The sequence below is a fragment of the Juglans regia genome, chromosome 4, assembly GCF_001411555.2.
Source record: "Juglans regia cultivar Chandler chromosome 4, Walnut 2.0, whole genome shotgun sequence".
Lineage (NCBI taxonomy): Eukaryota > Viridiplantae > Streptophyta > Magnoliopsida > Fagales > Juglandaceae > Juglans > Juglans regia.
In genome coordinates, this window is record NC_049904.1 from 3,414,430 (window position 1) to 3,486,518 (window position 72,089).

Genomic DNA, 72,089 nt, shown 5'->3' on the forward strand with positions numbered 1-72,089 from the left:
TTCTACATTTCTTTGCCTAAGAGCTTCAGTCTCACGTTGAAGGCTCTCCATCTATAGAGTCATCCTCTTTTTTCTTTCCTCAATTTATGCGAATCTTCCATCCATCTTGTTGTTCACTTGTTCGCCTGTTGTTATTGTTTCTTGATTGCGGGTTGCTTGAGAGCGCATCATTGCAAGCACACGAAGGGCACATTGAAATTTCACATATCCCATAAAACGACACCAATTGTTGGAACATATTTTGTACTCCTGTAAATTATCTTTTACAACCTGCAACCAGAAGATAAGGGAGGCTCAGTGTGGTGTGGGACACCTTTAATATCTAAGTTAATGATGTTGGAATGTATAGGTTGTTTCTTGAATTTTCTCGCCCCCTTTGGTACATACCTTAATCCTTATTTATACGAGATGAATGTCCCCATTTGGTTTGGCTTGCCTTCCGACGTGATCCCCTACGATTCTTTCTGGGATGTGAATTGTTAGGGCTTTAACTTTGCTTATGAGAGAGGAGCATATTGGAGACATTAATGCAGAGGGCAAATATCATGGGCGAGTATCACACTAGGGGTCATTGACACCCCTCGTCGCCCATTACATCATTAAATCCCCAATAATGATGGCTATTTTTGAATTCCATACCCTTGCGCATTCGGCGGTCCCCGAACCTAGCCTTCGTTGGTTAGGCTTATGGTTTTCGAGCCCATGGGTCACTGGCTCTTGTGGTTGGTTCCAACTCTCTTTGGGGAATATTCGACTCACCGCTATTGACTTGGATTGGGTCGAAAATCTAGGTCAGGTCGGAAGATAATTAGATAATCTCAATCTTGTAGCGTGAGTGTTTTAGATAATTAGCTATGAAAATCTAGGATTACCTTGGCTTTAACTAAGAGGGGTGCAAATTAAAAACAATATTGTACCTTGAAGTTTAAATTGAAAGGTTTTTATAATTTGAAGTGAACTTTTAAAAATGTTTGTAGTTTGTAGGCACAAAATCGTCCGTTATTTGTTGTTTAATTGTACTTTTAAGATATTGAAAGTTGACCTTGATCTCGTCATGTTGAGTTCATTATATTTTTCATGCAACCAAAACTAAATGCTGTGTTACATAATTTAAGTTTGATTCTATTTCCTTTTAATGGTTGTGGTTAATATCATAACTTTATTTTAAACAATGAAATGTATTGATGCTATACACTGCACGTTATCTCTAACTTTGCACTTTCTTTAGTCTTTGGAGTGATAGTTTTCTCTTAAAAAAAATATTAATTGATGATGAATACTGTTGGGTATAAAATGAATTAGGGCTGTTTTGGATTTAGAAATGAGATGAGATGATTTTAGATGAAATATGAGAGTTAAAAAAAATATTATTAGAATATTATTTTTTAATATTATTATTATTTTGAGATTTGAAAAAGTTGAATTGCTTGTTATATTTTATGTGAAAATTTAAAAAAATTGTTATAATGTGATAAGATAGGATGAAATGAAATATTTTCTGAATTCAAACGGAACCTAATGTTCACCTCGTTTTAAAGCCCATTATTAGGGATTTAGATTGTTCATCCAAGCTTTTTTTTTTTTTTTTAATCATCTCCTAAATTTTATTTCTTTCATTTTACTAAAAGCAAAATGAGGTTATGGCCTCGTTTGTTTTTACAACTCATCTCATCTCAACTCATTTTATTTTATTTAAACATTACAATTTTTCTAAATTCTCATACAAAATAAAATAAATAATTTAATTTTTTCAAATGTTAAAATAAAAATAATATTAAAAAAGAGAAAATATATTTACAACTATGAATTGTGTAACCGTCATGCAATCTTTTTATAAAAAAATAATGAAACATGGCATATAAAAAAATTAATTTTTTAATAGTGGACCTCATTCTTTTTCAAAGTGTTTATGCATTTCATAATTTTATGTAGAATTATTAATTAAAAAAATATTTTATAATAATATTTTATTTTAATTTTAATTTTAATTCATCTCATCTTATCTATAAAAATAAATAAGAACAAAGAGATACTATAAAATTATCAAATACAGTGAATTTTGTCCACCAAAAATCTGTGAACTTATGCCGTTGGCTTTCGGCTCTAGAAAATTGTTTTAACAAAATCGTGTCAACATAATATATAATATAAATGAGACAAAAATATTTTTTAAAAGAAAATTTCATAAAACTTCAAAAACTATTTCAAAGATAATCATTTCACATTAAAAAAATAGTGGAGCGATCTTAACAAAATGATTGATAAATAAATTTATCTGTCTGTATATTTTAATTCCAAAAAGCCAATTATATTAATTTCTCTTTAGCCGAAATATCTGGAAAAGAAAAAAAAAAAAAAAAAAAGAAGAAAAAACCAAACGACAGTATACAGGTAGGAACCGCAGTGGTAAGTATATAAGAAATAGTATTTACCATTATATATCTCTGAGATAATTCCAGATAAAGAATTAAAGAGTGTTGGGTGGGGTTAGGAAATGGAAGCATAATTCCAGCTGCCGCTGCTGCTGCGGGATTCCAGAGAATCAGAGTCCCCTGGAAATTTAAAAAGGGGATCTTAGGGTTTCTGAGGAAAAAAAATTCTTGGGGGAGAAGCAATTGTTGCAGAAGCAAACCTGGGTAGCGACAGCTCTGGGCTTCGGCGGTGTTTGTGTTGCGCGGATTGGCTGCTGCGCTACTGGCGCAGCTCTCCTAGTATTATGGATAACATGGACATCGATTCACCTCCCGAGTCCAGCCCTCTCAAGCCCCGTGATCGAATCCTGCGGGTACACTTTCCCTTCGATTTTATTCTATAAACTTCCGTTTGATTCTTTTTCTTTTGTTTGCGTTTCATTGCTTCTTTATTATTGTTGTTGTTGTTGTTATTACTATTATTATTTCTACTACCACTACTACTTCTTTTTGTAATCAGAGTTGAGGTTGATATTGTTATGTGAACCTGTGTGTATGCTTTTATTGCTTAAATTTGGCTCTCTCTCTCTTTTTTTTTTTTCCATAAGTTTTGTATATTTCTTTGTGGTTGTAATTCCTCAAAACCCCCCACCCCCGGGCGCCGCCGCTTATGCTTTGTGCGTTGAGCAAATGGGCGATATAATGAAATTAAACTCATGGATTTTAGAATTTTAGCCAATTTAAGTACGTAGCGGGTCTTCTGATATAACAAAATGGATTACATGGAAACTTACCTCAGTATATGCGCCCTTCTCCTCGGACTTTTTTTCATAGATAAGTGAATGAATGTAAATGTTCTGATTTTTGGCTCATGTTTGATAAGACTTTACTTTAGATCGTCACTGAGGAAGTTATTTTTATTTTATTTTATTTTTTATCTAAATCGTATTTTGGTTAGGGGTCTATATGTTAACATTTTGCATGTTCGTTTTATACCAGAGGCTTGCTCTACTTGGAGTACCTGAGGACAAACTTGATCAACTCCAACATGGTTTAGTTGCATTTGTCAAGGATGACAAATCCCGCATTCCAGAGCTGGTTTCTGCTATATTGCTTATGGATGAGGAAGGGGTGGAGGCACTCTGGGAAGCCAAGCCAAGTTCTAAAAAATCCAATTCTAGCTTGAAAAGAAGATTCAGGGAGAGCATGCTGTGGTTACAATGGTTGATGTTTGAGGGTGAACCATCCACTGCCCTAAAGAACCTCTCCAAAATGAGTCTTGGCCAGCGTGGTGTTTGTGGCGCTGTTTGGGGAAATAATGATGTAGCATATAGGTGTCGGACTTGCGAACATGACCCAACATGTGCAATTTGTGTTCCTTGTTTTCAGAATGGGAACCACAAGGACCATGATTTTTCTATTATTTATACAGGCGGTGGTTGCTGTGATTGTGGGGATGTTACGGCATGGAAACGTGAGGGCTTCTGCTCAAAGCATAAAGGTGCGGAACAAATACGACCCCTTCCCGAGGAGCTTACAAACTCTGTGGGGCCTGTCCTTAATGCTCTCTTCGTTTGTTGGAAAAGCAAGTTATTACTTGCTGAAACTAGTTCTCCAGAAAGTCCTAGAACTGTTGATCGTATTGCTGAAAGGATGAAGGTTGCGAATGAACTAACATCTGCAGTGGTTGAGATGCTTTTAGAGTTTTGCAAGTACAGTGAGAGTTTGCTCAGTTTTGTTTCTAGGATTGTCTTTTCTTCTGTTGGTTTATTGGAGATTCTGGTGAGGACAGAGAGGTTTTTGAAAGAGGAAGTTGTGAAGAAACTATATGACTTGCTTTTGAAACTACTTGGGGAACCTCTTTTCAAGTATGAGTTTGGGAAAGTATTTTTGAGCTACTATCCAATTGCTGTAAATGAAGTCATAAAAGAGGGTGGTGATAATGCTCTCAAGAATCATACGCTACTATCTACATTCTCTGTGCAAATCTTCACTGTGCCAACTTTAACACCACGTCTCGTGAAGGAAATGAACCTACTTGCCATGTTATTAGGATGTTTGGGAGACATTTTTGTTTCATGTGCTGGTGAAGATGGTCGTTTGCAGGTAACACAAAATTTTTAACCTTTTTTGCAAGTGGCAGATTTTGATCATCATGTTACATAGATAAAAATAGTTATTGCTTTAAAACTTTATTGGCTGATAACTATTTCCCTTTAAAATATCAGTTCTTTTTTAGGGGAAAGAGATCCCTTTTCAGTTCTGTTCTATATAAAAGATTGTGGATAAATTGTCCTTTTGCAGGCTGGCAAGTGGGGAACCTTGTATGAGACCACTCTTCGTGTGCTTGAAGATATTCGCTTTGTTATGAGTCATGCTGTTGTGGCTAAATATGTAATCCATGACCAGAAAGATATATCTAGAAGTTGGGTGAGACTTTTGGCTTTTGTGCAAGGGATGAACCCGCAAAAGAGAGAAACAGGCATCCACATAGAAGACGATAATGAGATTATGCTTTTGCCATTTGCTTTATGTCACTCTATCGGTAATATTCATTCTCTCCTGGTGGATGGGGCATTTTCAGTTGCTAGTAGTGAAGAGACGGATGGTGAAATACTTTCTAGCACATATGAGCAAGATAAGCTAGATATGGTTGACACAGATGTTTTACGGCATGCCAAAGTTGGACGGTTATCCCAGGAAAGCTCTGCATGTAGCGCGACACCAAAGAGTAGTCTCCCTTGTGCATCAAAGTTTGGTGAAGCTAAACATGATACTGTTTCTCATCTCTTCATTCCACCATCTGTCAAGTGGTTAATGCACGAGTGTCTGAAGGCTATTGAGAACTGGTTGGAAGTTGATAATACCACTGGGGCTGCTCTTAATAAATTAACTCCAAATACTAGCAGTAACTCTGGTAGCAATTTTGCAGCAATAAAGGAGACATTATCCAAGATTAGAAAAGGCAAATATATTTTTGGCAGACTTGCGAGTTCAAGTGAAGATCATGGTTTGCGGCGCTATTCAGATGTACATAGTGGTCTTGGTGTGAATTTTGAATTGGAGAATAGGAAAAGTAAGGACAACAAACCAATGATCAGTTATGACGCCGATGCTGTTAATGCCAGCAGCTCTGCGTGGTTTAATGACATTCTGATGGAGGATGATACAATGGATATAGATGCACTACATATTTTGAATTTGTCTGATTGGCCAAACATAGTTTACAATGTTAGTTCACAGGATATATCTGTCCACATTCCATTGCATCGGTTACTTTCACTTCTTTTGCATAAAGCATTGAGAAGATGTTTTGGTGAATCTGCACTGCCAAATATGACTAGTGGCAGTTCTGTTAACTCGTTATCAACAAGCTGCATTGATTTCTTTGCTCATGTTCTTGGGGGCTGCCACCCATTTGGTTTTTCTGCCTTTGTTATGGAGCATCCTTTACGAGTGAGGGTATTTTGTGCTGAGGTTCATGCTGGAATGTGGAGGAAGCATGGCGATGCTGCCCTATATTCCTGTGAATGGTATCGTTCAGTTCGGTGGTTAGTAAATTATACAATGTGATAATGTACTTTGTCGAGAACTTGGGGGTTTTATTAGTTTTTTTTGTCTGTGGTAAGAAAGCTAAGGGGTACTTGTGTTTTTCTGATAGTTTTTTGCTGCAGGTCTGAACAGAGTCTAGAGCTTGATCTATTTCTGCTGCAGTGCTGTGCTGCACTGGCTCCACCTGATCTGTTCGTCAGTAGAATTCTAGAACGCTTTGGGCTGTCAAACTACCTTTCTTTGAATCTTGATGAGTCCAATGAGTACGTGCTCATCTCAACTCATACATGATTAGTACCATCAGCTGGTGCACCTTTTATTAATCTATAGATATCAGGCGTATTTTTTCCCCTTTTGAGTTATTTTTATTTATTGTTATGTCTGCAGCAGAATAGTGTTGGTCAGTTTACATTACTCTCTCTCTCTCTATATATATATATATACTTATAAAAAATATATATATATATATGTATTCTTAATATCATCATGAAATTGTCCTTGTGAGTGTAACCTTTTTTTATGTTATATTGAGGTGGGTATTTGATCCCCTAATATCATGTTGATCTTCTGGTAATGAGCACTTGGTTTCAGGTTTGAACCAGTTCTGTTACAGGAAATGCTCACTATCATTATTCAGATAGTCAAAGAAAGGCGGTTTTCTGGGATAACTACAGCTGAAAGTTTGAAAAGAGAGTTGATTTGTAAGTTAGCCATTGGAGACGCCACTCGTAGTCAATTGGTGAAATCTCTTCCTCGTGACCTCTCAAAGTCTGACCAGCTTCAGGAAATATTGGATACTGTTGCTTCATATTCCAGACCATCTGGCTTTAATCAGGTTTTGTTTCTTTCCAAAACCTTTTAGTGTTCCTGAGTTGACACACATTGGTTCTGATATATACATAATATATATATATATATATTGTATGCAGGGTACGTATTCACTCCGATGGAGATATTGGAAAGAATTGGATTTGTACCACCCTCGTTGGAATTCAAGGGATTTGCAGAGTGCTGAAGAAAGATACTTGCGCTTCTGTAGGGTCTCTGTATGGACCAATCAGCTGCCCATGTGGACTAAGATTTTTTCTCCACTCAAAGAGGTAGCTAGAGTAGCGACTTGTAAGGTGGTCCTTCGAATTATCCGGGCAGTGCTGTTTTATGCTGTTTTCACTGATAAAGGGACTGAATCACGTGCTCCTGATGGTGTTGTTCTTACTGCATTGCACTTACTCTCGTTAGCATTAGACATCTGTTGTCGGCAGAGAGAATCTTGTGATCAGCCATGTTCTGAAGATGTATTCCCAATCCTAGCTGATTCTAGTGAAGAAATTTGGGAGGGATTAAACTATGGTGCTGGTGGACAAAGTTTGTTGTCACTTCTTGTTGTTTTGATGAGGATGGAGAAGAAAGAAAACACAGACATCTTTTTGGATGCAGGAGGATGCAACCTTTCTTCCCTGATTGAAAGTATATTGAAGAAGTTTGCTGAGATTGATTCTGGATGCATGGCCAAATTGGAACAACTTGCACCTGAAGTCGTCAGTTGTCTATCACAACCCAATCCTAGTAGCGATACGAATCTCTCCAGATCGGATTCTGATAGTGAGAAACGCAAGGCAAAAGCTCGAGAGAGGCAAGCTGCCATCTTGGTGAGATTTATTTATTTTTTCTTTTGAATGCATTTCTTCCAGTGACTTTGTCAGAGAATGAATGATTGTTGCAGAGGCTTCATTTGTGTAATATATTTAGTAGGAGAATTCTTTGTTTCATAATTGGGAGGGTTTGACTTGTTTCCTAAATTTGAAAGAGATGGTTGTCTAGTTCTGTCTGTTCACCTGAGTATATCCCTCATACATTCCTGGGTATTTCACATTTTCGACAGCAATTCTTAAACAAAATTTAATTTAGAAAAAAAAAATTCTAAACTGCTCTTGCTGTATGTTTATTCTTTTGTTTTCACCAAAGTAACTTTTTCCAAGGCATGAATTAACTTGGTTTGTTATGCAGGAGAAAATGAGAGTTGAGCAATCTAAGTTTTTGGCAAGCATTGATCCTGCTGTGGATGAAGGTTCAAATTCTGGACGAGATGTAAATAGATCTGATGTTGGAGATGATTCAGAAGAGTCTGCACAAGTTGCTTGCTCTCTATGCCATGATCCCAACTCGAAAAACCCAATATCATTCCTGATTCATCTCCAGGTAAGCAGGGTCTTTGCTTTCAGTTCTGTTTCCTCTAGGTTTTTTTTGTTGTGGAATAATTTTACTACTATCAATAGATATATATTGCTTGTAGTTAAGTCACAAATTGATGATTTTGCTTTCTTGGAACAAGAAATCGAGACTTGTGAGTTTTGTCGAAAGAGGTCCCCCATCATGGGAACAATTTTGTCGTTTAGAGAAGGAGAATGTTTCTACAGCCACTGGCAAGGTGACCGATCAATCTGAAACAAGCACATCGTCTGGCAGTCCAGGGTCGATTTCATCTTCTCTTTCAGCACAGTTGGTACAGAATGCAGTCAACGAGTTTTGTGGGCAACCTGAGGAAGTCAACGCTTTTCTAGGATTTTTCAAGGCTCAGTTCCCTGCATTGAGGGATATTCAAGTGCCACACATATCGAAGGATGGGAGCGAGAGAAGTGCATGTTCGATTGAGACATTGGAACAAGATATGTACTTCTCCATACTTAGGGAAGTGCATGATAATTTGTTGCATTCCGATTTTTCAAAGGAAGATACTAAAATTCCTACTGTTAAAGGGGGTTTTGAAAAAAGCAGAGACACAGAATCTGTCTTGCTTGGAAAGTACATAGTTGCTCTTTTGAGGGAGAAGAAAGAAAGTCCTTCAGGATCTCAAGATTCTCATAATGATGAGGCTTCTGTAGAATCTACTTCAAAGTGTCCGTCATACGATGGATTTGGCCCTTCAGATTGTGATGGAGTTCATATTTCTTCCTGTGGGCACGCCGTGCATCAGGGATGTCTTGATCGCTATTTATCTTCATTGAAAGAGAGGTAAATATTTGGGAAGAAGATTTCATATGACATAAGATTATGAGTATTTTTTTTATTTTGGCTCTTACTGCCTTTTGCTCTGCACTCTGGGATGTCTTATCTCTGAAAGAGGAGAGTTGAAATCTTAAATTATGCCAGATCTTTCTTGTCATAATTTTGGTGATAGAATAATTGAATGCCTTCTGTTTTCTGCCTGGATTTAGATTATGCATTTATATATAGAAATTTTCCTTTTGAAACCTCGAATGAGTCTCAAACATTTTGTGGCATTGCAATGTGCTTGGAACCACAAACCTGCTAGTTTTTATGGTGGGACAAGGAAATAAGGCTCTCTATTGTCTCAATTTGTATGTGTAATCTGTTAGCATTATAAATATGCTTTTTTTTAATTGGTGCCGGGTGTCGAAGAACTAAGTTCCGATTAATCTCGGGGGTGCACAGGCCCTTAGTAAGGAGTTTTTTGCAAGTTCACCTTGGGTAATTCTAGGGGAAGTTTCCCCAGTCCGGTGGCCTCAGGAAATTCTTTTGCATTTTAAATATACTTTGGTGAATAATCTGAAGGTTATCTTAATGTAGATTGTGCAACTTCCATGAAATTGAAATTGCATGCCAAAAATTTTATATTGGGACTGAGGGGATTGGGCTTTAGAGTGTCTCGCCTTATATGCTTAAGCTTTGTGATTAAGCTTTGAATTGACGTGAAGCTGAAGATATGGGTGTGCGCTGGAATATTGTTGTGTATATATGTGTACCAAGGCAAATGGATAACCGAGGGAAAGTTTAGCTGACTGTTCTGTAGTTCGTCCAGCATGTTTTGCATTTCTGTTCTAAAATAAAATGGATAGCTGTCTATCAATAATGACATAACAATATTATGTAATTCCCAATTGCATAATTAATCACTCCTAGTAATACAATTATAGAGACAGTTGAATTAAAAGGTTAAATGCAAGCAAAATAAGATTTAAGTGACTTGGAAACACAAGTAACTAGAGATAGCGCAATTGGGCATGCCAATTGTTAAGATGTAAATGGTAGAAGGTGCATTTGCTTGGTAGCTTTATGCGTGGTTAGATAATCCATTGAAGGTAATTGCCTCAAGGCGTTTCATAACCACCTTGCCCTTGTGGCAAACGGTGGCATGGCTCAAACACATAATAAGATCTTGAGTTTGTTATCTGATTTTTTTTTTTCCTTCCCATCTGAATTTCTCTACATCTGTTTATCCCTTTTGTTGAATAGTTGCATTAGAGAAACTTAATAAGATCCATAAAACCTATGTATGCTTCAAAGTTTTTTTGCGATTTGTGTTCTCATCTTGAAACAACTGGGAAAGATATTCATAGGCTTACCGTAACCATTCTTGTGAAGGAGAGACTTCGATGTTTGTTTATGAAAAATTTCTAAGATGTCTGACTTGTTATCCAGATCTGTCAGAAGAATTGTTTTCGAAGGAGGGCATATTGTGGATCCATCTCAGGTAAAGCCTTACTGTGCCTTTGATTTTTTGCGGTTAAAGGAAAGGGGCTTTTTTTGATCTTTCATGTCCTCCATCTGGTCAGGGAGAGTTTCTCTGCCCCGTATGTCGTCGACTTGTCAACTCTGTCTTGCCTGCTTTGCCGGGGATTTGCAAGGAAGTCTGGAAGCAGTCTGTAAGTTCAACCTTGAGTTCTTCTCTAGGTGCTGGGTCTTCAGCAACATCATCTGAAGAAATTAGTTCACTCCGCATTCAGCAAGCCTTGCTTCTCTTGAGATCTGCAGCCAATGTGGTTGGGAAGGGTGAAACTCTTAAAGCTTTTCCCCTGCAGAAAAATGGAAGAATGAGGCAAAATCTTGAGCCAGTTTGTCAAGTGCTCTTTAAAATGTATTACCCAAACAAACAGGATAAGTTATCAAGGTCTGCAAGGGTAAGCCACTCAATGCTTATGTGGGACACTCTTAAGTACTCCCTCATCTCAATGGAAATTGCCGCTCGTTGTGGAAGGACTCATATCACTCCAAATTATGGCCTCAACGCCATGTATGAGGAACTCAAATCTTCTAGTGGATTTATAATGTTGTTGCTGCTAAAAGTTGTCCAAAACTCGCAAACTAAGAATGGTGTTCATGTGCTTCAGAGATATAGAGGTACTCAGCTTTTTGCATCATCTATTTGCTCTGGTATATCTATAGATTATGCCAGTGGCACGTCCGGACAAGGTACAATTTTGTTACTTTTGTGGCCTTCTCATCTTATAAGCTATTATTGTTTATGTTACAATGTAAATTATATGATTAAATCACATCCACGCATTAGCTTAAACATTTTGTACAATTGGCATATAAATGGTGTCAGAGTTGAGATATTGAGTTCAAACCTTGACTCCATACTTAATCCCACATATGAGGAGTGTTAAAATATAAATTCTATGATTTTTTCTTACCAGTAGATAAGAAGAAAAGTAGGCAGAACCCAAGTACATGGGACGTATACAAGAGCAAAACCTATGCCTGATTTTCTAAAGATAAAAGGAAATCTTGAATGTTCATGCCATTAAAATCTATAACAATTGACCAATGGAATAAGGTATTAATAAAAAGTTCTAAGCTCATCCATTGTCCATTCATGATCCTCAAAACTCGGTCCATTCCTCCCCATTCATATGCACCACCATAGATAGATCTACATAGCTTCTATTTGATAGTTACCTTGGATGCCTCCAACTTGCCAATAAATTTAACACCCTTCGTGGCATCCACCCAATGTAGCCCCACTCTAGCAAAGAGATCATTCCATAAGCTCGTGGCCGCATCACAATGTAATAGTAAGTAGTCCATGGACTCCCCACTTTTCTTGTACACGTAGCACCAATTTAACACAATGATGGTCTTGTATGATTAAATTCACCTCTTCCTATTGTATGATTTTGTCCAATCATGTTTTCCATATTTCATCCATAAAAAAAGAAGAAAAAATAGCATAAATTTGGTAATTTTGCCCCTGTAATATATCAAAAGCAATTTCAAACTAGGTATAGTGGAAATATAATACAAGATACATTTTATCCTTCCTTTTTCCCTCCCTTCTACCTACCCCCTTTAATTTTCTGTCATAAAGTTTTTGTTCCTATCCTGCTAAAGAGATCCAATGTTGACATGTGAGAGATGTAGCATAATCAATATGTTGAGTCAAACCTTATTGGATTTATGCTTGATTTGTGGTTAGAATATTTGCATAACACCTGTTTATGATGATTACAATATCCTCTTCCTTTTGTCTTCTTTGCAATTAACGCAATACATGTATAGCAGTTTTTTTTTTTTTTTAACATTTTGGGATGTTGATTATCAATTCTTTATATTCTGTTTATCTGCTATCATCATTGCTATGCTTCACAGGTAATATGTTGCGCATCTTAAAACATGTTGAGAAGGAAGAATCATGTCCTGATACTCAATTTTGGAATCGAGCTTCTAATCCTGTCCTTTCTCGTGACCCATTTTCATCATTGATGTGGGTTCTGTTTTGTCTACCATTCCCATTTCTTTCTTGCAAAGAATCATTGTTGTCCCTTGTGCATCTCTTCTATGCTGTCTCTATAGCACAGGTATGTTAGCAGCACGTAGTTCTTTTTGTAAGTAATTCTTTTTAGACGTAGTCTAGTCTCCTGATCATGCAAATTGGAATGCAGGCTATAATTATGTATTGCGGGTTGCATCAATGCAAGACAAGTGAACTAGGATTTAATGATTGCCTGATTTCTGACATCTCAAAAGTTTTGGCAGAATCTGGATGTGCCCAGAAATTTTATGCTTCAAACCATATTGGCTCATCTAGTAATATAAGAGATACAATTCGTAGCATGAGTTTCCCTTATTTGCGGAGGTGTGCACTGCTGTGGAAACTGCTATACTCTTCTTCCCCTGCACCATTCTGTGATAGGAATAATGTGCTTGGTAGATCATCTTTTGCCATCAATGATATGATGGATGATGGTTCTCTGGTCGAGCTCAATGAAGTTCAAAATCTGGAGAACATGTTTAAAATTCCATCACTGGATGTTGTTTTGAAGGAAGAAGTTCTGCGTTCTCTAGTTTTAAAATGGTTTTATCATTTTCACAAGGAATTTGAGCGTTGTAGTTTTGGAGGTGTTATGCACATTACACCTGCAGTTCCATTTAAGTTGATGCATCTTCCCCATGTTTACCAGGATCTCTTGCAGAGGTTTGTTTTAACTTCTCCACTTCAGATATCCTCACAGGCGATCTTTCCTTCTTTTTCTTCCTCATGAAAATTTCCATTCATAGTATATATTTTCTATCAGGTTGATAAAACAGTGTTGCCCTGACTGCAAATCTATCCTTGTTGATCCTGCATTATGCCTCCTGTGTGGTAGATTATGCTCTCCCAGCTGGAAGCCATGCTGCAGGTTCTTGTTCTACCCATCCTCAGTTGCTTCTAGAGAGAATGTTTTTTCAAAAGTGCACATGGATGCACTCCTGATCCTGATGTAACAAGACATTACATTTCACTAAAAAATAAGGATTGAATTATATTTTAACAATTCATGCTTTAAGATTCGATCTCACGATCACCTGTTTTGCGTGAGTATGGTTTATCAACTAACTGGAAATTCGGTTATTTGTTTATTGATTCTAAAGCCAAAGCGGATGCCAAGCTCATGCAATGGCCTGTGGTGCTGGTACTGGAGTGTTCCTTTTGATCAGGGTATGCTTTCTACCCTAAATAGTTTTTCATTTGTTTGTGTATCTTTGAGTTTTGTCTTGATTTTTCTTTCCACCTTTTTTTTCCCAATTGATAACTGATTAGTGACACTCTTTGATGTGATAGAGAACAACAATCCTGTTACAGAGATGCGCACGACAGGCTCCTTGGCCGTCACCTTATTTGGATGCTTTTGGTGAAGAGGTAATTGTTTGTGCACCTGCTGGTTTCTTTCTGTGTTGATGTACCCACTTTTCTTTAGGGTTCAATGCTAAAATAGTTCCTCTGGTTTGCCTCTAAGACATATTAGTCTCTAAGTTTTAATTTTGAACGCTTTACTCCTTATACTTTTAACTTTGATCAACTTAATCCTTCCGTCACTATTCCATTAGTCAACTCCTAGACGTGACTTGTGCATCATATTTTAAAATTAAAAAAATACAGAAATAATATAAAAAACAAAAAATTCATTTAAAATTTAAAAATTCTAAAAAACATTTCAATTTAAAATGAATATCAGTTTTAGGATTTAATTTCAATTTAAACTTCTATAAATTCTTTATTTTTTAAGTTGAATTTAAAATTAAAAAAAAAAAAACTTCTAAAAAATTCAGTCTTGACTTTCTTTAAACAAAAATATAATTCATAAGAAAAACATAGTTATTCATTTTAAATTGAAACTTTTTTTTAAAACTTTTATTTTTTATTTTTATTTTTAAATGAAGTTTTTTTAATAATATTATTTCTTTAAAAACCCACTACTTTTGCTTTTTCACATTGTTCTTACACTTCTTTTTATTGTCACCATGGTGAGTTTTTCCGGTGACTGTTGCCGAACTTAGCTTTCTATAGTGAGTTTTCATTTTGAGAGATTCAGTAGTGTCAATGGGTGGTTTTATACATCTAGCTATAGAGACAGGTTTTTATTTTGTCATTAGAGGGGGGTCAATATTTTCGTATCATTGAAAAGAATAGGGGGTTCATCAAGGAGCTGGTATTGAGTCATGCTAGTGCTCGTTGGCTTGCGATGACAGTGGAAGAATGCTATTTCTCTGAAGGAAAAAAAGAGTTCTGCAAGACATATCGTGATGGTGCCTAGGCACTGTTTGTTCACCGGCATTCCAACGACTTTGGACGAATCTTAGAAGTTGCAGAATATAGCAGCAGTGGGCATCGAGGTCTCTTAGCTATTCCAGCAGGCATGGAAGGAAAGGGGTGGAAGAGTCTTTCAATGGAAATGAAACACATTCAGTCCATGCCTATTTCTTTGAACAAGACATCGGTGTTGGTTCCTAAACTGGTCAGCTTGACAGGGAAGGGGAAGGAGAAAGAGAAGGGGAAGGGGAAGGAGGCTCAATCTTTTGCAGAGGTTGTGAGAGGTGGCGCTGGAAAAAGGGAGGCAGAGAGGGTTGCTACACTGTTGCAGAACAGATTGGTCAAGACTCTTTACCAAAAACAGGGGAAAGCATGGATTGGAGATCCCTCTTATGTTTGAAAGATGAGTTTGCTTCACTGAAATTGGCAGTGGAGGAACAAATAAGCAAAGTTGAGAGTTTGGGTATGGACCAAATATTTCAGCAGATGGGATTGGCTAATGGGGCAGTGAAAAAAGTTTTGGCCTACAAAGGGCCCAAATCAGTCAGGCCCGTTAAGGGAAAAATAAGTTTTGGAAATAAAAAGGTGGGCTTGGCCCAGCGCCTTACTAGCCCAAAGTGGAAACCGAAACGTGGGCCGGTTTTCGAAATAGGCTCCATGTCCAACCCAAGCCCAGAAGTCTTGTCGGTGGTTCACCGACCAGGGGTAGTAACATCGGTGACGTCTATGCACGATCCAGACTCCAGCGGCGACGGAGAACCTGTGCCAGCAATAATAGCTATGACGGAGAACATGGAGGCTGTAACGCCAATAGGACCCTCGACTCCTGTCTGTGGTTCGACAAGTGGTCCACCAAGCTTGGGGAAGGCACAGACTGGTGCGCCAGTGGTCTCTGGGTTGTTTCCTACCACTGTGACATCCCACCTCCACGACGTCGACGCTATAGAAATAGAGCCCCTACAAATAGATGCGATGGTGCCTGCAGAGAGTATGGGTGGGCTACCAGAGCTCTTGGTGGCACAGCTATTGATGCTAGCACATGCTGGGCTGCCTCCTAGCCCCATGGCGGCGAAGGCTGTGGTCCCAACGTTGGAGAAGGCTACGACACTATCAACAGAGGTACCAAGACCTTTAGAACACTGTGGGACACCACAAAAACCATTGTTGGAACTTTCTGAGGTTGTCGACAATTGTTGTTCAGTGCCGTCTACTGTGCAGTTGTCGGAAAAATTTTGTTCAGCAAAAAAACAGCTATCGGTGATAAATTGGACTTTGTGGGTGATAGGGGGGAGGCTAAATTGGTTGGTTCGTTGCTTTTGTATGAGGCTTTCAAGAATGGGGTGGATGAACTTACTCCTCTAAATTCATTTCATCCCAACGTGACAGATTGGGTCATTTAAAAAGCTTTGGATCTTAAATTGATGATAGGGATTAAATGCAAGGGCTTCGAAATCGAATTTATGGCTTTACTCACAGCCATAGAGGCCACTAATGCTCAATCCAAATCGGACCTATCTATGAATTTGGTTAAAAAGAGGGAAAGAGAACTCAAGAGGCTAACATGGGCAAGGAATGATGATGGTGGAGAGAAGAGCTCGACCCGAGAACGTTGTAAGGGGAGGGGTAAAATGGTTGTCCCATGAAGTCAAAAATCATATCATGGAACGTGAGGGGTCTGCATGATCCTAATAAGAGGCTCCAAGTTAGAAATTTACTTTGCCAATGGAAGGGGGATATAATTTGTTTACAAGAGACCAAGTTGGAAGCAATTACAAGATAAATAGTCTGCAGTTTATGGAGAGGGCAACATGTTGGGTGGTCTTACCTGCCATCAAAAGGAGCATCTGGGGGAGTTCTAATTATGTTCGATAAAAGGGTGGTGGATATGGTGGAGGATTGTGTGGGAGTCTTTTCTGTCGCATGCTCTTTTGTGAACTTAGAGGACGGCTTCAAATGGGCATTTGCTGGAGTTTATGGCCCAAACATTGATTCGGAGAGAAGGCTATTGTGGGAAGAGTTGGTGGGAGCTACCAACTTGCATTGGGGGGGATTTTAACATATCTAGATTTCCAAGCGAAAGGTCGGGTGTATCACACATCACCCCAGCATTGAGGGATTTTTCTGACTTCATCTTAGAGTAGGAACTTATGGACATTCCACTTGCAGGAGGCACGTTTACTTGGTCCAACAACCGAGAAATTCCATCTTGGTCGAGGATTGATGGATTTTTGTTAACCACTGAATGAGTCACACTGCCCGGATGTAGCTCAAAGAAGGTTACCCCGGTTATGCTCTGATCACTTCCCCATCATTTTAGAATGTGGAGGCATCCAATGTGGTAGAAGGTATTTTAAGTTTGAGAATGTGGCTTAAAACTGACGATTTTGTAGACAGGGTCAGAGAATAGTGGTCTTCTTACAATTTCCGAGGCTATCCAAGTTTCATAATGGCAAAAAAGTTGAAAGCACTGAAACAGGACTTGAAGCAATGGAATGAACAAGTTTTTGGCAATGTGATTGAGCAGAGGCGTTCTCTTGTGGAGGAGTTACAGGGTTTGGAAGGAGAGGAGGCGGCCAAAACACTTTTTGCACCTGAAAAAATCCACAAGAGTCAGGTAGTACCTGAACTTGAAAGAGTTACTTTGATGGAGGAGGTTTTATGGAGACAAAAATAAAGGGTGCTTTGGCTCAAGGAGGGGGATAAGTGCACGAAATTCTTCCATAGGGTGGCTAATTCCCATAGGAAGAACAATGCAATTGATTCATTGAAGGTAGATGGGGCAGTTTCTTTGGATCAGTTGGTAATCAACAACCACATTGAGCAGTATTATCAACAACTCTTATTTGAAGAGCATATTTGGAGACCGAAAGTGGATGGTTTGAATTTTTCAGCATTAGATCAGCAGAGTGCAGGGTGACTAGGGAGGCCATTTGAAGAAGAGGTGAGCAGAGTAATCAGAGGTATGATAAGTGATAAGGCTCCCGGTCCGAAAGAGTTTACTTCAGGCTTCTTTCAAGCTTGTTGGAAGGTGATTAAGGAAGATCTAATGTAAGTCTTTCATGAATTTCATACAAATGCTAAATTTGAAGAGTCTTAATACTACCTTCTAAGCACTCATTCCCAAAAAGGTGGGGTCCGTGGACGTTAGAGACTATCGTCCCATTAGTCTCATGAATGGGGTGTATAAAATTCTATCAAAAGTGCTTGCGAATAGATCGAGTTCGGTGGTGGAAAAACTTATTTCGAAGCCACAAAATGCTTTCGTCAAAGGTAGACAAATACTTTTTTTATTTCTCATCAAAGGCAGACAAATACTTGATTCGGTGCTTATAGCAAATGAAGTTTTGGAGGACGGACGACTTAAGTCTAGAGAACTCGGGTTACTTTGCAAGTTAGACATGGAGAAAGCATATGACCATGTCAACTGGCAATTCTTACTCTACTTGAAAGATATGGTTTTGGGGGAAGATGGCAAAAATGGGTGGAATTCTTCATCTCTTCAGTTTGTTTCTCTATCTTGGTGAATGGCTCATCGGTGGGTTTCCTCAACTCCTTCCGTAGCTTGAGACGGGAGGATCTGTTATCTCCTTTACTTTTTTTATTTGTCATGGAAGCTCTCAGTAAGATGATTGAGAGTCTAGTGGAGGGTGGGTTATTCCATGGTTTTCAATGGGGAATGGCGATCTCAATATTTCTCACTTGCTCTTTGCTGATGAAACTCTCATTTTTTGTGGAGCACATCTTGGACACATTCAAGCCTTGAGGGCGCTACTCCTTTGTTTTGCAGCTATATCAAGATTGAGTATCAACCTTTCAAAGTCTGAATTAGTGCTAGTGGGGGCTGTCCACGATGCGGAGAACTTAGCTACATTCTTTGGTTGCAAGTTATCATCTTTGCCGATGAAGTATATTGGATTACCATTGGGTGCTTCTTTTAAATCGGTAGGGATTTGGAATGATGTGGTTGAAAAGGTGGAGCACAGATTGGTTTCTTGGAAGAGGTTATATTTATCGAAAGGAGGTAGGCTGACTTTAATTAAAAGTACACTTTCAAATCTACCTACCTACTTTTTGTCCTTGTTCCCGCTTCCTTCAAAGGTAGCTAACTATATTGAGAAGCTACAAAGAGATTTCCTGTAGAGTGGATTGGGGGAAGAGTTCAAATTCTATCTGGTTAATTGGTCAACGGTTTGTACTCCAATTTCTGGGGGAGGATTGGGGATCCGCCACTTGACGAAATCTAATCAAGCCCTCTTGGGTAAATGGTTGTGGAGGTACCAACATGAAAGGGAGGCCCTATGGAAGTCTGTTATAAATTCACAATTTGGAGAGGTTTGGGAAGGATGGTGCTCGAATGAGGTATGAGGCACACATGAAGTGGGATTGTGGAAATATATTAGGAGACTTTGGGAGACCTTTTGAGAACATGAACACATTGTGGTGGGCGATGGTTCGCGTGTCAGTTTTTGGAATGACAAATGGTGTGGTAATCATAGCCTCCGAGACACCTTCCCTGCTATTTTTGAGTTAGCAAGAGAAAAGGATGCAGCGATTGTCGATCTTTTGGTATTTTCAAAAGGCTCCCCTCAATGGAACATTGATTTCATTAGGACAGCCCAAGATTAGGAGTTGGAGTCTATTACTGAGTTCTTTGTGGCGCTGTACTCTGTAAGTCTGACAAGGGGTACTAGAGATAAGATGCAATGGAGTCATTCCAAGAAAGGTAATTTCATTGTTAGATCATTTTACAAAGTGTTAACGAGTCCTGTAATGACTAGTTTTGCGTGGAAGAGCATATGACAGACAAAAGCCCCCTCAAAAGCAACTTTCTTTGTTTTGTCAACATCCTTATAAGATCCTCACTACAGACAATCTGAGGAAACAACAGGTAATCATGTTGGATTGGTGTTGTATGTGTAAGAAGCATGGAGAATCAGTAGATCATCTACTTTTACACTGTAAGGTGGCTAGGAACATGTGGGATGATTTGTTCATGAGAATAGGATTGTCATGGGTCATGCCCCTTAGATTTGTGGATTTCCTTGCAAACTGGAGAGGCCTTCATGGTAACTCACAGATAGCGGCCATCTGGTGAATGATTCCTATTTGTATGTGTTGGTGTATTTGGAGGGAGAGAAATGCGAGAAGCTTCGAAGATCAAGAGAGAACAACAGATGAGCTAAAAGTTTTCTTCTTTAAGTCCTTTTTTTTTTTTTTTGGGGGGGGGGGGGCTATAGTTTGTAACGGACAAAGTGTCCATGACCTTCTACTTTCTATTGTAAACTCTAGTTAGGTGTTTCTCATGTATACTACTTGGGCTTTACCTATTTCTATGAATATAACTTTTTACCTATAAAAAAAAATTATATTATTTCTTTGTTTTGTCATTTGTTATTTTTGTTGACTTGAAATTTTTTCACAGTTGACTAATGGAATGATGGAAGGATTAATTTGGTCAATAATAACATAATAATAATAGTAATTACTTATACTTAAATAAAAAAAATCATAATAATAGTAATAGTCATGATAATGATATTGCTCTCATTTGGAACTTCCTCTGTTTACATTGAAAGGTCCAATTGATTGCTTGGATGCCAATGTTTCAAAACTTCTTGATCTATGATTTGCTTTATTCTTAAAGGAGTAATGCTACATACAGTCGTGGAATGCGTAAACGCCGTGCAGTCGCTTTGAAAAAGAGTGTGATCCACTATTAAAAAATTAATTTCTTTTCATGTGGGTCCCATATTTATTCACTTTTTTCAAAGCGACTGCACGGCACTTGCACACTCACGTTTGCAAGTATCATTTCTCATTTTTGTGTCTTTAATGTCTACATGAAACTTCATGTGCACTTTTTACAATTTTCTTTTCCCATTTTGCAGGACATTGAAATGCATAGAGGGAAACCATTGTACTTGAATGAGGAACGCTATGCTGCTCTAACTTACATGGTGAAAGTCTTTTTTTTCCTTTTGGTTTATGTTATTATGTTATCCAATAAAGAGTGATTGTATTTTGTTCAAGTTTCCTTTTGCTGCTTTATTCTCATTGAATAATAATGTTTTATTTTGCTTGATAGGTTGCATCCCATGGCCTTGATCAGAGTTCAAAGGTTCTTCGCCAAACTACTATCAGTTCTCTGTTCATGGTTTAGATTTGATTTCATGGTTATGGTTCTTGATAAGGTCAGTGTTCATATTCTGCTTTTACATAGTCTTGCTTTAGCACGTGTATTTCTGGTGTATTGATGCTGAATGTTCCAAGTGTTTCCATTTTGATAAGGGGATGGAAAATGGTCCTGCATACTCTGTATATACCTGATACCGGCGATTTATTAAGGATCTTGGCCTTCAGCATGGTATCCTATGGTTGTATATACTGCTCATTCAGGTCAGTTTGCCATAAATATTTCTGGAATTTGCCTCCATTCCAATTAAAGCCTATCCTTTTTACCATATTTTTTTCCTAATTTTAATTTGATAATATTTCCTGAGTTTTAAAAAATGATACAGTATTAAAGGATAATAACACTTGCCCAAAATGAAATGAAGTACCAATCTTTCCTGACATCTTGATGTTTCGATATCACCCATAACATAATCTGCTGATTGTTAAAGCTCAACTCATTGTTCACATGGCTTTTCCCTAATCTTTTCTTAACAGATGCATGTCAAGAAATCAACTTCATGATGTTCTTGGCATGTCATATTCATGTGCATGGCTAGGGGTGGCAATATGTGACACGACCCGTTAACCCAATACGAACACGACACGATAAAAGCGGGTTAGGGTTTAGCCTTAACGGGTTCGGGTCAAAACGGGTTGACCCGTTAAGACACGATTGCTTAACGGGTCACTAACGGGTCAACCCGTTATGACCCGTTAAGAAAATTAAATTTACCTTTATACCCTTAGACCTAAAGGGCAGGGAGGACGCTCCACTTCCTTCTTCAAGTTCTAAATTTGTTTAGATCTGTGTTTTTAATTTTTTATTATATTTGAGATTGTAACATTAATATATTTACATTGTATGTTTTGTTTATTATATTTGGGATGTAATTTTAATAATGAATATTATTACAAATTGTGTGGATCATATTTGTTTAGATTGTAATTTTAGACTTGTAGTTAGTTTTTTATTTTTTATAGATATTATTTATATTTAGATATTTATATAAAATCAATTAAGTCAAACGGGTCGTGTCGTGTCGTATCGTGTATGTCCTACCCATTAACGTAAACGGATTGAAACGAAACAGGTCGTGTCGTGTCATGTCGTGTCAATTTATTTATTATTCATTAACGGGTCATAACGGGTCGTGTCGTGTCAACCCGTTATCTTATCGTGTTGTGTTCGGGTTTGGAATTTTGACACGAAATCCTTAACGGGTCGTGTTCGTGTTGACCCGTTAAGTGTAATGTACATACCTTGACACGACACGAACACGACCCGTTAACACGATTTGATAAGCAGCATGGCATAGCACTAATCATGGCTTAATAACATTCATAAGCATGATTATCATAACATAGGATCAATTCAAGATGACCAAAATTAATATGTTTATTTACTTATAAAAAAAAAGGATCTATTCAAGACAATTAACTTAGTAAGCAAAACATACATAATTGCATCCACAAGCAACATTATCATAATCCAACCAAGATTCATGAAAAGGGGCTGGTCAATGAAGATGGCAGTAGATTGTGTAGATAAACTACACTTTCCAAGCAAAACAAAATAATTACAGCTCATGTAAAAGTATGATCGTGCCACTTACCTTGAAATCAAGCTCGTAAGGTCCTCCTTTGCAACCTAGGAAAAAGCCCATACCATTGCTATTAATAATTCTACTTAAAATAAGCCTCAAAAGTTCCTCCCTGCTACTTTTGCACGCTTGGACTGATCTGATTTCCTTTGGTTTCTAATTGTGTTAAGCATGACACTCATTTAGATACAATGATGCTCTTTTGTATGGACTACACTACATTTAGCTAGACATAAGTTCTAATACTGTCAAGGACTTAATTAGTCCCTTAGGATTTCTGTTTCCAGCAGGTAGGTGCCACTGTTGATGTGGCTGAACTGGTTTCTTGTGTTAGGGCTAGTGACAGCCCATGTGTGGTGTCCTAAAGTCCTCCTGAAGCCTTTGTCTGGACCCGTTGTTGGGCCTAAAAGTGAGCCTTTAAGAGCCCATATTCAAGTATCCAAATGCACAAGTGTGTGTAATTGTGTTGACCGTGTGACTAGCCTTGTGCTAGCGGTGCCACATTCTTGGACTCCAATTTGTACCTCAAACCTAGGGAACTTGAGTTGTTGTGTAATATATCTCATTGGGTATATCCTATGGTTTCTGGAAGTGTTTTAGGGTGTACAAGTATGTGGGTCTGCTGTAAACTCTTTTCCTGGCAGCCCCTTTGACTTATTGAAACAGAACGCTAAGGAGAAGGGCGGTATCTAGGGCATTTCCTAGTGGTTTTCAACTTATTAATAAATAAATAAATAAGCATTTCCTAGTGGTTTTCATGTTTCATTGAAGGTAAGTCTGGAGTTATAAGGCCTAGTGAAAGCCCCTTTTTTGTCACTAGTACTCTTGGTGCTGATGGTTCAAGGCGAATGTATGTCAACTATAGGGCATTTAATAAGGAAACCAACAAAAGTAAATTTCCCATTCTGGTGGTAGATAAATTCTTGGATGAGCTATGTGGAGCAAGGATGAAAGCTGAAGACATACCAAAAGCGGCCTTTAGGACCTACGAGGATCATTATGTTTTGGTGATGCCATTTGGGCTCACCAACGCCACGTTCACGTTTCAGAGTTTGATGAATGAGATTTTTAAGTTATTCTTGAGGGATTTTGTGTTGTTTTTTTAATGACATTGTAGTCTACAGTAAGACTAAAACTAAACACCATGGGCATCTAAGAAGGGTGTTGGAGGTGTTGAAGCAGTTGTAGCTCTTTGCAAAGGGGTCAAAATGTAGGTTTGTGGTTGGTGAGGTGGAGTGTTTTGGACACATTGTATCGGGTAAAGGGGTCAGGGCCAATCCGAAGAAGAGTGAGGCCATGGCAAGGTGGCCTAGGCCGGCCCACCACTCTGAAACCATTAAGGGGTTTCTTTGGATTAACATATACTATAGAAATTAGAAAATTATTAGGAGGTAAACCTCTAGGAGTTGGGTCAAGTGGTAAGAGTCTTGGCCTTGATGGTATACTCCTTGGGGAATTTCCCCTTGAATTACATAAGATGTACTTACAAAAAAAGTCCTTGATAAGGAATGCACTGCTGAGATTAGTTGGGACTTTGTTCCCTGACACCCAGTGCCAATAAAAAAGAGTTAAGTTTATTAAGGGGTGTGTTGCCATTGCTGCCCACTTAACTCAGTTGCTGAAAAGGATCCTTTTGGGTGGGATGAAAAAGCTGAAGAAGCTTTTAGTAAGTTAGAGATTGTTGTAATGCAACCATTAGTACTCAGCTTGCCAGATTTTACGAAGGTCCTCACAGTGGAGTACGATGCCTTGGAGTCTGGTATAGGGGCGTGGTAATGCAGGAATTAACACCTATTGCATTCCTAAGCAAGCAAGGGATTAAAGGGAAGGGACTCGTTCCTATCAACCTAAGAAAAGGAACTCTTGGCCATTGTCCTAGCTATACAAAAGTGGAGACCCTACTTGTTTGGGCAATCATTTCATATCAGAATAGACCACGAAGTCAAATATTTGTTGGAACAAAATATGAGGACTCCATCTCAAACAAAAAGGGTTTCCAAACTGCTAGGGTATGACTTGGTGGTGGAATTCATATGTGGGCGGGAAAACAAGGTGGCAGATGTGCTATCTAGAAGGAAAAAGAAGGCTCCAAGGTGGAATTAGTTGCCATCACTTCCTTGGTAGCTCAAAATGTGGAAGACCTTAAAGGCTAGCTTTGAAGGGGACGAAGAAGTGCAGTGCATCCTTTCAATTATGGAGTCGTCTGTTAGCTCCCTACAGTATATTAAAAGGGGGGATGGAATTCTATTCTATAAAGGGATAGTGTATATCAGTAAAAGATGTACCCTCAATTGCTGAATCCTGAGCAGTGTTAATGATAGCCTGAAGAGCTAGGAGGGATTTTTTTTGGTGGGGATGAATGCTGACGTCAGAGCTTATGTCAAAGAGTGTGGCACCTGTCGAAAGAGCAAAATAGAAAACACTAGCCTTTTGATTTACTATAGCCTCTACTAGTACCTCCAAGGAAGTTATCGATGTCCATGGACTGTATAGAGGGACTACTAGTTTCCTACATGTATTCAATTATTCTAGTTGTGGACAGACTCACAAAGTATGCCCATTTTGTTCCATTAATTTCCTTCAAATAGCATCATCTAGCTCTACGGTTTATCAATAATATCATGAAGCTTCATGGCATGCGAGACACATTTATCACAGATGGGCAACATTCACTAGCAAGTTCTGGCAAGAGTTATTCCAATCCAAGACCTTGAATTATACCTCGGTGTACCACTTTTCAGTCTTATGGCCAAACTGAGATCCTGAACTATACTCTAGAAGTTTCACAGGAGATTACCCTAAAGATGGGTACAAGTGGATTTCTTTGGCTAAATGGTGGTACAATAGTAGCTACCACCTCCCAACTAAAGTCTCTCCCTTTGAAGCCCTATACGAGTATCCCCCACTATGATAAATCCAACACACCTGACATGACAAAATTACAAGCAGTAGAGGAGCATATCAAAAGCAGGGCATAAATGTTACAGACACTTGAACAAAACTTAATACAAGCTTGAGAGTGCTAGAAGAAGAATGCAGACATGAAAAGGGAGGAGCAGAGCTTTGAAAACGGGGAATGGTTTTAACTGCGACCCCATCCATACAATCTGCATCTCGCAGAAAAGAAATAAGTTAGCATTGATATGCCATGGAATGTATAAGATACTCAAAAGAATCTCTAGAATGAGAGAGCATTTTGTAGGAATAATTCTCATTAATTCGTAGCATAGATACAAGGCAGTATTTATAAATTACATCAGAAGAAAATAAGGAAAGAATAAATTAAATGCTAACTTCTAAGGAAATTAAATCTCCTAGAATATTCACACATTTACAGCCAATATTCCCCTAGAATCCAGTAAAGTTGACCAGACAGATTTGGAAACTTTCCAACACTCCCCCTCAAGCTGGTCTAAAGATATCTTCCATGGCCAGCTTGTTGATTAAGTTTTCAAACTGTTTCTTTGGCAGTCCCTTTGTAAGTATGTTTGCTACTTGCTCAGCTGTCGAGATATAGGGTAAACAGATTACCCCACTATCTATTTTCTCCTTGATAAAATGCTTGTCCACCTCCACATGTTTTGTTCTATCATAAAGAACTGGATTGTGAGCAATAGCTATTGTAGCTTTATTATCTCAATACAGTTTCATTGGTAGTGAATTAGTAACCTTTAATTCTTCAGCAATCTTTTAATCAACAGTGCTTCACAAACTCCATGAGCAACAACCCCAAACTTGGCCTGGCCTCTGCACTACTCCTTGCCACCACATTTTGTTTCTTGTTGTGCCATGTTACTAAGTTCCCTCCAACAAATGTGCAATAGCCAGAAGTTGACCTTCTATCAGTGACACTTCCAGCCCAATCTGCATCAGTGTATATTTCAACTTGTCGATTTCCATGACCTCCAAATAATAAGCCTTTACCTGGAGTCCCCTTTAGGTACCTTAGGATTATGTAAACTGCATCAAAATGCTCAGGTCCTGGTGAGTGCATAAATTGGCTTACCACACTTGTTGCAAAAGCTATGTCAGGACGTGTGTGAGAAAGATAAAGGAGCTTCCCTACCAATCTTTGGTATTGTTCTCTATTGGTTACTTCTTCAGGTTTAGCTGGTTGAAGTGTTACTTATAAAAAAAAAAAAGAAGGTTTAGCTGGTTGAAGTCTTAGTTTTGGCTCTATAGGTGTTTCTTCTGCTTTACACCTTAGTAAATCTGTTTCTCCAAGTAAATCAAGAACATATTTTCGTTGGGAAACAAAAGTTTCTTTCTTTGACCTTGCAAACTCCATACCAAGGAAATACTTCAAGTTACCCAAGTCTTTGATCTCAAACTCTTTAGCAAGAATCTTCTTTAACCTCTCAAGCTCATTGTTGTCATCACTTGTCAGAATAATATCATTAACATAGACAATAAGAATAGCTACTTTGCCTCCACCAGTGTGTCTATAGAACATAGTGTGATCAGCTTGACCTTAGCAGTAGCTGTGACTCTTTACTATCTTCCCAAAGCGTTCAAACCAAGCTCTAGATGATTGTTCGAGTCCATACAATGATTTTCTCAATCTGCACACCTTGCCTTTGTCACCTTTGCCTTCAAAGCTTGGTGGTAGATCCATAAAAACTTCATTCTCTAGGTCTCCATTTAAGAAGACATTCTTCACATCTAATTGATATAATAAGGGCCAGTTGGAATGAACTACTTGAGTGAGTAACACACGGATTGAGTTCATCTTGGCTATAGGAGCAAATGTTTTTTAGTAGTCAATTCCATATGTTTGAGTGAACCCCTTCGCCACAAGTCTTGCTTTGTACCTCTCTATACTACCATAAGCCTTTTAACTGTAAATACCCATTTATAGCCAACAGTCTTCTTCTCCTCCAGTAGATCACCAATTTCCTAAGTGTCATTAGCAATTAGTGCATTCACCTCTTCTTGAACAGCCAATCTCCATTCCGAGTGATCCAGGGCTTCCTGAATGGTACTTGGAATAAACAGATGAGAAACACTTGATGTTAAGGCTTATGAGTAACAGAGAGTCTATGATAGGATAGATGTTTGGCAATAGAATGTGTGGTAGAAGTTCAAACTCCTTTCCTAAGGGCTATAGGCAGATCAAGATCAGCTGAATTATCAATAGATTGAGCAGGAGAAGAAGAGGTACCTGGAGTATTTGAATGACCAACTCGTGGAGGTGATGATGATTGGCCTTGCTCCGGATTCGAAGAATGATTTCTATTATTCTGAAGATCTCTTCTTTTGGTATAAACACGAAGCTCAGATGAGGGAATATTTGGAGTATTTCTTTCCCTGTTTGTGAATCACTCATGCCTTGTACCGATAGACTAGTATTTCCATTATTTTAACTAGGTAAAGTATGGGTTTCATGACCTTTTAAAGGAGAAGAATGGATGTCAATGTCAAGGAAAACATTAGGGAGAGGTGTAGAAGTTTTCCAGAACTCATCTTCACTTTTCTCTTTCTCCCCCTGAAGATAGTTATGGTTAAAATAAGGTTGTTTTTCAATAAAAATGACATCCATACTCGAGTGATTTTTTATTTTTTATTTTTTTTGTTATGGGATTAAAACATTTGTACCCTCTCTTATTAGGAGCATAAACGAGGAAAACACATTTTTCTGCCCTAGGATCAAGTTTGGATTGAAGATGGGTCAGTATATGAACAAAAATAGTGCACCCAAAAACTTTTAGTTGCAAATCTGATGTTATCCAACAAGTAGGGAAAATCTCCTTTAGGCAAACTAAAGGGGTGATGTATTTTAAAACTCGAGTAGGCATCCTATTAATGAGATAACATGCAGTTAAATGAGCATCAACCCATAAATATTTAGGAACATGCATAGAAAACAGTATGGCTCGTGCAACCTCTAATAAGTGACAATTTTTTCTCTTGGCAATGCCATTTTGTTGTGGGGTGCCACAACAAGTGGATTGATGTTGAATACCCTTTTCTGAAAGAAAAATTCTTAAACATTTGTTAAAGTATTCAGTACCATTGTTGGTTCTAAGAATACTGATTGTTGTTTGAAACTGATTTTCAACCATATTATAAAACTCCTTGAATATTTTTTCAACTTCAGATTTGTCACTTGTCAAATACACCCAACACAACTGTGTATGATCGTCAATAAACGTCACAAACCATTTTTTTCCAGATGCAGTAGTGATTTTTGAGGGACCCAAACATCACTATGGATTAAATAAAAAGGTTTTGAAGCACGATAAATTTTTTATTTATAAGTGTTTCGATGACTCGTGGATAAATGACAAGTATCACAATGAAGAGAGTTGCAATCCAAGGTTTTAAATAAGCTTGGAAACAAACGTACAGATGTTGAACTAGTACTACTACTCAAACCCGAGCTTGTTTATTGTTGAATAGGTTCTCATCGAAATAATAGAGTCTATCAATCATCCTAGCACTTCCAATCATCCTTCCTGAGAGTTGGTCCTGAAATTCACAATGGGAATCGAAAAATATGATACGACAATTAGAATCCCGTGAGAGTTTACTAATAGACAGTAGATTACAAGCAAGTTTAGGGACGTGAAGGACTAATTTTAGTTTGATTTTCTCAAAGATTTGGACATATCCTGTTTTGGCAATGGATGAAAAACTCTCATCTGCAATTCTAACGTTTTTATTACCAGGACAAGGGTAATAAGATTGAAACAATTGTGAGGTATTAGTCATATGATCAGGTGCACCAGAATCAATAATCCATGGTGCAAGAGCTAAGCCACAAGAGTAGGCACTAGAGATATCTCTTGTTTGGACCAAGGAACCAGCAGGAAGACCGAATGTAGGAGTGGATTTCAGCAATTGAAGAAAGTGATCCACCTACTCAGCACTCAAGAAATTAGCCTTGGCTTCATTTTGCTTTCCATGGAGTTTCCAGCAAGTCTCTCGAGTGTGGTGTGGCTTATTACAATAATCGCACCATACTCTAGGCTTTTCTTCAAAACTCCTGTTACAATCCCACATCGACTAAGTATAGGATTGGTTGGTAGTTTATAAGCTTCTAGACACCCTTTTCTTGTAAGCTGGTTTTCAAGAGTGAGTTCTACCTAGTGGGTTCATAACAAATGGTATCAGAGCTATCCCATGTATGCAGTCCATGTTGACACGGTTGCAATCGTGCGGCACAAGGATTATGGCATTCTCTGCCATCTTCTTATTGTGATTGCAATCATCAGGATTTTTCCATTCATAATCATTGAATAAGTCTAAATCCTGCCATAGTCCCTTGAGAACATTTAAATACCTTGTTACACTGCCTTCTCCTTGGTGAGTATTGCTGATCTTTTGCTGCAATTCATATATCTGAGAGTAATTTCCAAGGTCAGAGTACATCTAACTAACATTGTCCCAGAGTTCCTTTGCAGTAGAATAGCACATGTAAATTGCGCTAATCTCTTCGTCCATAGCATTCACAAGCCACACCATCACCATGGAATTCTCAGCATCTCATACAACATGGGATGGGTCTGTTTTCTCGGGCTCCTTGGTTTCACCAGTCAGATACCATATCTTCCCTATCCCTCGAATATACATCCAGACTGATTGTGACCACCGCAGGAAGTTAGCCTCCTTTAGTAGTATGTTGGTGATTTGGACCGGTTCAAGTTTGGTTTCGGGTTTGGCCTTGTTTGAAGTATCAGCCATGGTGAAAGGTTTGACAGCAACAGAAGAGAAGGGCAGAGATGAAGAAGGAAGAAAACTCAGGAGATTAGGGTCAGATTTGAGCCGCCAAAGAAATTAAGGTTTTAGACGAATCAGAGTGGCGCAGTGGAAGCGTGCTGGGCCCATAACTCACAAGTCTTAGGATTGGAACCTGGCTCTGATACCATCTAGAATGAGAGAGCAATTTGTAGGAATAATTCTCATTAATTCGCAGAGATACAAGGCAGTATTTATAAATTACAGCAGAAGAAAACAAGGAAAGATTAAATTAAATGCTAACTTCCAATCAAACTAAATTTCCTAGAATATTCACACATTTACAGAAAATATTCCATCCAGTAAAGTTGACTAGACAGATTTGGAAACTTTCCAACAAAATCGGATAAATAGCTTACCAGTGGAAGCTCCAGAAGGATCTAGAGTACACACCACCTTCCATGTGTCCCTTTTGAAGAAGAAGCTTGGCCAGATGGTCAACAAAACTTCCATGGGTTAATGACAAGGGTCATCTTGGAACGGATCCCATCCAGATGTTAAATCAGAAAGAAATACGAGGAGAGGAAAGCACAGAAGAACCGAGCTTCTAGTTCATTAGGAAGGCCAAGCCGAAGAAGATGCCGCCTGGGTACGGAAAGGATGGCTGAAGGCTACCTATACCTTTGAGGCCTAGGTTTTCTAAGGCAGGGGGAGCTGTAACAGTCCTGTGGGTGCCCTTGAACATAGGTGCTGGTGAAGTAAAGGAGGGCAAGGGAAGTGAAGGGGCCAAAACGAGAAGACTGTGGGAGAGGAAAGTTATAAGGGACCTACGACTATGATTCGAAGTGAAAATTGAACGGTGCAAGTTAAAGGGAGAAGTTTCTGGAGAGAGGCTTGGGGGGATCAATTCTCAAGCTCTTTGGAACAGATTGGATTTGGTTGCATTAGACATTTAAGTTGGCTGACTTTTGAAATTTGAATGCGCTGAATGGAACAGTAGCGTTTGGGGCAACAAAATAAGGAACAACTGAGCTAGTGGTTTTTCTTATAGAAAATGTTATGTTTTGTTAATATTCTTGTCAGTTGGCCCAGCTACCTTGAATTATCCAGAAACGCGTTCTCTTGAACTTAGTACTTTTAATCATGCGATTAAAATAAAGCTTAGTCCAGGAATTATTCAATGGAATTCATTTATCAGTCTGATTTGGAGGTTACACACCATCGCCCGACCTTGCCTTTCAGCATTGGCTAGTGCTCAATTTCGATTCCTTTGATCTTTACTGTGCTTATTCTTTATTAGTTTAGTCATAAGGGAACTCAAGTTTCACATTTCTTGAGATGACTGCATATGCCAAGACCTTCTGCAGCTTCAGGGCAGGAGCTTTTAGGGCTTTTTGTTTGTGAATATTACAGCTGTGACAGACTTCTAGGAAGATCCCCTTTTGCCTCGTGGTTATAAAGTTATATTCCATTAACTGCCGATGGGAAGCATCCAATTTGATGAATCATACTTTCCTCATTCTGTCTGTGAGATGGGGTCATCTTTGGTAAGGATTATCTGTACAATTTATTTTGTCATTGAGATTATTTCCTACCACTGCCCTGGTTTGTGTAAAAGTGATTCAAGTGGCCCAGTACCTTACATTTTTTACGTTGGAATAAAGATTTGCATTCCATGAACCGCTTCTCATCCAGCTACATTCATTTGCAGATAATACCATAATTTTCTGTCCACAAGCTCAATATTTGACGCGGACGGTGGATTTGGCTGCTGCTCATGGTTGTACAGTTTGCACATAATGTTTTTCCTTTTCAAGAACTCTAGCTTTTACGCGTTTCCCCCACTTGTCTTCTGTTTCCGTCAGGTGGAATGGTGGGGCTGCTGCCGCTCCAAGGATACTATGAAAACTTATATGCTTCGTCCCTGTTCTTTTTCCTTATATTCATATATATAGATCTATATATGTTTCTGTTTCTGCTTTTACTTCTCTGTTATTTTTTTAGGGGAGAGAAGGGGGGAGGGATAAGGGGGCTGGTGTTGGAAAATGGGTGTGGTTGAATCAATCACACTAACCAACCACTTATGTAAGTAGTTGTAGTTCCTTTTGTAGATGAGCATCTTGTACATAAATGATCATCCGTCGCTGGACTCTAAATTTCTATTTTTTTTTACATTTTATCTGAACCCTTCTAGTGTTTCCTCAAAGTTTAGGGCAAGACTGCTCATAACCGTGCCCCTAAACAGGAGTTAAGTCAGCACACCTTACTATGATTCTTCTCTGTTGCCGAGACCTTGAGCACGGTCAGCATATAGATCATTTTATGAGGCGCTGTGATAGCTCTCAAAATTATTTTGCAGCTCTGTAGAGACTCAATCCTGCATACACGAGTTTACGACAATTTTGTAGCCTGTCTGTAATGAATCTCCACTAGGCCTAGTTGTTTTTACATAGGAGTTGAGATTAAAGTGATTAAAGTTAAAAGTTGAATAAAATATTGTTAAAATATTTTTTTAATATTATTATTGTTTTGGGATTCGAAAAAGTTGAATTGTTTATTTTATTTTGTGTAGGAATTTGAAAAAGTTGTAATAATTAGATGAGATGAATTTAGAGGAATTGTGAAATCAAAAGAGAAAAATAAAAGAAAATGCAAAAAGCTCTGTAGACATTTGTTATCAAACTCATTAAATATTGACAAGGTATAGTCGAAGGAAAAAAAACTTACCAAGGCTTCGTTTGGTTATACAAATGAGATGAGATAAGAAATTTATAAATAGTAGTAAGATAATTTGTGAATAGTAAGGAAATATTTTGCTTTAAGATTATTTTTGTTGGGATTTGAAAATTTTTAATTGTTTTTTGTTTTGCGTAGAAGTTATAAAAAATTGTAATGATTAGATAATGATTAGATGAAATAATTAAAAATTGAAAATTGAAAAATATTGTGTTTGAATGGTGTTTAGTTGTTGAGATGAGATTAGATGATTTGAAAGGTTTGTTAAATCAAAATAGGCTTAAATCTTGGTTAACAAAAAAAACAAAAAATTGAGAAGAGTAAGCAGAAATCTTCTTTTTGTTTAACTAATATAAGGAGTTCTCTTAAGAAATTCACAGGGTTGTAAATTTAAATCTCTCTTAGCAAGGGAATGTTGATCCAAAATTTCCTTTTTATGTTTCAATCAACAGTTTTGGATCGGACAACTAGGCCTAAGTGTTTCTAAACCTCAGACAACCTTTTATTTATTTTTTATTTTCTCTTCCCAGGAACCAGGCCGGCAAATGTCTTGGAAATATGTGTTTATAATCTCACGGCCGCATGGAATGTTTGTTGGAGGCATGATTAAGGATGATTTGTGATGTATAGTATGGGATGATGGGTAGCAAAGTCTTTCTCTATCTATCCCGACAAATCTCAATTCCTTTTTTCGAAACAATGGAGGTTGGTGTCATATTTAGAGCACCCCGGCCTAGTCCAAAGCATTCTTTCTTGGCGTCTCTTAGGCTGCGTTTACATGTTGAACTAAACTGAGCTAAGTTGAGTTTTTTATGAATAATTATGAATGGAGTTATGTGAGATCTATTTAAACTGAGTTTAAAGTGTGTTTGGATGTTAAGATGAATTTAATATTTTTTATAGAAAATTAAAAAAGATTGTGAGTTTCACGTATAAAGATATTTTAAGTTAAAAAAAGTTGTAGGTCTCACATGTAAGAAGGTTTTGAGTTGGAATGAGTTTAGTAATTTGAGAGTTGAGTGTTTGGATGTTAGACTCAGTTTAAAATTAGACTAAACTCAACTGTTGCGCTCAACTGAGTTTGGGAACTAAACGCAACATTAGAGTTGGCAACTACATTTTGACGTAGCCATTTAACCCGCACCTTGCAATTATAGCAATAATAGATACTCTATTCTCACTACTTCGTGAAGTTCATGCAACTCCTATCATGCATGCTAAAATTTATTTAGCTCGAGTACACTATGTTAAGGGTGATTCTTAGTTTCTCATATCAATCATCCAGCACCCCCATCCTAGAGGTAATGGGACCTTAACTCCATTATTGATATCCATGCAATCTTACCATTTTGACAATCTTGGTATTAGAATATTACCATACTTATTATAAAATAATTCATAATATTTAGTATGTATAATAATATGACTTATTCTCTACCATATTTAGTTTATTATGTGAATTAGTCAGCATTAACTTATTGTATTTTCATTGTTTCTCTAGTCTCATTCACCTATAAATAGGGACACATGTTATGTATTAAAAAAAATTTGACAATAGCAAAGATGTAGCCCTCAAAGTCTTTCTCCCTCCTTCTCCTCTCCTTTTCTATTATATTTTATTTTATTTTTTGTCATGATATTAGAGCCCTTGACTAATGCTACGCTTGATTATGTGGACTATTTCTTTTAAAGTTATTCCGCTAGCTTTACCTCTCACAAAATTTCTTAGTTACGTCCCTTTTGAAATCTGATTTTTCTCATACGAGATTACCAATTAACTGTACGAGTTGTCGTTGTCATTTCGGCATAAGAGCCATCGATTTCCTAATATCTCTTGCAACAATTTTCCATTCGTGATAAGTCTCAAATTTAACGTGTTGTTTGATGCTCTTTCATGTTCACACACATTCTACAAAAGCTTCCTACACACTTAATGGATCTTTATTTGTGATAAGTCTTATATTCAACGTGTTATTTTTCGTTCACATTCTCCAAAGGCTTCCTACGCACTTAACAGATTGTCGTTTGTGACAAGTCTCATAATCAACATGTTATTTGGTATTCTTTTCCATTTGCCACATGTTCCCCAGAGGCTTTCTACGCACTTAACGGATCTCTATCCGTGATAAGTCTTGTATTCAACGTGTTATTTGGTATTCTTTTCCGTTCACCACTCGTATTTTAGAGGCTTCCTATGGACTTAACATTTCTCTACCCTCATTGTCATCATTAATCTCATACATTAGTTTGTTTTCGCCTGCCATCCACTTGTGTCATGCACCATAGAGACACCTTTTGTCGGGTCATTAATCAGATCCCTAAGTCTCATCCACCTGGATGATAGCATGATCTTATTTACGAATTCAATATGATGTTTTTATCATCATTTTGAGTTTGAGGAGAATGTTAGAATATTACTATACTTATTATAGAATATATTCATAATATTTTAGTATGTATGGGTAATATGACTTATTCTCTTCAATATATAGTTTATTGTATAAATCGGCTAGTATCAATCAATATCATTGATTTATTCTATTTTCATTCTTTCTCTAGCCGACTAGTCTCATTCACTTATAAATAGGTACATATCTCATGTATTTAGGAATAATTGACAATAGTAAAAATGTAGCCTGCAAAGTCTCTCTCCCTCCTCTCTTCCCCATCTCCTTTTCTATTATATTTATTTTATTTTCTATCATTTGGAGAGCTCAGAAAACCTACTGTTCGGCTAACCCCACTCCATCATCCATAATGTGGTCAAATAGGCTTTTATCTTTTGACATATCAGACTCCATTCTCGTATATTTGATCTCTTCTTTTATTTTTGATAGTGTGAATTCTCTGTGACAAACTTTGTGCTTCTGTTTATATTATTCAATCCCATATTTGTCAAGAAAACGAAAACAAATCGATTTATTACATGAATATCTAATATGGTAAAGCTCAGAAATACGGCTTAGTGAGGCTTCTTAGGATAAGTATCCTCTTCATCTCAAGTGAGATGGGTAGCATCCATTTAATCTAAGAAAAATGATAGACCTACCGATTATGTATACCGATTATATGTATCAAAATGTGTGTTTTTTTTTAGTATTGTGTTTTTTCTTTTGTATTTTTTTTAAATACACAAAAAAACGCTGCAAAAAAATAAAAAAGAATAAAAATGTTTTAACATTGTCGGTAGAAAAGCTCGATAGCTTTTGTCAGTGGCGTAGCAACGTCCTTAATATAAACATGAGTTATTTTATTCATTCACTTGCTAACATGATGTACAATGACAAAAATATTCAATTGTTTTTCACTAAATGGATTCTATCTATCTCACTTGAATCTTTGGATTGGACAGGCAATAGAGATGGACACTGTTATCTATAAGGCGGGCTTTCAATTCTGAGCACCTGCAGTGGCAACAAGGATGAGAAAGACAAATAACCAACCATGTATGCCTTCAATGATCAATGCCTCTCATCTTCCTTATGGAATGGGCTCCTCCTTACGAGATCTAGAATCTTGGATGAATCTTTTTATTGTCTAATCTTGTATGGCAGATTAATTAAAAGTATTGTATTCTATTTGTGAATTTCTCATTACTATCTTTAGCTTATCTTTTAACTTTATTATTAGTTTTTACTAAAAAGTGTTGTACTCTTAAGGTTTCTTCATGTGTCATATTAATTCATTCAAATACTAAAATGCAACCCACTTTTTTCAAAAGTGTCTATTTTTTATTATCACGTAATAAAACTTTTATACATAGTTTGACTTATGTCATGTAATAACTTATACCATTCAGCTGATATGACATAGTTCATTAACTCATTGATTATCTCTTTTATGAAAAAATAAAATAAAATTCAAGGTTGATAAGTAATGTGACATTAATATAGTATAGGGCTACTACCTGACCTATATACGAGCTGCTACCCGCCCTAAATACAGGCTGGTAGCCATCCTCCCTAGACTCTGGAAACCACCATCCGGTCACCCATCCAACCCAAAAAGTCACAACCCATCAACTATCCAACTTAGAAAATTGCAGCACATCAATCATCCCCAAGGTCGTTGTCGTTGGTCTCAGTTGTCACTTATTTTAGACCCACAACTATAAGAGTTGGTCTCAACCAATAGAAATATGACTCATTGTCACGACCATAGGTCTTAAACATCACATATTTGAGTCCCATGAGTGCGACCGTTGGTCTCAGTCAACACAAGTTTGAAACTCGCACCCATATGAAACATCACATATGAAGAATTATGGGTTGGGTTATTTTTTTAGATTATATAGATAAACTAAGTAGGCAGGCAGGCAAAAACTTGGGTGACCTCCCTACGGCAACTAAGTAACAAAATTTCAACCTCTTTGCCTGCATGTTGTGGGTTTCGCACCCATTTTCGTTTCTCAACAGGTGGGGTGGATGGTTGGGATGGAGCAAGTTTAGATAACCCGCTTCCAGCCTTAATAGAATGTGATATAAGAGGGATGAGAATATAGTGTTTTACTAAAAGGAATTGCTATAAATGAGAATGACTATATTTGTTAATTGTCAAATTTTATTAAAACCAAAATTACGTCCCACACCTTACTTTTAAAGCCCTTTTTAGGAAAAGCTTTTTACTTTGAGGAAATGCAACTTTGATTTTTTCAAGTTTCAACCATTAAAACTCACAAACTAGGTTCATTTTTGTTGATATCCTCTTATGATTGCAAAATTAAGTTTTGATAAACAAGCAAATCGCCTTCGTATCGTAAAGAATGGAGTAGCATACTACAAAAACATAGTTCCAAATCTAAGGCTATAAGGATTGAAATTGTAATGAAATCAAATCTAAGTGTTACAAGAGTTCCATTCCCGAAGTTATCCAAAATAATAATGCTACATATCATATTCTCATTCTATTTTTATCCTACTATATAAAATATGATACTTTTATCATCCTTAGATTAAACCTTATTTTTTAAAAAGAAAATTTAAAAAGTTGATGAGGAATGCCACTTCATCGTAGAGAGATGAAAATAGAATGAGAGTATGGTAGACAGAATTTCTCTATATAGAAATACCTTAGTACATTGTAGCATCTCCTTGGTTTAGCTCTACAAATCTCATGCCAATGCTCATGGGGTGCATCAAGAACTTCTTGACACATCTATGCACACGTCGCCTCTTGCTTATGATAGAAATTAAGATATCATCAAAATTGAAATGGGAAAAAGAATGAGGAGTATGAGGGAGAGAGAGAAACTTTGACAATATTCATTCTTAAGTCCTTGATGTTCTTAGATTGTATGGCTTAGCCTCAAGTCAAATACTTTAAGATGAGGTTGGCTTTGACATCATTGTAATAATCCAAGGAAAGGTCAAGGCACATCTATGCCTATACACTAAAAAGATTAATAATCAAGGTTACTACTAAGATTTCATGGAATTATTATAAATTGTAAGAATTTGTTTCTCCCATGAATGCAATATGAGATTTCATTGACCACTCTAGCATACTAAATTCAAGGTATTACAATTTTTTCCTTTAAACCCCAATGTTTTCGTCAGACCATCTGTTGCAAATAGCACGGATTAAGTCCCACATTTTTTGTTCAAATTAATCCTAATACCATTTGTAAAGGTTCAAGAAAAACCTAAGCCATAGATATGACTTATAATCTAAAGTAATAGTTAATTTTGTAATTGGAGTTCGTGTGCATCATTACAAATTGCAAGGGCTTTTTTCTCCCAGATAATCTGGGATCTCATCCACCACTTTCTTATATTAAATTTGAGATATCACATATCCATCATCTTCGCCATTTTTAAAAAATAATTAGGAGTTTGCTCACCTGTCTAGGTTAATTGTTATTTTTTTTTTCTCCCAAATCCATATAGGGTGAGTGAATTGGCTGAGTGGCTCAGGTTTTGAAAATCCACTATCCATCCTAACTTTGAAAATCCACTATCTATCGATAAATATTACACATTTTATGTGTTTGATACTTTAATTAATTATCTCTCTCATTTTTTTTCTCTATTGATGATTTTGAATATAAACTACTACTTTTATATTCCAATTACATGTGCTTTGTCATATTACCATTTTTATCACTTTAAAATTAGATTTCAATATTCTGTAGCGATGTATTTTAAAGTCAAGGAATGTGAATGATTGAGCACCCTTTAGAGGAGTTCCCAAATCATACTCCTTACTATTGAGTATTGTGGAGTTTGGTCCACACCGCTAGAGCGGAGGCAAGTCAGAGAATTCGCTCAAGACCGCTCAACAGTGAGCTCAAGCAGATGTGATACAGAGAGTTCGTTTGACACCGCTCAACATACCGCTCGAGCGGAAGTAAGTCAAAGAGTTCACTCAAGAGCCCTCGACAGTGAGCTCAAGCGGATGCGATACAGAGAGTTCGTTCAACACCGCTCGAGAACATACCGCTCGAGCGAAGGCAAGTCAGAGAGTTCGCTCAAGAGCCTCTTGACACATGGCTCAAGCAGTTGACGGGAACCAGGTTCGCTCGATGCGCGCTTGACACGCCGCTCGAGCGAACATCGCTATTATTGAAATTTTAAGATTTTTCAGTGAGTGTACAGTAGTCACCCAATATTGTATTGTGATTCCTCAAGTAATAAAAATCAACTGCAGCTCCCGTGGACGTAGGCAATTTGTCGAACTACGTAAATCATGTGTCGTGTGATTGTTTGATTGCTCTATTCGCATTTAATTTCAATCTTTTGTCATCGTTTTTCACAACACTTACTTTGGTGGGTCTTAAAATATGACAAAGTTTAGAAGAAATTTGTTTTGTTTCTTAATTTAAGAAAATATATATATTTTGTTTTGAAATCACGCATGACAAACTCAAACATTCTAACAAAAGCCAAGTTACAAGGATTAATGTTTTAGAATTAGTAATATTACATATAGTTTTAGGATGTACAAATTTAGTGTTGAAAAAAATAGGAACCACAATAAAAGTTTTATAAGCGAGAAGGGTTGTAAATAAACAATACAATTTGACTATCCACTCAAGATTAGCTCAATCAAAATTAAATTCGACTTGATTCATTATTAAATGAGGTGTTATTGAACACACAATTATGATCGATTATTAAAAAAATATAACTCATACAAAACTTAGCTCGTATAAATTTGAATAAAATGAATAACTTCATATTTATTTAATTTTTTTGTAGTATTACCTTTATACGTATTATGAGAATATTGAAAGAGGTTAGGGCAATTCATATTTCTACTACCAAGCGTGTTACTTGAATCCTTATTAATCTAATTGTTGATATATTTATATACAAATTTTATAGAGATATTAGCAAAAAGTGAAAGTTTATCTTTCAATATTTTTAAATAAAGTTATAAAATACAACATAAATAATCTTTTTCTTCTAAATGAATCAACTCGTAAACAAGCACAAATTCCTCAAATATAAAACGAGATATTCATGAGCGTAAAATCTAACTTGATGAAAAGTTTGAGCTCAACATGTGTTTGAATAAAAATTAAATGAACTTAATTTGACCACCCTCTACTCGCTCGAGCTTGACTCATTTACACTTTTGCATGTAGATCCTATATGTGTCTCACTTTTTCAAAACAACTGTGCAGAGATCATAAACGATTGTTAAACAAAAAATGCTATCTATACTTGCAATTTTACTTATATATTCTTACGTGCTAATATGTAAGCTACTGAAAATGGTAAAAATATTAATAAAATGGGGTTGCCATTTGCGTATAATATTGTGCGTAAAATTATCCTTATGTGCAATACTATATTCGCCAATGGCACAATAATATATCCAATTTTGAAATGTAAGCATAAACACACAACCTTATTACATGACCAAAGGATTGGGGAACTCTCTCTTGGGTTTCTAAGGTGAGATGATAGTTTGCTAGCAGCAAGTTGTCTCCTTGGAGGAATCTAGTGGAGTTTCCAGTATTACAATTCAAATGGAGGATGATTTATCATTGTTATGTGGTAATTTGTCTCTGACAGAAAAGGAGAAAAAGGGTGTTGAGATAGATGTGGGCGATGTTGAAGACACAATTCTACATGGTAAATGTTTGATTGGTAAGTGATTGTTGAGAAGCCATTCGATCTTAAGGCCTTTTGTACAACTATGTTGAAGATCTGGAAGGTGTCTAGGACTATAAGTATTTTAGATTTGGGTTATAACATGTTTATCATGGAATTTCAGTCCTTAAGTGGCTTAATAAAAGTTAAGAAGGGTTGTCCATGGATATCTAATAGAAATCTGGGGATGCTCAATGACTTTGATGGTTTCACATCTATAAAGGAGATAAGTTTGATAAGGAATTTTTTTGGATACAAATTTACAGTCTTTCCTTGGATAGTATGAATAAACTGGTAGGAGAAAATGTAGGATCTGATCTTGATTCTTTGCTAATTGTTGATGTTGATGAAAATGGTATTGGTTGGGATAAGTACTTATGAGTCAAAGTGTTGCTTGATCTTCAATAATCATTAATTCGTAGACTTATGGTTAAAATTGGCGGGCTCATTACTTGGATTACATGTAAATACGAGAGACTTCTAAAGTTCTGTTTCTCCTATGGTGTAATTCAACATTGTAGTTTTGGATATATTCGTGCATTGCATTCAAGCTCCAATAAACCAAATGACCCAAAGAAATATGGGGTGTGACTTAGGGCTTCACAAACATCGATTCTAAAGAAGAATGGAAATGTTTCTATAAATTCATCAGGATTGTTAGAGAAGGAAACATACAGCAAAAGGATGGTGACTGATGCAGTTTCTGCTGATGGTGGAGAAACTGTTGATGGCAGTTTCCAAGTTGCACAAGTTCAGGGACAGGTAACTACTGAAGTTTAAAATTTGAAATATGGCAATCAAGATATAACAGTCAAAACAGCTACTGTTGTGGAAAAAAAGTTACATTTCTCCCCTGTTTTGTGTGAGTCTTCTTCAGGAGTCATAGGAGATAGAGGTAAGGAAGAAATATGTTTGGGTGGAAAGATTAATGAATGCCCTTATCAAGAGTCTACTGTAAAACTTGTAGTGGGTCTTTCAAAGTCAATTCCTAATATGGATGGTGACTGTACTTTGCAAGTGGAAATGTCACCAGGTCTCGAAATAGGACAATCTTTCTCATAGATTTGTGAAGAGCCTACTATGAGTAAGGGAGAGACGATTACATGAACCTGGAAAAGAAGAGCACGATTGAGTTATGATACTAAAGCAGTTGATAAACAGGATTTTAATTGTCCGAAATGAAAGATAGTAGGGCTTGAGATTGATAAGTTCAATGCATATGGAGACATAATTCAAACTGGGAAACTGAGAAAGAAGCAAAATCGGCGAAGGCTACTTGCCAGCCCCGCTGAGCATTATAAATATCCTAAGCTGGAACTTTCAAGGGCTCGGGACACCTTGAACAGTCCATGATCTTCATTAATTGGAGAAGGAATATCGTCTTAACATTCTAGTTCTTATAGAAACTAAATCTCAAAAGAGTAGAATGGTGCAATTGCTAAGATAGCTTGGTTTTGATAATGTTTTGTTCGTTAATAGTATAGGTAATAAAGGAGGACTAGTTTTGTTCTGGAAGGCTGAGATAGATTTAGAAATCAAGAACTATTCTTTCAATTATGTCAATGCCCAAGTTTTTTATTCTGGTACTGGAAATTGTTGGAAACTAACAGGTTTTTATGGTTATCTGGAAGTTAGTCACCTTGATGAAGGTTGAAATTTGCTGAAAAACCTGAAGCATGTTTCTCCATTCCCATGGTTGTATTTGGGTGATTTCAACAAGATTTTATGTCAATCTGAGAAGTATGGGGTTGCATGGAGATCTCCTTCGTAAATGGCTAGGTTTCAACAAGTTTTGGATGTCTGTGAGCTTAGCAATCTTGAATTTAAAAGGCCTAGATATACATGGGGTAATAATAGAAAGGATGGCAACTTCATTAAGGAGAGATTGGACAGAGTGACTACTAACAGGGACTGGATTGAGAAATACCCAAATGTGGAAAAGATTGTTTTACTAGCAAGAAGTTCTTATCATTAAGCAAGTTCAACAAAGTTTGATGGAATGTTGAGCACAATTGAGAAATTGAAAAGTTGACACTGGTATTATAGTGAGGAAGGTCATTCAAGAAAAACCAGAACTCTTAACTCAATATCATGACATTGGAGAGGCTCTGGATATGGATGAAATGAAACAAATTAAAAAAGATATTGCAAATATATTAGAAAGTGAAGATTTAGAATAGAAACAGAGGGCGAAGCAACAATGGTTAAAACATGGGAGGATCAAAACTCAAAGTATTTCCATCAATGTGCTAATCAAATAAGAAAGGTGAATTTTCTTGCATATGTGAATGATGTAAGGGGTCATGGTTATCACAACCAGAGGGATATAGGTATGGCTTTTATGGATCATTTCCAATCTTTTTATACTATTTCATCTCCAACAGGTATTAAAGATATATTACAAGGATTTCATAAAAGAATACCTATGGCTCTTAATGCTTTGTTTGATGAAAGTTACACTGCTAAAGAAGTTTGATGTGCACTCTTTCAAATGGATCCTTTGAAATCCCTTGGCTCAAATGGTTTTTCAGCGAGAAATATTGGCATTTTGTTGGAGATCAAGTGTGCAAGGCTATTATTGACATTCTTGATGTCCAAGACTCGTGGGAGGACATCAATGAAACATTTTTATGTCTGAATCCAAAGAAGAAAAAAAAAACCTATGAAGGTGACTAACTATTGGCCTATTAGTTTATGTAATGTGTTATATAAGATTTGTTCAAAAGTACTAATAGGCTTAAACCAATCATGCCTCATGTTATAAAAGTTAGTATCAAAGTGCCTTTGTGGTTGGTAGACTAATTTATGATAATATCTTGGTGGCATATGAAACACTTCATTCTATGTCTACTAAGATTAAAGGAAGAGATGGTAATATAGCATTGAAGTTGGATATGAGTAAAGCATATGATCGTATGGAATGGCCTTTTATTGCAGCTGTTTTACAGAAGATGGGTTTTAATTCTAAATGGATCACCAGTGTTATGATGTGTCTTTAATCAGTTTCTTATTCTATTTTGGTGAATGTGATTCCAAGTCAAAGGTATTTTCCTTCAAGAGGGCTTAGACAAGGGGATCCTCTTATCTTTTTATACTTTGTGCTAAAGTGTTAAGCTATTCGTTAAAGGCAGAACAATAAGGTACTATAAGTGGTGTTCCACTTAGGAGGGATGGATTTAGAATTAATCATCCTTTCTTTATTGATGATAGCTTGATTTTCTGCAAACATTTATGAAGGAATGGTGGTGTATGAAACAAATGGTGCATAATTATGAGGCAGCCTCAGGACAGATGTTGAATAAAGACAAACCAACAATCTTCTTTAGTAAAAATACTAGAAAAGAAACTCAGCAGTACCTACTTAGTGTTATTGGTGTAAAGGTTGTTCATTGTTATAAGAAGTATTTGAGTCTTCTAGTCAAGGTTGATAGAGTTAAGATTAGAACTTTTAAATACATTCTGGATAGAGTATGGCAGCGGATTAGTAACTAGAAATTAAAATTACTCTCACAAGCTGGTAAGGAGGTGCTTATCAAAGCAGTGTTACAAGCAATTCATACATATAGCATGAGTATTTTTAAACTTCCAAAAGGTCTATTGCAAGATATAACTAAGATGATGTAGAGATTTTGGTAGGGTCATCAACAGAATGAGAGAAAACTTCAGTGAATAAAGTGGTCAAAACTAAGCAAATCAAAAGGATTGGGTGGTTTGGGTTTTAGATATTTGAGTGTTTTAACAAGGCTCTTCTTGCTAAGCAATGTTGGAGACTACAGTAGAATCCTACTTCACTAGTATCGAAAGTCATGCAAACAAAATACTATAGACCAGGGAATTTTCTGATATCAAAACTCGGGTATCAACCTTCATATGCTTAGAGAAGTATTCAAGGGGCTAAGATGTTACTAAAAGAGAGTATGATATGAGAATAGGCAATGGTAGTAAGGTCTTTATATGCAAAGATAGATGGATTCCCAAACCTATGACATATGCAGTTCAAACTCCACCTACTGCACTTCCTAGTTCAACAAAGGTACAAGCTTTGATAGATTTTGATAATTGGGGATGGAATACATATTTGGTGAGGGCCAATTTTACTGATTCATATGCTGCAGCTATATTGCAAATCCCTCTTAGCATGTTGAATAGTGAAGACAAGCAGATATGACAATATACTAAGTGTGACACTTTTTCTGTGAAAAGTGCCTATCATCTACAAAAGATGTTGATAGATAGGGATATTGGTGAAACTTCTCAAAATCATAATCGAGATATTTTTTGGAAGAAACTAGAGTCTAAATACACCTATGGTAGTTATAGTATTTATTTGGAAAGCTTATTGCAAAGGTCTTCCTACAAGAGCAAATATATTGGTGAATAAAGTGATTTTTTCAGATCTTTGTTCCATTTGTGATCTGGCAAGTGAAGATGTTGTCTATGCTCTTTGGAATTGTGTTGTCTGGGGTGTTTGGACTTTGGAGTGTTTGTTGTTAAAAAGTGCAGAAGCTTAGTGACTGTGAGGGATTTTTTCTCTCTTATGCATCTGTGTTCTATCCTTGATCAAAATGAATATGTTGAGGTAGCAATTATTATGAGGAAGATATGGCTTAGGAGAAATGTTGTTATCTATGAAGATCAGTTCCTTCATCCAAAAATACTGGTTCACCAAGCAATGGATCAATTAGAAAAATATCATACTACTAAAACAGAGATGTTACTGCACAATAATATAAGATCACTTGAGCAACATGCCACCTAAGAGTACCTAGGTCAAGGTAAACTGGGATGTAGCTGTTGATCAATAACAAACTAGGATTGGTATTGGAGTTGTGATTAGAAATTCTCAAGGTTATGTTTTGGCAACTATGCAAGCACCTATAGATTTTTGTCCAAATTCTATTGCAGCAAAAGCTCGAGCTGCACTTACTGCATGCTTGTTTTGTATAGATCTAGGTTTGTCTAATGAAATTCTTGAAGGGGATGCTAAAGTTGTTGTTGATGTTGTTAAATGCTCTTAGAAAAATTTTAGCAAGTATGGGCATCTAGTGGAGGAAATAAAGCTTTTCATACATGGTTATGATACTTGGCAAATTCACTATGTAAGAAGGGACTCTAATCAAGTTGCACATCTTTTAGCAAATGATGCATTGATCTATAATTTTGTCTGTATTGATATGGAAGATGTTCCTATCTGCTTAAGATCGGTTGTATTGTGTGAATTGGTTGCAAATTAATAAATGAAGTTGTTTTTTATTCACTACCACTCGACTATTATTATTATCATCATCATCATTATTATTGTTATTATTATTATTCAAATAAAGACACCTTTATTCATTAATTAGTAACCAATTCAGACATTACAATCAATCTAACATGGTTAAGAACAAATTCCATATCAACACATAAAATTACATAACAATGCATCTTTTGCTAGCAAATGTGCCACTTGATTGAGTTCTCTCTTGACATATTGAATCTGCCAAGCAACTGGACCTTGTATGAATAGCTTATTTCCTCCACAAGATGCTCATACTTAGTGAAATTCCCCCAAGGCTTATTAACAACATCAACTACTATTTTAGCATCCCCTTCTAGAATCACATTAGTCAATCCCAAATCTCTACAAAACAAACAAGCAGGTTGCCCTAGCTTCTGCTGAAGTGGAATCTGCACAAAAATCTACAGGTGCTCTCCTAGTTGCCAAAACTTCCCAAGTGAATTTTTTATCACAACCTCAATACCTATCCGAGTGTGTTCTTTCTCAACAGCTACATCCCAATTAGCCTTGACCTATGGACTTACAGGAGATGACCAAACATGTTGGTTATATGTCCTTAAACTGTTATGCCGCACCTACTATGCTTTGGCAGTCTGAAACTCTTGCAATTGGTCCATTGTTTGAAGAACAGGTACAATAGGATAAAGATTGAAGTTTTCATATATAACTGCATTTCTCTTAAGCCAAATCTTTCTCGTAATAATTACTATCTCAACAAATTCTTGTTGATCAAGGGTGTTACTTATATGCTCCATAAGAGACAGAAAATCCATCTCCCAACCACCCATCTTCTGAATTTCTCAACAGCCAAAACTCCAAACATCACCAACAGCAACACAATTTCATAAAGCATGAACCACATCTTTAGGACCACAGATGGGACAGAGGTTAGAGTCAAGCACTTTCTTTATCACTAAATTTTCTCTTATTGGTAAACCACTGTGAAATGCTTTCCAAATAAAAACCTTAACCACCATTGGAGAAGGTAGATTCCATAGTTTCTTCCAAAAAATATCTCGATTATGTCTATTAGAAGTTTCACCAGAATTTCTGTCAAGCTGAATTTTCTGTAAGTGATAAGCACTCTTCACAGAGAAAGTGCCAAAATGAGTATACAACCAAATATGATTATCTTCAATGTTTAGCATACTAAGGCCCCGTTTGGTTGCACAAGGAATTTATTGTATGACATGAGCATTAAGTGGAGATGGGAAATGCAATAGGTGGAATCTCAATTGTATAAGTCAAAGGTTTAAGAATCAATCTATCCTTCCATATTGAGACTGTAGTACCATTACCTACTCTCAGTATCATACCTTCTTGCAGTAACACTTTAGCACCTTGAATTGATCTCCAAGCATATGAAGGTTGATATCCCAGTCTGGAATTCAGAAACTCTCCATGTCTGTAGTACCTTGTCTGCATAACTTTAGCTACAAGTGAATTAGGATTCTAATATAGTATCAAACCTTGCTTAGCAAGTAGGCCTTAACGAGACGTACACAGCCCCAGCGTGTATAAAACTGCTCGCTCAGAAACATATCATTTGATTCACTCAAATTCAAAACGCACACTCATAAAGTGTTAAAACGGTTCGGGTGTCCCAACTCCCCAGCACCAACGGTCAAATATCTTGCCCCTCCTATCTTTCAAAACAAAATTAAAGCAGTCCCAAACGGTCGAATATCACCCCTTTCTCTCTCTCTTTTCCAGTATCAGAGACCTTACCGAATAATCTTCTACCCTAGTCTCCGACAAAGACCATGAGCCCCAACGCGATCTCCAAGGTCAGAGTTATTGTGAGGGTGCGCCCCTTTCTCCCTCACGAAATCGACGACAAGAACGGTGACCGGACACCATGTGTTTCAGTTCTTGATCAAGATTCCGATTCCGGTGAAGAAGTTTCCGTTTATCTGAAAGATAAAGAAACCAGGTGAATACATCTTTGCTTCTCATTTACAATCTGTGAAGAAATTTTTTGTGGGTTTTGGTGTTTGAATTTGACTACGAAAATCTTTTATCGTTTTTGGCCTTTGATTTTAACTCTGGGCTAATGGGGTTTTTTCATTTATGGGTGTAGCCGAAACGAGTGCTACCGGTTGGACTCTTTCTTTGGCCAAGAGGACAACAATCTAGGTCGGATCTTCTGCAAAGAAGTGAGCCCGTTGATTCCTGGGATTTTCCATGGCTGCAACGCTACGGTGTTTGCCTATGGGGCTACCGGGAGTGGGAAGACCTACACGATGCAGGTTTGACAAAGCAAAATAAATGAATCTTCTCGCTATCTTGTGTTTGGGTACTAGAAAAACCCAGGGAAAGAAATAGAAAGAAAATAAACTTTGAAAGTCGAAGCAATTCTTCAAGTTAGTTTTCTTTCAGATAACATTCCTTGCATTATGGTTACCATGTTTTTCATGATTAACCAGGGTCTTCTGGTTTCCGTTTAGATCCCCCGAAAGAAACTAAAGAAAACGAACTTTGAGAACTTTGAAATTTGGAATTAAAGCCACGAGTTGTATTTTAGAAAAAACTTCCTCAGTAGGGGGATTCTGCTTTTTATGAATTACTCAGAACATGGTTAATGTTGCAGGGCACTGATGAGCAGCCAGGACTAATGCCGCTGGCCATGTCTACAATTCTCTCATTGTGCCAAAGCACAGGAAACACGGCAGAGATTTCATATTACGAGGTCTACATGGACCGATGTTATGATCTTTTAGAGCTCAAAGCAAAGGAAATAGTGATTTTGGATGATAAAGATGGGCACATTCATCTACGGGGACTATCTCGGGTCCCTGTAAAGTCGATGTCCGAGTTCTCTGAGGCGCTTTGTTGTGGGATTGAGAGGCGGAAAGTCGCGCACACGGGTCTCAACGATGTCTCTAGTAGGAGCCATGGGGTGCTTGTGATTTCTGTTTCCACTCCTTCCGGCGATGGCCCTGGTGCTACTGTTATCGGAAAGCTGAACCTCATAGACCTAGCAGGTTCTTACTTTCATGTCTGATTGTTTATGTGTGTGGTTGTGAATGTGAATGTGAATCTGATCTTTCCCATTTTGATTTGTATGCATTATTTAACCAGGTAATGAAGATAATAGAAGGACATGCAATGAAGGGATTCGCCTCCAAGAGAGTGGGAAGATCAATCAGTCCTTGTTCGCATTATCGAATGTGATTTTTGCACTGAACAATAACAAACCCCGAGTGCCCTACAGAGAAAGCAAGTTGACCCGTATATTGCAGGACTCTCTTGGAGGAACAAGCTCTGCTTTAATGGTTGCTTGTCTTGTATGTTCTTTGACGTTGGCTTTTGTTTTTCTTCCTTTCAAATCCTTCACCTGCCAGTTTTTATTTGTACGAGAATTTCAAGGAAGCCTCCTTTCTTTGATAACAGAATCCGGGAGAGTACCAGGAATCTGTCCATACTGTCAGCTTGGCTGCTCGGTCACGGCACATCTCTAATTTTGTTTCCTCAGCTCATAAGCTAGAGACCCCAAGGGACAAAGTCGACATGGAGGCCAAACTGCGTGCTTGGCTTGAATCTAAAGGCAAGATAAAGAGTGCACAACGAATTGGAGCATTCAATTCTCCTTTTATGGGCAAAATTCCCAGTTCTATAAGCTCTGTTAAGAAACCCAGTATCCATCACAGCTCTGTGAAAGCAAAGGCTACTACGAACCAAGGTGCTTGTAAGGCAAAACAAAGGTATGAATAATTTATTGAACCTTTCACAGTACACGCAGAAATAATACCCCCATTGCCTAATTGCTCAATATATGTATAGGTTTATTCCGGTGCCTTTCGCAAATTTATTCAATGATGAAGGTCAAGTTGATGCTTGCTTGGAGGTAAGAATTTGAACTCGTATAAAAGAAGTGTTGTAGAGCATCATCACCACTAGAAACAGAACCACAACATACCATATTGTCATTGGTAACAAAAAGCGCAAAATTCAAAAGGAAAATATAGTGGCACTCAAGGTCATCAGGACTGATTTTTGAAATTGACTTGTGTCTATTAGAATTTGAAGATTCCAAATAATGTATCCATAGTATGAAATATTATTGTTTATAATTTAGAATGTAAAACAGGTTTATAGCTCCAGCTGACGATAAGATAAGATTCTGCTATAATTCATCTTGTTTAAGATTTCCTGTATGATAAATATCTAGAACAGAAAAGGACTTCGAAATTTTCCAACGTTCATGCATATTAATCCCTGTTCCATTGCAGAGTGGTGTGATTGCTGCTATGCCAAACACAGAAGTGATTGAGGCTGCTGCTGATGGAATTGTGCCCAATTCAAAAATGTTTTTGCCTGGTATGTCACAAATTGTACTATTTGGAACATTTTACGCAACTCAAATAAATATAAAGGAGGCATTTTAATGGTTGAAAGTTTTGGTTCTGAATAGATGAACCTTTGGACAAAGAGGATAATATTGCAACCATGCATTCTTCTGCCAATTGTGTTGGTTCATCCCCAGCTAAAGTGAAGAGAGATGTATTTAAGAGATCCAGAACAGTTCTTTCCCCCATAGACACCAACGTAAATCTAAAACTTCTTGAGGGGCTCTCATCCACGGATCAATCATACCCAGTTTTATTGGAGCCAATTACTCCCAAAAGAGCTTTCATTGGGACATCTGCGAACAAGTTGCAAACAACTTCCACTCCACTTGATAAATTCAGTACATGGAGCTGCAATTTGAAGGTAGATTTGGACAAAAAAAACTTAGAACATAGTGCGCTTCTATTTTGTATCTTCCAACTTTGATTCTTATTTCTGTAAATTTTGTGCACAGAGCTCTCTTATTCAAGAGTATATTGCTTTCTTAAATACGGCCAGCAAGTAAGTTTTTTTTTTTTTTTTTTTTTATTCATCTCTATTTTCCATTTCTCAACTAGGTGAATTATATATTCCTTTAGGCAATTGGGCTGATCTGTGAATTGCCTTCTATTATTGCAGAGAGGAGCTACTTGGATTAAAGGTATATTTTAGCCAATTAATAGCCACAATGCAGCGTAGTAATCTGATATATTTTTGTTTTTTAACCCTCTTCCTCTTCAATATCATCTCCAATCCAGGGGATTGGAGAGAAAATGGCAGAATACATATCTGAACTCAGAGAAACAAGCCCATTAAAATCGGTAAGACAAAATCTACTAAGCTTTTGGGAAAGAAATGCAAACTCCCTTGATTATGTCTAGTAATACTGAAGTGTATTATTATATCTGTCCTTTTGCAGTTGAGTGATTTGGAGAAGATAGGCCTTTCATCCAAGCAGGTACTACTACTACTACATCTTGATGTAAATTTTGAGAATTGAGAGTGACAAAATTTTGGTTACCAAAAGGGTAAATTTCATTTCATACTAACTTTACATTATAATATACTTGAAATAAAAACTTTTTGTAGGTTCACAACTTGTTCAGCAGAGCTACAAGAGGAATATTTGATAGAGCAGATGATGATTCAACACCCAGTTGTTGTTCAGAGCAATTGCAAGTGGGTTCTCCTCGTTTCTAGATGATGATTGATCAGATGTAAATGTCATTTCGAATATGTTGTTTATGCAGAGAGTATTTGCTTAGTTTTCTTATACCTCATGCGAACGAACAACAACTATATTCATTTATCGAAAATTATATTTCATTTAATCAAAATTTGACAATCAAGCATGCTTCCTAAAATTATTTAAGTTCGGAGAAATTGATGAAAGCCTTGGTTTGAAATATCAAATTTAAAGTTAAACATCTAATAAATTGCGAACGATCACATCCTTCTTAATAAAAGTCAAGAATTTAACCAATTTCGTACAAAACAAACTTCCGATATGTACAAGATCAGCAACGGCAGACCTATCGTGGCCCCCCAAAAGTTTGAAAAAAATATATATATATATTAATTTATTATAATTTAATAAGATTATATTAAAATCTTATTATGTATTGACACCCCTTCTAAAAAATTATCTTAACCCTCCACCTCAATATCCAAATTACTTATATATCCAAATTCAATACTTAATAGTTTTGTTTTTTATTCTTTTTAAAAAACCCTAGTTATAATTTTAGATATTTTATGTTTTTTTTTAATTTTAGATATTAAACATATTTTATTTTTATTTTAAATTTTACTATGATCGCAGAAAAAATTTAATAGAAATAAAATAAAAATATTTTATTATAATTTTAAGTTTTATTGGGGCCCCAAAACATCCTGGTTCCGCCACTGAAAAGATCAGGATGGTATCAAAAGACCCCCCTTGTTGAAGAGATTCCCGGACATTAAATAATAAAAAAAAATGTAAAAATCATTTCTCGTAACGACGAACAAGCTAAGGATTTTTCATATTATGAATTGTTGGTGTGCTATTATAGAGAAATGATACTAATAATTATGAATATATAAATATCGTATAATTATTTTAAAAAAATAAATAAATATAAAATTTATATGAAAAATAAATTTTTTAATTATAAATTCTATTTTTTTTAAAACAATTACATAATATTTACATATTAATATTTATACATTCTACTATTGTTGTATATAACATTCTTCATCGTAGATAGCAATTTCGCCACCTACAACACCATAACGAGATGATAATTGTGTCACATTCGGGGGAGGCTTGACTTTGCGGGACCCATATGATAATACAACCATATCTCATCGCCGATATTTTTCAAATTCTATCCGATATTTACTTTCTTTTACTTGTACAATCGATAAATCTAACAGATAAACCAGAAACCGATAAAAGGAGGGAGGGGGTTTCATTCGCTTATCAAAAGCTCTCTCTCAACTCCTTCCCACATATACCAAAGCAGAGACAGAAGACTCTCCATCATACATCACTTACTGCTATCATACAAAAGTTAGAAAGCAAACACCCATGCAAACCTTAGACTATAAAGATTTGCAGAAAGACATCCATGGCTACTTTATTTTAATAAAAGACTCGACACGCATATTTATCTATTTTTATATGCTCGCTATTTATTAGTTTTCAAAGACAAGGCCATCTCTGCTTTAAAGGCTAAGATCTATTATCTCATTTACAATTGCAAGGGTCACAGGTGCAGTTGGATCCGCACTTGCAGCCTCCATTCTCAGCAGCTCCCACGACCATCTCAGAACCCTCATGGTGTCTGCATAATTCATGATGATCACACACAAACATTAGTTTATTGTCCGACATAACAATGATTTGGAAGATTTCAAATAATATACATACGTCTTCTGGGGAGCAACACCAACAATAAGGGTCTCGGTGGTCGTGCTCTCCGAGTAGCTCAAGTCAGGGTACTTCTTGCATCTGGCACAGCAGCAGCATCATCAAAATTAAAAATCCACAAACCCATAAATTCGTACATGTTCAAATATGTTAAAAAAACTAGATTTGTTCTCAAAACAGCCACGAAATATGGGAAAGAATTTTGGTATAATGAAGGTGAGGAACATATAATCATTTCTTGGTTCCGTCTGTGCATATTTGCATGCAAGCGCCCATCAGACCATCCATCTCCAAAAATTTTATTTTTTCCTTTATGATTTAAAGGAGAGGAAGATCAACGTTGAACAAGCTCTCTGATCCAAAAGGAACTGAGAGACTCATGAGGAACATGTACAACTTCCAACCTAGATCTTACCGAACAAGAACCCATCATGAACATGCAAAGTAAACAATTTTCAAACACAACAAAATAGGCATCAACTTTTGAGACAAAAATGCCTAGGAATTACAGAAGGTTACCCTCCACAGCCAGAGCCGCACTTGCAGCCAGAGCCGCAGCCACAGTTTCCTCCGCAGCACGACATTTTCTTCTGTATTTTTCAGAAAAGAGAAACCAGAACCGAAGTTTGATACAACCGAGGGAAAGTAATAAAGATGATCAACTTGGAGTCGGGTAGGCAGAACGAGTTTGAGGGGAAGGCCCATGACCTCAATTTATAACGTGGTCGAGTGGAATATCCACCGTCCACATGTTGAGATCGTAGTTCGTGGTTATCCATGCGTATAGCTCCAAACCTTTCTTTCACTCGCTATGCTCCACGTATCCGTCGCTTTCACTCTAGTCTTTCCTGTCGAATTCACACGGACAAGACGCAGTAGATATTTCTAGGGTGTTCCACAAGCGTACGTTCTCTCTAGTCTTGCCCACCATCCACTGCCTGTAGATGATCACTAATCTCACTTAAGAAGGAACATCATTCCAATTTTTTTTTTTTAAATAAATCTCTTTAAGATATGGTTTGAACAATGAATTGAATTGAATTGAGTTAAGAATAAATTTCTCGGAATGTCTACCTCCAACCTCTAATCTCCAACTCTGACTGAGTCGGAGGGTGTTTCGGAGGTCAAACACCCTCTAACTCTGAATAGAGTAGCAACTGGACTTTTTTAGGCCCAGTTGACCTATTGATTGGCCTAATATTAACTCATGTTTTGCGTTTAATAATTTAAAAAATCTAAAATACTACAAAAATAAGTTAAAAAGTTAAATTTTAAATACAATAACTAAATCAAACTACAAATCGAAAACCATAAATTTAAATTTAAAACTACAAATCGCAATAAATTTAAATTTACAACACCAAAATATTAAATAATATCATAAATTTCATTCAAATATGAAATAGTTACAATGGCCAATGCCCCGCATCAGTCTTGGACAGTCTATGCATTTGAGCCGATGACTCAATAGTGATTTTCAATTTTCCTGCATGAAGTTTTAGCTTTTATTGATCAGATACACTATATTTTCTTTAGTCAATCTAACTATAGACTTCTAAACCATCAGCCAAGACTCCAAGTGATATTATGAACTCACATCCACCTCTAACTCTGACAAGTTTTGCATAATGGTAATCATCTTACGGTGCGTCAGTCTTAAACTGTCAGTCATCTACAATTAGTCTGGGGTTTACAGCTAGATCTACAAAATCGTATAAATTATAAATTAAATAATGAAAACATTAACATTATGTAAATAATCATTTAAAATCATAAAATTACCTAATTCAAGCCTATAGCTCTCGACATCAACGGCATCTACTCCAATGAGTGTTGAACTTATCCAGTTCTGTGTGCAAACAAGGGTCTCGAAGGTGGTCGGAGACAATAAACAACGATAACCATCCAAGACACGACCTTCGATGCTAAATGCCAACTCAGAGATAACAATAGTGATCGGAACTGCTAGTACATCTCTGGCTATTCGGGAAAGGATTGGAAACTTGCCAGAATTCAACTTCCACCAAGTTAATATCTATAATATATCACTAGGTGTCTCGACATTTTCTATAAAATAACGCTCAACCTCAAACTTATACTGCATAATATTCATCGATGCATGATTTTGATGATATCATTGTAGCCGTAATAAATTTGAACTTTGTGCATGTGTGTTGTGCATGTGTGTCCTCCCAGGAAGATGTCGAGCTGGTCGGGCGAAAGGAGCTATCACCTTCGGTTGAAGACTGACTACTGTTGTTGCTATGGCTATATAAATCATCAATATCATATTTAAGAGATCTACTAAACTTTTCAGCGTCCTCATCACTGATGACATCCTTAATCCAATCTTCTACAATCGCCAACTTATATCAGGGTTAAGGATCGCAGCCACAAATAATGATCTATTTATTTTCTCCACATCCCCCAATATTTATTATATTTAATTTTCATCCTCATAGTCATTGCATGCAACAAACCCACACTGTCAACACAACTCTCTTGCAAATGGTCATAAAGTCCCGAGAGTTCCTCAAAATACATGTTTGTAATAGGATATTTTGTCACAGATATCTGTATAGTTTTGTCATAAAATTGTTTAAAAAATAATCAACTATGTCCGGCGCACCGAGCCCATTTCTCCCCCACCTGACTCCAGCAAAGCATATCTTATGCATCCATCCTTGACCTCAATTCGCTTGAACGATGTTTGGTACTTCTACGCTAAATCCAACATAAAGTATGTAGAATTCTATCGAGTTGGAACGTCCAATTGCAATATATTGAAAAATGGGATCACAAGTTGTTCGTCTATTGTCTTAAACTGGTGAAACCGTTTGGGGGAAGCCATCACATATCTCATCAGGTTCCGGACTTTGATAATGGATCCATCACCCATCTTGAACCCCTCAGAAACTATAAGGTTGATAATATGGACACAACATCGAACATCTATAAGTTGGTTCTCATAAATGATATTTTCATTTACTGTTGTATTCCGTTTAAACAAATCAATGGTAGTGTCATTTGCACTGGCATTGTCAACCGTGATAAAGTCTTTTTCTGATCCTCAATCATTTATATAGTCATATATCTCCTTATTAATGGATGAACCTTTGTGATCAACAATTTTTTTGAACCCTATAATCCACTTATAGGGTCCACTCGCTATCAATGAAGTGGGTTGTGATACACATGTAATGCACATTTTGTATGGAGGTCCATGTATCAGTAGTAAATGATACTCTCTGTCTAGTGGCGACAAACATTTCCTTCATCGTTGTCTTCTCCTTGGCATTCCTCATCAAATAGTCGCGCATCACAGCATACAGTAAAGGCATGGGAAATCTTGGTTCTAAATTGTGCACAAATTTGTGGAAGCCTGCATTGTCAACCGTAGTAAAAGGCATTTCATCAGTGATGATTATCTCCACAAGAACATCTCTCAACACCTTCTCACTGTATTCAGGGATTGATAACTTCCTAATCTGCGTGCCATTAGTGGTCGTAGAAGTCTCGTAACTCAACTTCGTCTGATCAATTACTACCAGCCCTTTGTGTATCTTATACCGCTGGTAGCCCGTAAGATGTGCTATTAATACTGACGTGCCTTACTTCTTCGAATGACAACCGCATAGTTGCCTACAATGACATTGAGCTTGCATGTTCTCACGATCACCGGGAACTTTAGTGAAATGTTTCCATATCCACGACCTTGTTTTACTAGGTCATACTGGTAAATTGGCCTTGACATTCATAAACTGCTCCTTCTTATTAAGCATATCTACGTCTTCTATATCTATTGGGACTTTACTATTTATTTGCACAGGAAATAGCTGCTCTAGATGGGAGTCTACAGCCTGAAATACTAGTTGGTGACGCCAACGGCTGTGCTTCATCCTCTTGTGGAGACTCGCAGTGAAAATGAGATGGTGTAGCATCCATAATCTGAATAAATAATCTGAAACAATTAACAGAAAGACGTTATTTTAAATGTTATGATAATTATCTACAAATTTGAAATACATTGAAAATGAAAAAATATATGTCTAGTCGTATTTGTAGTTTTTAAAAAAGTAAAACTCAAAAAAAATGAACGTCCACTCGAGCCAAAGTCGAGTGAAGGCTCAAGTGAACAATCTGTGTGATGTTCGCTCGAGCCACACTCGAGTGAAGGCTCGAGCGAACCTCACCTCGAACAAAAAAATATTCGATTTTTACAAAATCTAAGTCTCTCAATTCTTAAATTTAACAGCCTAAAAATCGAAATCATCGAAATAAAAACAATAAAGAAGCTGAAATGAACAACAAATCATACACATTTTCCAAATGGAGTCACAAATCATATTTCACAAATAACATTTTACAATTACACGGAGGAACAATAAATTTATTGGAGGAGGAAGTTAGAAACCATTCTTACAATTATTCAGGTGACGGCAAAGACGCAAACGGTGACTGAAGGTGAACTTCCTTGTGCGAAAGCTTCAAAGCTAAAACTTGAAAGTTGAAACTTGAAAGCTTCACAAAACGACGTCGTTCCACTTGAAGTGAAATAACATCAATTCGTTCATGTGTTTTTTTTTTTTTTAAAAACAGTTAGAGTTTGGATTTTGGAGCCCACTCTGAATTTTGAAAATTTCAACTCCGTCGAAATCGGAGTCTCGTCGGAGCTCAGACATAGGTCGAAAGGCAGAATTTTTGTCCACCTTTAGAGATGAGATAAATTAAGATGAAAGTTAAAAGTTGAATAAAATATTTTTAAAATATTATTTTTTAATATTATTATTGTTTTGTGATTTGAAAAAGTTAAATTTTTTATTATATTTTGTATAAAAATTTAAAAAATTATAATGATAAGATGAGATGAGATAAAATACTTTTATTAACTGGGCTAAGTGTCTTTAAACCTGATAGGAATATATCTTCGCCCTAAATCTCATTCCAGAAAGTGCAGTAATTCATCTAACATGAATTCCCCTTTAATTATTCCAGAAAGTGCAGTAATTAGTCTAACATGAATTCCCTTATAATTATTCCATAAAGTACAGTTATTCGGCTAACATAATTCATCTGGATGTTTGAAGAATGAGATAATGATAAGAAGTGGTTTATGAATAGTAATAAGATAATTTGAGTTAAATATTTATTATGTTTTGGAATATGAGAGAGAAAAAATATTGAATAAAAAATATTATAAAATTAAAATATTGTTAGAATATAATTTTTTTATTTGAAAAAGTTTAATTATTGTTTATTTTTTATTTAAAAATTTGTGAAATTTGTAATGATTAATTTAAAAAAATTGTGATGATTGGTTTGAAAATATTTGTATTTAAATGTTATTTGTGAAGAAAATGAGATGGAATAAGATGTGATGAGATGATATATGTTTCTAAATATCCCTAACTGTTAAAATGAATTCCCCTTTAATTATTTGCAACTTGAAGAATGGAGATTTAGGATATGTTTGGGAACCAAACTATTTTTAGATTATTTCACTATTATTTATAAATAGTTTACTATTATTCACAAATTATTTCATTATTATTCACAAATGATCTAAGATACTTTTAATATCCAAGTTTGAGTTAAGATATTTTATGAAATTTTAAAAAATGAGAGAAAAAGTTGAATAAAAATATATAAAATTAAAATATTGTTAGAATATAATTTTTATTTTAAGATTTGAAATTTTTGAAATTTTTTTTTTTATGTTTGTTTGGAAGTTTAGGAAACCTTTAATAATTAGATAACGATTAAATAAAAAATTTGAAATTAAAAAATGTTTATATTTAAATAGTGTTTAAATATTAAGATAAGATAAAATGAGATATGATAGATTGAGATCACATGTGAAATCAAATGGAATTGTTTGAATTTTAAGAATATTTCATATCATTTAAAAAAAATTTAATAAGTAATTTATGAATAATAAAAAAATAATAATAAATAATTTATAAATAAAAATGAATTATTATTTATAAATAATGATAAAGTAATTCCAACAATAATAATTATATTTCTTTAAACAATGGTCGTACAATAAGGTCATATCGAAAATGATATTATTCCTAATTCAAGACAAGTGATGATCGTCTGACATGTGAAAAGTGAAGGAAATAAATGATCAGTAGTGGCTGAAATATATCCTCTTTATTCTTTGAAAACGCCGTGGTTGCGTTGAAAACAACAAACTGACAATGGCCAACATTACGGATGAGTTCGGTTCGGTCCGGTTTGGTCTTGGGCTATTTTGTGGATTGGACCGGACCTATTCGGTCTAAGAATTATCCATCCTAGACCGGATCGAGTCACATATAGGATCGGTCCGGTCCGGTCCATTTCGGTCCGATCCGGTCTAGGGTCGGTCCAGTCGGTCTGGACCGGCCTAAAATGGGCCTTTCAGCCCATCTAAATCTGATTTTTTTTTTGCCCAATTTCAAATTTTTTCGGCCCACTTTAAATTTTGTATATTTTTTTTAGCTAAAACTACTAAAAAAAGCTTGATCTTGAAAAATACAATGATAAAAAAAAAACTATTCTATATAAAAAACTAAAAAAATCCAAAAAAAAAAAAAAATCCAAAAGTTATTACAAATTACAAATTACAATCTAAAACTTAACAACTTAAGTACTTAACATATAATTTTGTAGCTTTGGCATGCATGCGTGTAAATTGCAGCAACCTTTGATGATCACAGATTGACAACGTTGAAAATTTGAAATATACATCAATCTCATGCATTCGCTCTTTTGCTTTCCTGGCTCGGCACCTGCATGTGGTCACTGGTCACCAACTATATATCATGGACTCATCATAGCTATTTACTTGTTATATGTGGATTATAAAGTACTCCAAGTTGTTCACATGACTTTTGACGGTCGATTATCAATAGGAATTTAGGAAAACATTTAAATATCTTAATAATGAAATTTATTTCATTTCAGAATAATATATAACCAATCAGTCGAGCTTTTCATGAACAAAGTTTGAAAAAAAAAATCAATTATTAAACTAAAATGTTGCTCTGTACTTCATGTCAAGTTCGAACTCGGTCGAGTACTAGCTAGCTAGCTAGTAGTACTGCTCCTCATATTTGAATATAAATTAAACAGCAAATTTTGAACTAGCTACTTAATTAATTTTGATACTCAATTCAACTTATAAATAACGCGGATTATATATATATATATATATATATATGGTCCTACCTTCATCTATTAATATAAAATAATATAGTTATAACAATTATATTATAAGCATATAAGTAATAATACTAATAATTTACAAGATCAGCTTCAGTACAGATATATCTTATTTGTTGACTCCTTGATGAGTAGATAACATATATAGACCACCTTGTAATATCCCTAGCTAGAAGTTGAGGGGAAAAATATATAGGAAAATGATAGGGATCCCCCAGCGGGGGTCGAATCCCGCTCATTGTTCCGCTCACGTTTTTTTTATTTTTTTTAGTTTTTTTTATTTAATGATTAAGAAAATATTATTTAATAATACTGTAGATTTTTTTCTTTTTTAAAAATATATAAAAGTATTAAAAAAAATTATGTGAAAAAAAAATAGAAGCTGAACAATGAGCGGGATCCCTAGCATTACCCAAATATATATAATAATCGTGTTAAAATTCAAATTAATTGCATGTACGCACTAAATTGATGTCCTGCAGGAAATATTAACATTTTTTCTACAGCAACTACAATTCTATTTAGCATTAAATTGATGTCCTGCAGGCGAAAACAATATTAGCATTTTTTTTTTCAGCATGTAGCCAATATGTAACGAATGTACCGTGTAGAGTAGAGCATCAAGTTATCAACTACAATTCTATTTCTAGTTTCTACCAAGTAACCAAGCAAATGTTTCCTAGAGGCTAGAGCAAAACAAAACCATTTTTATCACAAATTTCACAAGGAAATTAATTAGTCCCAGCAGAGATAGAGAGAGAGAGAGAGAGAGAGAGAGTACCAACTAGTAGGGGCCTGCTGCAGTGCCGAGACAGAGGGTGGATCGCGGTGCTGCGGGAGGGCGCTTACCGTTGGCGGGACGGCGGGGCTGCGGGAGTAAGCTTAGGGTTTGCGGGAGCTGGGCTGCGGGATGCGAGTTGGGGAAAAAGAAATGGACGGGGTTTCTGGGGGAAGAAGAACGTAAGGCTGGAGTTATACTCCCTGAAACGGCGGGAAGTTAAGTTGAAAAAAAATAACTGGGTTGCGCGAAACGACGCCGTTTCGCGCAACCCAGTTATTGTTTTCGCCTGCAGTGACTAAAACGGCACCGCTTGGGTGCCATTTTGATCAATTTGTGATTCTTTTATCTTTTTAGTACAAAAATTAATTAAAAAAATTATTTAAATTAGTAAAATTAAAATTAAATAAACTACTTAATGTGGATTATTTAATTAACTCTTTAAAAAATAATTAATAATAATTATATTTATGATGTTAAAAGTTAATTGCTATATTATTCTAATAATAATAATAATAAATTCTTTCATCTATTAAACTTTTAAGTTTTTACATTTTGTATATATAAATTTGTAATGTGATTAACAAATCATTGTATTTTGTATATCATTATATGATGAATAAATCATTGTATTAGGCTATTAGCCTATTAGGTATATATAGTTATAACTTATAACTTATAGTGATATTAATAATATACTATTATACAAATATTATGCTATAATACTATAACTTTTATAATATGCTATTAAATTATTAATACTATTATACTATAACTCTTATATGGGTAAAGTTATTATAACTTATAATAGTTATATAGTTGGTAACTTGGTACTTACTACTTAGTATAATATATTATATAATACTTATATTATACTAAATAACTATTGACTATACCAATACTAAATTACTAATAGTAATAGTAATATATATTATAAATTATAATGATATAGTGATACTAATACTATATATTATATAATAATACATTAATACTATAGACTTATAGTAATTAGTTATTATGAATCATGAATCCATGATTACTTGATTAGTATAAGTTATAACTATATAATATTATTAGTATTAGACTATTAGTAAATAGTAATATACTAATATTAGTTATAGTGATTTAGTAATTAGTACAAGTTATAACTATATTATAATATTTATATTATAATGATATAGTGATACTAATACTAGATATTATATAATAAATAATAATACATTAATACTATAGGCTTATAGTGATTAGTTATTATGAATCATGAATCTATGATTAGTATAAGTTATAACTATATTATAATATTAATATAACTATAACTATAGTCTTAGACTCTTACTCTATATTAGACTATTAGTATTTTTTTTTTATATACCATATTAGAGTATAGAAGACTAGAAGTAAAATTATGAATATTAGTATTAGACTATTAGTTAATAATTATTTAATGGTGAGTTAGTGATAGGTTAAATGAGAATTATATAATTAATATATATATATATATTTTTTTTTTCAATTTTAATTCGGTCCGGTCCGGTCCGAAAAACCCATAGACCGTGGACCGGACCGAATTAATTCGGCCCTATAAAATTCGGACCGATACCGACCGGTACCATTCTCGGTCCGGTCGGTTTTTCCGGTCCGGACCGACCGAATATCACCCCTAGCCAACATCCACCATTTTGAAAACTTGGTTTTTTCTGGGCAAAGTTTGTTAGAGCATTAGTGTGTATATATATATATATATATAAAATCATATTTTTTGTATATTTATTTTGTCATTTAATTAAAATTCTCATATTAATTTATATATATTTGAGATAAATATTATTATTTTATTATTATTAATTTTTTATTAAAATTAATTTTTTTATATATATTTTGTAATTAGCATCCACTACATACATTTGACATTAATAATACAAATGCAATAATAAAAACTATAATTTTTTTATATATTATATTAAAAATATAATAAAATGAAAAAAAAATATATTATAATAATAAAATAAATGTGAAGTGAAGATTTGTTGTGTTGTTGAAAGAGAGAGAAAAAGAAAAGATTGTGAGAAAGAGAGTGGGAGGATAGATAAATAATGATTAAAATATGATTTGTAATGTGAATAGTGGTTATCTAAATTTGGATAAGAACTATTCATAAGTAGCTAAATATTTGGATATGCATAAACTAATGTAGAAGATTTTAAAGTCATATTATACAAATATGACTTTACATGTGTATATGCATAGATCAATGTTAATGCTCTTAAAAATTTAGGATGGACGCAATGTCTTGGACTCGTTTCCCATTGAGTTCATTTTATTTTATTTTAATTATTTTTTAAATATCATTTAAATAAAAATATTTTTAAATTTTTATTTAATTATTATAATTTTTTGAAAGCTCTAAACAAAACAAAAAATAATTTAATTCAAATCTTAAAAATAAAATTATATTATAATAATATTTTAATTTTATAATAATTTTATTTAATTTTCTCTCACATTTTTTCTAAAATTTAATAAAAAATAATACAAGTCTCATCACTTGCCCTTAGCCAAGTACTCAGTTTTTTTTTTCTTTATTTTGTGATTAAAAAAATATTTTTTAATAATATTATAAATTTTTATAAAATAATATTAAAAAGTGTTAAAAATTACATATAAAAAAATAAAAAACAAAACATCAAAATAACTAGCATTGCTCCCAAAAAACTACCAAATAATTGTAGTGTTAAAAAATAAATAATGATATACACACAATATATTATACAACAATATTATAAAATGATGATATTTTTATAAAATTATATTATTTTTATAAAATATTTTATAAAAATACTCTTAATTTAAAATATAATTGTATAAAATATTATAAAAATTATGATGTATAAATTATTATTTTTTTAAAAAAATATATTTAAAAATAAATAAAAAAATTAATTATGTTACGTAACATCGTCCATCTCTCAAATAATTTTATTACTATTTATAAATTTATTTATTCATTTCATGTGACGTCTCAACAATGAGAGCCAGTTTGGATGGTTCTACTACATCAGAGAAAAAACCAGGCCCGACACCGTCAGGTCCGTGACCACCTCTCACGTCTGTATCACTGAGTTGGCAAAGGTCCACCAACGGTACTCCTCCCATTATAAAATGGTACTGATCTCTCCCCTCCACCACTTAACAGTTGCGTACTCTCCCATTTTTCTTGCATGGTACTTTGATTAGTAAAATATCTAATGGAGCAGATCCAAGTACTTCAAAGCTTTCAGATTCTTGTTTCAAATATAAAGATTTTTGAGAGAGTGGAAGTGGAATATGGAGATATGAAGTGTACGGTATTTGATCATTTATAAATGAAGTGACATGATAATTTTTTAACTATTTTTTTTTAAAAAATTTATTATATATCAATCACTATTTTTTTTATATTTTATAATAATAATTTTTTTATAAGGTGTGAGGATATTTTTTATAAAATATATGATGTTTTTTATAGAATGTATAGTGTGGGATGATGAATAATAACTTATAAAAAAGAATTTTTAAAAAAAATATGCTTATCCCAAGCAAAATGAACATTTTTCATTTTTATAAGTTATTAGGAGGAAATTTCTTTCAAATTAATTCGAAGAAAAACTCTATTCTTCGGGACAACTAACCTTTGACAGTCCCCAAAAACACAATATTAAAATATGAGTAATACTATATACAAATTTTAAATAAACAAGTTTCATACAAGTCTTTTGTAAAACAATAGGTTCTACTAATAAATAATAGTTTTTTTTACATTTTGTTTGGTGGAATCTACTTTTTTATAAGGACTTGTATGAGAATTGTCTATTTGAGACTTGTACAAATCATTTCTCTTAAAAGAGTTATGTTAGGCTATTACCCAGCCCAACTTTGACAGCTAGGCATGTTGCTAGCAGAAATATATATTTTTAAATTTTTTTAATGTATTTAAATATTTTTAAAATAATAAAAAAAATATACCAATACATTAAAACTCAATTTTTTAATTATTAAGTAAAAAAAAAGTTTAAAAAATAAACCATCAAAATGAAGAGAGAAAATAAGAGGATAAATTAGATTTTACATATTAAAATTAATCCGTCAATGTTTCACGCTATCTCATACTTCAGCATAGTGTCAATGAAAACGACATTAGTACTACTTCATATAATGAAAAGATTCTAATCCATAAAATAATATTGAGGCTTGAGAGCCCATCTAGCTACATCCTAATAAACTTAATTTTGGTACGTTTTCGTATTTGGTATTAATTTTTTAAATTTTGTGGCAAAAATAATATGATCTCACTGAACAAACCCATGCAATTACTAGAATAAAAGTAACAATATTAAATGGAGCCCCAAATGAAACAACTATACTAATGTAGTCCCATACTTTTTAATCTTTGAGAAATAACTTATACAATTTTAGAATGTGCAAGTATCGTACATTTCTTACAAAGAATAAAAATGCGTAAATATGAGAGTTACAAAACAAATTTAATTTTTAATAATGGGTTTCTCTTTTTTTTTTCAAAGAGAATGGCTTGCACATCCTATCCAACATTCTTCTATGATAAATATTTTAGTTACAAATAAATTACATAAAAATAAGCTCATAAAATGTCGTGACTTGATATCATATGTCAGATTATAAAGTTATTTTTATCGTAATGTAAATCTAACAAATCACATGAAGTCACGTTAGTTTATAAATTTATTTTTGTGTAATTTCTTTATATTGTAGCATTGACATTGTCAACTGTGATACAAAATACTTTTATGATCATCAATCCTTTATATAATCATTTATCTCCTTGCCAATGGATGAACCCTTGTGATTAACAAATTTTTTGAACCCGATAATCCATTTCTGTAACGTCCACTCACTATCAATGAAGTGGTTGTGATACACATATAGCCCACATTCTGCATGGTGGTTCATGTATCAGTGTTAAATGACACTATCTGTCCAGTGGCGACAAACATTTCATTCATTGTTGCATTCTCCTTAGCATTCATCGTCAAATAGTTGCGCATCACAATATATCATGAAAGCATAGGAAATCGTGGTTCTAAAGTGTGTACAAATTTGCGAAAGCTTGCCTTGTCAATTGTGGTAAAATGCATCTTATCAGTGATAATCATCTCCGCAAGAACATTCCTCAACATCTTCTCACTGTATTCAAGGATTGATAACTTCATAATCTGCATGCCATTAGTGGTCGTAGAAGTCTCATAACTCAACTTCGTCTGATCAGTTACTACCAACCCTTTGTGTATCTTATATCACTGACAGTCCGTAAGATGTGCTATTAATACTGACGTGACTTGCTTCTTCGAATGACAACCGCATAGTTGCCCACAATGACATCGAGCATGTGGGTTCTCATGATCACCGGAAACTTTGGGGAGATGTTCTCACATCCACGACCTTTTTTTACTAGGTCGTACTGGTGGATCGATCTTAACATTCATCAATTTCTCCTCTTCATTGAGCATATCTATGTCTTCTATATCTATTGGGACTCGACTATTTACACAAGAGGTAGCTGATCTAGATGAGGGTCTACAGCCTAAAGTACCACTTTGGTGACACCAACAGCTGTGTGTCATCCTCTTGTGGAGACTCGCGGTGAGAATGAGATGGTGTAACATCCATAATTTGAACAAATAATTTGAAACAATTAACAAGCAACCGTTATTTTAAATGTAATAATAATTATCTACAAATTTAAAACACATTGAAAATGAAAAAAATGTGTCTAATTGTGTTTATGGTTTTAAAAATAAATAAAACACAAAATAAATGAACGTCTGCTCGAGCCAAACTCTAGTGAACACTCGAGCGAACAATCTGTGTGATGTTCGCTCGAGTCACACTCGAGCAAAGGCTTAGTCGAACAATCTGTGTGATGTTCGCTCAAGCCAAACTCGAGCGCCACTGGAGCGAATCTCACATTGAACAAAAAAATTCGATTTAACAAAATCTAAGTCCCACAATTCTTAAATTTAATAGCCTAAAAATCAAAATCATTAAAATGAAAACAACAAAGAAGTTGAAATGAGCAACAAATCATACACATTTCAGAAAAGGGAGTCACAAATCACATTTTATAATTACACGGAGGAACAACAAATCTATGAGAGGAGGAAGTTAGAAATTATTCTTACAATTACTCCGGCGACGACAGAGTCGCAGATGGTAACTGAAGGTGAACTTGCTCGTGCGAAAGTTGAAAGTTGTTGCTGCTGTGTGTGAAAGCTTCAAAGCTGAAAGTTGAAAGTTGAAAGTTGAAAGTTGAAAGTGAGGGGATAAGAAATGGGTCCTACGTTTTGGACTCCCTTCCTTCCCGAAACGACGTCGTTCCACTTGAAGTAAAACACATCATTTTGTTCATATGTTTTTTTTTTAAAAACAGTCGGAGTTCGGAGTTCGGATTTCGAAGCCTCGTCGGAGCTCAGATAGAGGTCGGAGGCTGGAATTTTTGCCCACCCTTAGAGATGAGATAAATTGATATAAAAGTTAAAAGTAGAATAAAATATTTTTAAAATAATTATTTTGGGATTTGAAAATTTTGAATTGTTTATTATATTTTGTGTGAGAATTTAAAAAAATTATAATGATAAAATAAGATAAGATAAAACACTTTCATAAACTAGGCTAAGTGCCTTTAAACCTGATAGGAATATATCTTTGTCCTAAATCTCATTCCAAAAAGTGCAGTAATTCGTCTAACATGAATTTCCCTTTAATTATTCCAGAAAGTTCAGTTATTCAACTAACATGAATTTGTCTGGTGGATGTTTGAAGAATAGCATGAGATTAAAATTTTACGAATGATAGTAAAGTGGTTTATGAATAGTAATAAGATAATTTGAGTTAAATATTTATTGGGTTTTAGAAAATGAGAGAAAAAAATGCTGAATACAAAATATTGAATAAAAATATTATAAAATTAAAATATTGTTAAAATATAATTTTTAATATAATTTGTTTATTTGAAAAAGTCGAATTATTTTTTATTTGAAAATTTGTGAAAGCTGTAATGATTAGTTTAAAAAATTTTTAATAATTAGTTTGGAAGTATTTGTGTTTAAATGATGTTTGTGAATGAAATAAGATGAGATGAGATGAGATTGGATTATGTAAGATATGTTTCTAAACATCCCTAACTGTTAACATGAATTCCCCTTTAATTATTTGCAACTTGAAGAATGGAGATTTAGCATATGTTTGGGAACCAAACTATTTTTAGACTATTTCACTAATATTTACAGATGATCTGAAATTCTCTTAACATTTAAATTTGAGTTAAGATGTTTAGTAAAATTTTGGAAAATGAGATAGAAAGTTGAATAAAAATATTATAAAATTAAAATATTGTTAGAATATAATTTTTATTTTAAAATTTAGAGAATTTGAGTTTTTTTTTTATGTTTTTTTTTAAGTTTACGAAATGAGAATTTTTGGAATTTTTGGTTTTAGATGAGATGATAATTTTTTATTTTAGATGAAAATTTAAAATATTATTTTTTAGTATTATTATTGTTTTGGAATTTGAAGAAATTGAATTAGGATTCGAAAAAATTGATTTGTTTATTATATTTTGTGTGAAAATTTAAAAAAGTTGTAATGATAAGATGAGATGAAATGATATGATAATTTTTGTGTCTCATCTTGGTTGCCAAACCTATCATAATTAGGTAGTGATTAAATGAAAAAATTGAAATGAAAAAATATTTTGATTTGAATAGTGTTTAAATATTGAGATGAGATAAAATGAGATAAGATAGAATGAGATCAGATGTGAAACCAAACGGAATTATTTGGACGTTATGAGTATTTCATATCATTTATAAAAAAATTAATAAAATAATTTATAAATAAGAGTAAAATAATAATAAATAATTTGTAAATAAAAATAAATTATTTATAAATAATAATAAAGTAATACCAACAATAATAATTATATATATATATTTTATTTCTTTTGGAGAAACAATTACCGTACATTAAGGTATATTATTCCTTAATTAAAGACAAGTGATGATGATGAAAAAAAAAAAAAAGACAAGTGATGATAGTCTGATATGTGAAAAGTGAAGGAAATAAATGATCATTATGGCTGAAATATATTCTTTGAAAACGTCTTTGTTGCGTTGAAAAATCAAGTAGGCCAGACAGAAGATCTTATCCTCTTCAAAGTTGATGATGGATGGAAAAATAAACAGACTCTCCCTCATTGTCATGGCCAACATCCATCGTTTTGAAAACTTGGTTTTTTCTAGGCAAGGTTTGTTACGATCGCAGTGTCTTCGCCTCGTTTACTATCAACTCATTTTATTTTATTTATTTATTTTTTAAATATTATTTAAATATAAATATTTTTTAATTTTTTATCTAATTATTATAATTTTTTTAAACTTCTAAACAAAACAAAAACCAATTTAATTCAAATCTTAAAAAAAATTATATTATAATAATATTTTAATTTTATAATAATTTTATTTAATTTTTTCTCTCTCGCCTTTTCTAAAATTTGATAAAGAATAATGCTAGTCCAACCTTCCTAGCTCCCACTGAAAGCTACCTCGTATGTTTTTTTTGTTTTTTTATTTTATGATTAAAAAAGTAATTTTTAATCATATTATGATTTTTTTTAAATATATATAAATTAAAAAAATACTAAAATAATTAGCAAAAAATTACCAGCAATAGCTGTAATATTAAAAAATATATGTAAAAAAACAACAAATTAAAAAATCAAATTATATCTGACGTTAGCATCGTCCAACGTCTTAATTCAAATTCACAAATAATTTTATTACCATTTATAGATTTTTCTGTTCATTTCATGTTGCGTACTCTCCCATTTTTCTTGCATGGTAAAATATCTAATGGAGCAGATCGAATTACTTCAAAGCTTTCATATTCTTGTTTCAAATATAAAGATTTTTGAGAGAGTGGAAGAGGAATATTCAGATCTGAAGTGCACGGTATTTGATCATTTATAAATGAAGTGATTATGATAATTTTTTAACTATTTTTTTTTAAAATTTATTATGCATCAAGCATTATTCACTTTCACACTTTACATCTATAATTTTTTCATAAAATGTGAGGACATTTTTCATAAAATATATGATATTTTTTATATAATGTGAGGTGTTGGGTGAAAAATAGTGATGATACGGAGAATTAAAAAAAATTAAATATACTAACGATTTCGTTTGGTTTTAAAAATCCTCTCAACTCATCTCAACTCATCATTATAACTTTTTCAAATCTCAACATAAAATATAATAAACAATTCAATTTTTTCAAATCCCAAAATAATAATAATATTAAAAAATAATATTCTAACAATATTTTATCATCTCAACTCAACTCAACTCGACTCACTTCAACATCCAAACACAACCTAAAATGAACAAACAAAATAAGAGGATAAACTAACATTTTACATATTAAAATTAATCCGTCAATGTTACACGCTATCTCATACTTTGGCATAATGTCCATGAAAACGACACAACTACTACGTATAATGAAAAGATTCCAATCCATAAAATAATATAGGGCCTTGAGAGTCCCATCTAGCTACATCCTAATAAACTTAATTTTTGTACGTTTTCGTATTTGGTATTAATTTTTTAATTTTTGTGGCAAAAATAATATGATCTCACTGAACAAACCCATGCAATTACTAGAATAAAAGTAACAATAATAAATGGAGCCCCAAATGAAACAACTATATACTAATGTAATCCCATACTTTTTAATCTTTGAGAAATAATTTGTACAGTTTTAGGGTGTGCAAGTATCGTATATTTTTTTTTTAAATGTATAAATATGAAAGTTACAAAAAAATAAATTAATTTTTAGTGATGGGTCTCTATTTTTTTTTCAAAGATAATGACCGCACATCCTATCCAACATTATTCTTGGATAAATATTTTAATTATAAATAAATTACATAAAAATAAACTCTCAAAATGTCGTGACTTAATATGATAATACATCGGATTGTAAAGTTATTTTTATCGTAAAGTAAATTTAACAAATCACATAAAATTACGTTAACTTGTAAATTTATTTTTATGTAATTCTCTTTCTTTTACCTTTGAGGTGAGTAAAACGTTTGTTTTGAGTACAGACTACAGAGTGCAGATTGTACTAGGTTAAAGGAGATCAGGCCTATGAGCGATGTAAAATGTTCGGTACAAATGCAGCTTTGTACTACAAGAAAAAAGAAAGAAAGCAAGCCAATGCCGAGATATTAAATTCAAGACTCCATGATTACTGATGAAAATGTTGGTCCTAACATATTATGGGCTCGATCAATCGAGAAGAAATGAACCTCAAATCAAGTAGATCGACCACACCGAGTATGCCTGACCTCATGCATTTCTCAAATATTTAAATCAGTACATGAGAAAGATATAAATCAGTACAAATGTTTCTTTCTCCCACATTGTATTCTTGCCAACAGATC

General features: G+C 34.9%; 4 protein-coding genes across 7 annotated transcripts; 2 read left to right on the top strand and 2 right to left on the bottom strand.

Moving 5' to 3' along the window:
* Positions 1 to 2,467: 2,467 nt before the first annotated feature.
* On the top strand, positions 2,468 to 36,532 carry LOC109006800 (E3 ubiquitin-protein ligase PRT6). Of its 4 annotated transcripts, none has more exons than XM_018986191.2 (19): positions 2,468 to 2,785; positions 3,411 to 4,517; positions 4,716 to 5,962; positions 6,086 to 6,226; positions 6,555 to 6,798; positions 6,893 to 7,612; positions 7,971 to 8,162; positions 8,296 to 8,975; positions 10,404 to 10,455; positions 10,538 to 11,174; positions 12,354 to 12,562; positions 12,647 to 13,179; positions 13,280 to 13,384; positions 13,617 to 13,683; positions 13,807 to 13,884; positions 20,664 to 20,732; positions 20,861 to 20,966; positions 21,064 to 21,171; positions 36,316 to 36,532. In XM_018986191.2, exons 1-17 carry the CDS (start codon positions 2,717 to 2,719, stop codon positions 20,933 to 20,935), a joined length of 6,225 nt encoding a protein of 2,074 aa, XP_018841736.1. In that variant the 5' UTR covers positions 2,468 to 2,716; the 3' UTR covers positions 20,936 to 20,966; positions 21,064 to 21,171; positions 36,316 to 36,532. The 4 variants fall into 4 exon arrangements, with proteins under 4 accessions (XP_018841736.1, XP_018841735.1, XP_018841738.1 ...); XM_018986190.2 differs by lacking the exon at positions 36,316 to 36,532 and adding an exon at positions 31,939 to 32,399; XM_018986193.2 differs by lacking the exon at positions 36,316 to 36,532 and adding an exon at positions 31,939 to 32,399 and having other exon boundaries at positions 4,716 to 5,944.
* On the bottom strand, positions 26,245 to 30,233 carry LOC109006745. Its single transcript, XM_018986120.1, has 4 exons — positions 30,042 to 30,233; positions 29,833 to 29,891; positions 26,841 to 26,992; positions 26,245 to 26,531 (listed from the first exon to the last, which is right to left on the bottom strand). The coding sequence occupies exons 1-4, from the start codon at positions 30,231 to 30,233 to the stop codon at positions 26,245 to 26,247; spliced, it is 690 nt and encodes a 229-aa protein (XP_018841665.1).
* Positions 36,533 to 47,893: 11,361 nt separating the features above from the next.
* Positions 47,894 to 52,048, top strand: LOC109006798 (kinesin-like protein KIN-10B). Its single transcript, XM_018986187.2, has 13 exons — positions 47,894 to 48,273; positions 48,421 to 48,589; positions 48,931 to 49,324; positions 49,422 to 49,627; positions 49,734 to 50,044; positions 50,124 to 50,187; positions 50,573 to 50,660; positions 50,755 to 51,053; positions 51,145 to 51,191; positions 51,309 to 51,330; positions 51,428 to 51,490; positions 51,589 to 51,627; positions 51,759 to 52,048. The coding sequence occupies exons 1-13, from the start codon at positions 48,104 to 48,106 to the stop codon at positions 51,867 to 51,869; spliced, it is 1,983 nt and encodes a 660-aa protein (XP_018841732.2). The 5' UTR covers positions 47,894 to 48,103; the 3' UTR covers positions 51,870 to 52,048.
* Positions 52,049 to 53,095: 1,047 nt separating this feature from the next.
* Positions 53,096 to 54,278, bottom strand: LOC109006799 (metallothionein-like protein type 2). The gene is made up of 3 exons (XM_018986189.2): positions 54,103 to 54,278; positions 53,584 to 53,664; positions 53,096 to 53,497 (listed from the first exon to the last, which is right to left on the bottom strand). The coding sequence occupies exons 1-3, from the start codon at positions 54,165 to 54,167 to the stop codon at positions 53,401 to 53,403; spliced, it is 243 nt and encodes an 80-aa protein (XP_018841734.1). The 5' UTR covers positions 54,168 to 54,278; the 3' UTR covers positions 53,096 to 53,400.
* Positions 54,279 to 72,089: the final 17,811 nt, after the last annotated feature.

Bases quoted from the DNA above. Each gene is read 5' to 3' on its own strand.
- LOC109006800 (XM_018986191.2), top strand. From the start codon at position 2,717: ATGGATAACATGGACATCGATTCACCTCCCGAGTCCAGCCCTCTCAAG. The intron at 8,976-10,403 runs GTAAATATTTGG...CTTGTTATCCAG, and splicing joins TTATCTTCATTGAAAGAGAG to ATCTGTCAGAAGAATTGTTT. The intron at 13,885-20,663 runs GTAATTGTTTGT...CCCATTTTGCAG, and splicing joins TGGATGCTTTTGGTGAAGAG to GACATTGAAATGCATAGAGG.
- LOC109006745 (XM_018986120.1), bottom strand. From the start codon at position 30,233: ATGGCTGATACTTCAAACAAGGCCAAACCCGAAACCAAACTTGAACCG. The intron at 29,892-30,041 runs GTATGAGATGCT...AATTACTCTCAG, and splicing joins AAACAGACCCATCCCATGTT to ATATATGAATTGCAGCAAAA. The intron at 26,532-26,840 runs GTATGGAGTTTG...TGCACTCACCAG, and splicing joins TAACTTGAAGTATTTCCTTG to GACCTGAGCATTTTGATGCA.
- LOC109006798 (XM_018986187.2), top strand. From the start codon at position 48,104: ATGAGCCCCAACGCGATCTCCAAGGTCAGAGTTATTGTGAGGGTGCGC. The intron at 49,628-49,733 runs GTATGTTCTTTG...CTTTGATAACAG, and splicing joins CTTTAATGGTTGCTTGTCTT to AATCCGGGAGAGTACCAGGA. The intron at 51,491-51,588 runs GTAAGACAAAAT...GTCCTTTTGCAG, and splicing joins AAACAAGCCCATTAAAATCG to TTGAGTGATTTGGAGAAGAT.
- LOC109006799 (XM_018986189.2), bottom strand. From the start codon at position 54,167: ATGTCGTGCTGCGGAGGAAACTGTGGCTGCGGCTCTGGCTGCAAGTGC. The intron at 53,665-54,102 runs GTAACCTTCTGT...CTGCTGTGCCAG, and splicing joins TGCGGCTCTGGCTGTGGAGG to ATGCAAGAAGTACCCTGACT. The intron at 53,498-53,583 runs GTATGTATATTA...TGAATTATGCAG, and splicing joins GGTGTTGCTCCCCAGAAGAC to ACACCATGAGGGTTCTGAGA.